Below are 56,859 nucleotides of genomic sequence, written 5' to 3'. Positions count from 1 at the left end.
AGAGCCTGACCCTTGCTGTGTCACACCATTACAGGATCCACAGAGGGTACTATGCAGTACCCTCTCTCAGTGTGCAAGTTGCCACTGTGGCCTCTTGTCTCCAGAATTCAAGTTACAGATGTGCCCTGCCCCCCAGAATGTGAGCCTCTGGAACATACCTTCATCCCTGGAACCATGCCAGCCCTACATTCTGATCCCCAGAATCAGAGTCACATCTATATCCCTGCCCCATGAAACCAAACTACTGGGAAGTGTCTCATAGTCACAGTCCTTGGCTTGATGGGAAAGCTGCAGCCACCAATGCCTCAGAGAATAAACCTGCACCCACGTCACAGGTTCCACAGTAGTTCAACAAGATACAATCCACAGCCCAATTCACAGCCACTGCAACCGCCTGTGTAGTGGAACACAGCCTTGTTGTGGCTTCCAGTGGCCAATGTCAGATAACACACCAAGAGAGATCTCCTAAGTTAAGTCTCCCCACTATGAAGAAAATGAAAACACGAAGATCTGTAAAGCCTTTGCCACCAAGAACCCTGACATTCTACCTTGCCACCACTGCTGCCAGTTTCCTGCAGCCTAGGCCACTGAGGTACCTACAGTCATCACTGTCATTGATTATAGCTGAAAAAACCTCATGGAGACTAAAGTACTGTGCCCACCCAGACCCACAGTCTACCCAAATGACAGTCAATACACTATCCAATTGACAGAGTAAGACCCATCTTCAAGGGAAAGTCTTCTCCTATGAAAGCTACGTATAAAATTAAAAGGCAACTGTTTCATCAGATACACAGAGATCAATACAGGGGGACAAGAAACAGGAAAAAAAAAAAAAAAAAAAGAAGGAAACATGACACCACCAAAGGAAAATAGTATTTCTCCAGTGGCTGACCTCAAAAGAAACGGAAATTTATAAGCTGCCTAAAAAGAAATTCAAAACAATTTTCTTAAGGAAACTCAGTGAGATCAAGAGAACACGGAAGACAAGTGAATCAGGAAAACAGTTTGTGATCTAAGTGAGAAATTCAACAAAGATATCGATTAAAAAAAAAGAACCAAACAGAAATCCAGAAGCCGAAGAAGTCAATGAATAAAATAAAAAATTTAATTTAGAGCTTCAACAGCAGACTAGATGAAGCTGAAGAAATAATTTCTGAACCTGAAGACAGGTCTTTTGAAATAATCCAGTTGGGGAAGGGGAGGAAGAATGAATAAACATGAAAAAATCCTATTTATGGGACTATGGAGTGCCATTAAGCAAACAAATATTTCATTGTGAGAAGAAATTGAGAAAGGCACAGAAAGGTTATTTAACAAAATAATTGCTGAAAACTGAGTTTTGGTAGAGATATACATATTCAGATCTGTAATATATGTATGCAATTCAATAAATGTGATACCTCATATGAACAGAATGAAGGACAAAACACTGTGATTATGTTAATTGATGCCAAAAAATCATTCGATAACATTTTACATTCCTTAATGATAAAATCTCTCAAAAGAATCATATACAACAGATCCACAGCTAGTATTATACCAAATGAGGACAAACTGAAAGCTTTCCCTGCAAGGTCTGAAACAAGATAAAGATGCCCACTTTCACCAATTTCATTTAACATGGTATAGAAGTCCTATCCAGAGCAATTAGACATGGGAAACAAATAAAGAGCAACAAAATAGGAAAGGAATAAGTCAAAGTTTCTTTCTTAGCAGATGATATAATCTTATATTTAGAAAAACCTAAAGACGTTATCAAGAAATTCTTACAACTGATAAACAAATTCAGTAAAGTTTCAGAATACAAAATTAACATGAAAAAAATCAGTAAAATTTCCAATGCCAGCAGTGAAAAATCTGAGAAATAAATTAAGAAAGCAATCCTATTTACAATAGCTGCAAAATATATAAAATATATAGGGATAAACTTAATCAAAGAAGTAAAATAGCTCTATAATGAAAACTATAAAACATTGATAGAAGAAATTGAAGAGGACACACACAAAAAAGAAAAATATTTCATGTTCATGGATTGGAAGAATCGATATTGTTAAAATCTTCATACTATACAAAATCATCTACAGATGCAATTCCTATCAAAATACCAATGTCATTCCTCAAAGAAATAGAAGAAACAATCCTAAGATTCACATGGAACTGCAAAAGAACTAGAATAATCAAAGCAACCCTGAGCAAAAGAACAAAGTCAGAGGCATCACTCTACCTGATTTCAAATTATCTTACAAAGTTATAGTAACCAAAACAGCATGGTACTGGCATAAAAACAGACATGTAAACCAAAGGAACAGAATAGAGAACCCATAAATCACACATTTACAGTCGACTCATTTTATCTGAATAGACATTTCTGAAAAGATACACACATGGCCAATAGGTGTATGAAAAAATGCTCAACTTCACTAATCATCAGGGAAATGCAAATTAAAGACACAATAAAAAATTATTCCAGTTAAAATGGCTATCATCAAAAGACAAAAACAATACATGCTGTCAAGGATGCAGAGAATGGGGATCTCTTGTGTACTGTTTGGGAATGTAAAGTAGTACAGCCACTATGGAAAACAGTCTGAAGGCTCCTCAAACAAATAAAAATAGAGCTAAAATAGAGGTTCTACATGATTCAGCAATTCCATACCTGGATATATATTCAGGTATATATCCAAAACAAAGGAAATCAACATACTGAAAAAAAATCTGCACTCTCACATTTATTGCAGTACCAATCACAATAGCCAAGATATTGACTCAACCTACGTGTTCATTGATAAATGAATGGATAAGAAACTGTGGTATACACTGGCCCCACAGAAATACAAACAACCATCACAGAATATTATGAACACTTTCTGCACACAAACTAGAAAATCTAGAAGAAATGGATACATCCCTAGACACATACACCCTCTGAAGACTGAACCAGGAAGAAATTGAATCCCTGAACAGACCAATAATAAGCTCTGAAATTGAGTCAGAAATAGCCTACCAACCATTAAAAAAATCCCAGGACCAAACAGACTTAGAGCCGAATTCTACAAGATGTACAAAGAATAGCTGGTACCATTCCTGCTGAAACCATTCCAAAAAATTGAGAAGGATGGACACCTCCATAACTCATTCTAAGAGGCCAGCATCATCCTGATAGCAAAACCCGGCAGATTCACAACAAAAAAAGAAAACTCCAGGTCAATAACCTTGATGAACATCAGTGTAAACATCATCAACAAAATACTTGCATATCAAATCCAGCAGCACATCAAAAAGCTTACCCACCACGATCAAGTAAGCTTTATCCCTAGGAAGCAAGGTTGATTCAACACATGCAAATAAATAAATGTGATTCATCACATAAATGAATTCAACACCCCTTCACATTAAAAACTCTCAATAAACTAGGTATTGAAGGAACATACCTCAAAATAATAAGAGCTGTCTATGACAAACCCACAGCCAACATTACACTGGATGAGCAAAAGCTGGAAGCATTCCCCTTGAAAACCAGCACAATACAAGTATGCCCTCTCTCACCACTCCTATTCAACACAGTACTGGAAATCCTGGCCAGGGCAATCAGGCAAGAGAAAGAAATAAAGGGCATCCAAATAGGAAAAGAGGAAGTCAAACTGAGAGGTGAAGCTGGCTGGGCTTCTGGGTTGGGTGGGGACTTGGAGAACTTTTGTGTCTAGCTAAAGGTTTGTAAATGCACCAATCAGCACTCTGTAAAAATGCACCAATCAGTGCTCTGTGTCTAGCTAAAGGTTTGTAAATGCACCAATCAGCACTCTGTAAAATGAACCAATCAGTGCTCTGTAAAATGGACCAATCAGCAGGACGTGGGCGGGGCTAAATAAGGGAATAAAAGCTAGCCTCCCAAGCCATCAGCAGCAACCTGCTCAGGTCTCCTTCCACGTGGGAGCTTTGTTCTTTCTCTCTTCATAGTAAATCTTGCTGTTGCTCTCTCTTTGGGTCTGCGCTACTTTTATGAGCTGTAACACTCATGCAAAGGTCTGTGGCTTCACTCCTGAAGTCAGCAAGACCATGAACCCACCAGAAGGAAGAAACTTCAGACATATCTGAACATCAGAAGGAACAAACTCCGGACACACCATCTTTAAGAACTGTAACATTCACAAGGGTCCAGAAGGAAGAAACTCCAGACACATCTGAACGTCAGAAGGAACAAACTCCAGACACACTATCTTTAAGAATTGTAACACTCACCACGAGGGTCCAGAAGGAAGAAACTCTGGACACATCTGAACATCAGAAGGAACAAACTCCGGACACACCGTCATTAAGAACTGTAACTTACCGCAAGGGTCCGCAACTTCATTCTTGAAGTCAGCGAGACGGAGAACCCACCGGAAGTAACCAATTCTGGACACAAAACTATCCCTGTTTGGAAACAACATGATTCTATATCTAGAAAACCCCATAGTCTCAATCCAAAAGATTCTTAAGCTGACAAACAACTTCAGCAAAGTCTCAAGATATAAAATCAATGTGCAAATATCACTAACATTCGTACACACCAATTCCAGTCAAACCAAAGCCAAATCAGGACTCAATCCCATTCAAAATTGCCACAAAAAGAATAAAATACCTAAGAATACATCTAACCAGGAAGGTTAAAGATCTCTACAAGAAGAATTACAAAACGCTGCTCAAAGAAATCAGAGAAGACACAAACAAATCGGAAAACATTCCATGTTCATGAATAGGAAGAATCAATATCATAAAATTTGGCCATATTTCCCAAAGTAATTTATAGATCAATGCTATTTCTGTTAAACTACCATTGAGATTCTTCACAGAACTAAAAAAAAAAAAAAAACTACTTTAAAATTCATATGGAATCATAAAAGAGCCCAAATAGCCAAGGCAATCCTAAGCAAAAAGAACAAAGCTGAAGGCATTGTGCTACCTGACTTCAGACTATACTACAGGACTACAGCAACCAAAACAGCATGGTAAGGGTACAAAAACAGACCTATAGACCAATGGAACAGAATAGAGAACCCGGAAATGAGGCTGCACACCTATAGCTATCTGATCTTCAACAAACCTGACAAATACAAGCAATGGGGAAAAGATTCACTATTCAATAAATGGTGTTGGGATAACTGTCAAGCCATGTGTGGAAGACTGAAACTGGACCCCTTTCTTATATCATATACAAAAATTAACTCAAGAAGGATTAGAGACTTAAATGTAAAGCACAAAATTGTAAAAACTCTGGAAGACAACCTAGGCCATACTATGCAGGACACAGGCACAGGTAAAGATTTCATTACAAAGATGCCAAAAGCAATTGTAACACAAGGAAAAATTGACAAATGGGATCTAATTAAACTAAAGAGCTACTGCACAGTAAAAAAAAAATTATATATATAAACATTATATAAGTTATATAGAAACGTATTATATAAAATTTATATAATAAAATCAGAAGGAACAAACAAAATAAAGGGCATCCAAATAGGAAAAGAGGAAGTCAAACTGACAGGTGAAGCTGGCTGGACTTCTGGGTTAGGTGGGGACTTGGAGAACTTTTGTGTCTAGCTAAAGGTTGTAAACACACCAATCAGCACTCTGTAAAAATGCACCAATAAAATTATATATAAATTTTAATATATATATTATTTGATACATTTTATATATTTAATATATATTTTTATATATAATAAAATTATATATAAATTTTATATATATTACATATATATAAGCAGAGTGAACAAACAGTCTGCAGAATGGGAGAAAATTTTTGCAAACTATGCAACTGACAAAGGTCTAATGTCTAGTATCTATAAGGAACTTAAACAAATTTGCAAGAAAAAAGAAACAACCCCATTAAAAAGTGGACAAAGGACATGAACAGACACTTTTCAAAAGAATATATATATATGTGACCAACAATCATATGAAAAAGATGCTCAACATCACTGATCATTGGAGAAATACAAATCAAAACCACAATGGGCCGGGCGCGGTGGCTCAAGCCTGTAATCCCAGCACTTTGGGAGGCCGAGGCGGGTGGATCACGAGGTCAGGAGATGGAGACCCTCCTGGCTAATACGGTGAAACCCCGTCTCTACTAAAAATACAAAAAAAAAAAAAAAAAAAAAAACTAGCTAGGCGCGGTGGCAGGTGCCTGTAGTCTCAGCTACCCGGGAGGCTGAGGCAGGAGAATGGCGGGAACCCGGGAGGCGGAGCTTGCAGTGAGCCGAGATCGCGCCACTGCACTCCAGCCTGGGCGACACAGCGAGACTCCATCTCAAAAAAAAAAAAAAAAAAAACCACAATGAAGTACCATCTCACACCAGTCAGAATGGCTACTAATAAAAAGTCAAAAAATAACAGATGCTGGTGAGGTTATAGAGAAAAAGGAATGCTTATATACTGCTGGTTGGAGTGTAAATTAGTTCAACCATTGTGGAAGATAGTGTGGTGATTCCTCCAGGACATAAAGGCAGAAATACCATTCGACCCAGTAACCCATTACTGGGTATATATTTGGAGGAATATAAATTGTTCTATTATAAAAACACTTGCACATGTATACTCATTGCAGCACTATTCACAATAGCAAAGACATAGAATCAACCTAAATGTGCATCACTTGTAGACTGGATAATGTAATTGTGTTATATATACACCATGGAATATTATGCCGCCATCAAAAAGAATGAGGTCATGTTCTTTGCAGGAACATGGACGGAGCTGGAGGCCATTATCCTTAGGAAACTAATGCTGGAATAGAAAACTGAATGCCACATGTTCTTCATAAGTGGGAGCTAAATGATAAGAACACATGGACATATAGAGAGAAACAACATACACTGGAGCCTATTGGAGGGTAGAGTGTAGGGGTACATGGAGAGGATCAGGAAACATAACTATGGGTACCAGGCTTAACGCCTGGGTGATCTAATAATCTGCACAACAAACTCCCATGACACAAGTTTACCTATATAACAAACTTGTACATGTACCCCTGAAATTAAAATAAAAGTTCAAAAAAAAGAAAATGTGGTATATATACACGATGAAATATTACTCTGCTATAAATGAAATTATGTCACTTGCAGCAAAATGGATAGAATTGGAGGACCTTATGTTAAGTAAAATATGACACAGAAAGAAATGTGTTGTATGAATAGAATGGTAGTTACCAGAGGCTGGGGAGGGGAAATAAAACAAATTTGCTTAATAACTGTATAAAAATACAGTATGGGTCTAGATGTGGTGGTTCACACCTGTAATCCCAGCACTTTGAGAGGCTGAGGCAGGCAGATCACGAGGTCAGGAGATCGAGACCATCCTGGACAACATGGTGAAACCCCGTCTCTACAAAAAATTAGCTGGGCATAGTGGTGCATACCTGTAATCTCAGCTATTTGGGAGGCTGAGGCAGGAGAATCGCTTGATCCAGGGAGTCGGAGGTTGCAGTGCGCCAAGATCATGCCACTGCACTCCAGCCTGGTGACAGAGGAAGACTCAGTCTCAAAAAAGAAAAAAAAAATACATTATGATAGAAGGAATAAAATCTAGTGCTTGGTAGCACAATATGGCAATGATAATTAACAATAATTTATTGTATACGTCACACAATAACTAGAAGAATAGATTTCCAATATTCCCAGTACAAAGATTTAATGAATATTTGAGGTTATGAATATCCCATTTACCTAGATTTGATCTATACTGTGCATTTGTATCAAAAGATTACATAAACCCCATAAGTATGTACAATTATCCTGTATCCATAAAAACAAAGAATTAAATAAAATTAATTTTTAAAAAATGAAAAATATTTCCCCAATATGCAAAAATTAAAGACATTTTTCACTACTATACCAGACTTACAAGAAATGCTTAAGAAAGTGCTACAACTGGAAGTGAAAGGACAATAATCACTATCATGAAAACATATGAAAGTATAAAACTCACTGGTAGAGGTAAATTCATAATCAAATTCAGAATACTGAATTATTGTAATGGTGATGTATAAATCTTTCAAACATCTAGTATGAAAGTTAAAAGTCAGGATGGTCTAAAATAACTATAGCAACAATAGGGTGTTAAAGAATAGAAAATGAGGCTGGGCACAGTGGCTCTCACCTGTGATCCCAGCACTTTGGGGGGCTGAGACAGGCGGATCACGAGATCAAGAGTTTGAGACCAGCCTGGCCAACATGGTGAAACCCCTCTCTACTAAAAATACAAAAATTAGCTGGGTGTGGTGAAAGACACCTGTAATCCCTGCTACTTGGGAGGCTGAGGCAAGAGAATTGCTTGAACCTGAGAGGCGGAGGTTGTAGTGAGCTGAGACCATGCCACTGCACTCCAGACTGGGCAACAGAGCAAGGCTCCATCTTGGAAAGAAAAAAAGAAGAAGAAGAAGAATAGAAAATGTAAAAAGATGTAAATTGCAGCAATGAAAATACAAATTATTGGGAGAGGGCAAAAGTCTAGAATATTTGTATGTGACCAAAGTTCAGTTGTTATCAGCTTACAATAGTCTATTAAAACAATAAGATTTTAAAATGTAAGCCTCATGGTAACCAAGAAGCAAAAAATAATACCAGATATACAATAAGAAAGAGAAAAAAATCAAAGCTTAGCATTCCTGAAAATTACCAAAGCACAAACATAAGCAACAAGAGAGGGAGAAAGAAACAAAAAATCTATAAAATGATCAGAAAATGATGAACAAAATGGCAGGAGTAAGTTCTTACCTATCAATAACAACCTTGAATATAAATGGATTAAATTCTCCAATCAAAAGACAGGTGGCTGAATGGGTTTTTAAAAAGATCCAACTATACGCTGCTTATAAGAGACCCATTTTAGCTTTAAGGGCATATGTAGACTGAAAAGTAAAGGGACGGAAGAAGATATTCTGTGGAAATAGTAACCAAAAGAGAGCAAGGGTGGCTCTACTTATGTAGTATACTTATAAAATAGACTTCAAGTCTAATAAACACCGCAAGACATAAAGATGACTATTATTTAATAATAAAGAGGTCAATTCTGTAAGAATGCATAACAATTATAAATAGACATGCACCCAACATTGAAGCACCTAGATTTATAAACAAATATTAATGAACAAGAAGAAAGAAATAGATAGCAAAACAATATAGCAAGAGACTTCAATACTCTTCTTTCAACAATAAACAGACCAACCAAACAGAAAGTTAAAAAGGAAATACTGGACTTCAGCTGCACTTTAGACCAAATGGACCTAACAAACATATATAGAACTTTTCATCCAACAGCACCAGAATATACCTTTTTTTCTAGTGTGTATGGAACATTCTCCAGAATATACCATGTGTTAGGCCACAAAACAATTCTTAACAAATTCAGAAAGATTAAAATCATATCTAGAATTTTTTCCTGCTCACAATAGTATAAAACTAGAAATAAATAATAGGATGAATCTTAAAATTTTTACTAATATGTGTAAATTAAACAACATGTTCTGGAACAGTTACTAGATCAAAGAAGAAATCAAAAAGAAAATTTAAAAAAATCTTACAGTCTAAACAACATAGGAAGACCCATCTCTACAAAAGATTAAAAAACATTAGCCAGATGTGGTGGCACATGCCTATAGCCCCAACTACTTGGGAGGCTTAAGTGAGAGGGTCACTCAAGCCTGGGAGGTCGAGGCTACAGTGAGCTGTGATCACAGCACTCCAGCCTGGGTGACAGAGCAAGATCCTCTTTCAAATATATGTATGTGTATGTATGTGTATGTGTATATATATATACACACACACACTCACATATATACACATACCTATACATACATACATGTGTAGATATACACATATATGTACATGTATGCATATGTATGTATACATATATACATATGTGTATGTACATATATCTGTATGTACATATGTATATGTGTGTATGTATAAACACATGCATATATACATATAAATAAAATTGGTATGTGGTATTTCCATTATCATTTGTCTCAGATAGGTATATAGATAGATAATAGAGATACATAAAATATATCCTAGACATATGACAGTAGAAACACAACATACCAAATCTATAGGATGCAGTAAAAGCAGTTCTAAAAGGAATGTTTATAGCCATGAATGCTTACATTAAAAATGAAGAAAGATCCCAAATAAATAGCCTAGCATTACATCTCAAGGAGCTAGAAAAAGAACAACAAAGTAAACCCAAAATTAACAGAAGGAAGGAAATAATAAAAGTTGGAACAGAAACAAATCAAATGGAAAAGAGAAAAACATAAAAAAGTCAATAAAACAAAAATTTGATTATTTGAAAAATTAAACAAAATTAACAAACCTCTAGCTAGACTAAGAAATAAAGAGGGAAGACTTAAATGAAATGAAACATGAGAACACGACTGAAAACATTGTAACAGATTCCTCTGAAATAAAAAGAATCATAAGAAACTATTATAAACAATTATATACCAACAAATTTAACAACCTAAAGGAAATTGATACGTTTCTAGAAAAATATAACATTCCAAGACTGAGTCAGGAAGAAATAGAAAACTTGAACAGACAAACAACAAATAAAGGAATTGAAAATAATTTAAATCCTCGGCCGGGCGCGGTGGCTCAAGCCTGTAATCCCAGCACTTTGGGAGGCCGAGATGGGTGGATCACGAGGTCAGGAGATCGGGACCATCCTGGCTAACATGGTGAAACCCCGTCTCTACTAAAAAATACAAAAAACTAGCCGGGCGATGAGTCAGGCGCCTGTAGTCCCAGCTACTCGGGAGGCTGAGGCAGGAGAATGGCGTAAACTCGGGAGGCGGAGCTTGCAGTGAGCTGAGATCCGGCCACTGCACTCCAGCCTGGGCGACAGAGCGAGACTCCGTCTCAAAAAAAAAAAAAAATAATAATAATAATAATAATAATAATAATAATTTAAATCCTCCCAATGAAGAAAAGCAGGAAGATTTCATGGTTGAATTCTACCACATATTGAAATAATTACTACCAATACTTCTTAAACCTTCATTAAATAGAGCTAGAGGGAATACTTCCAAAGATATTTTACAAGGCCAGCATCACTCTGATATATAAGCCACACAAAGACACTGCAAGAAAAGACAACTACAGGCCAATATCTCTGATGAACATCAATGCAAAAATCCTCCATAAAATATTAGCAAACGAAATTCAACAACACATACGAAAGATTATGCATCGTGACCAAGTAGGACTTTTCATTGGCATTCAAGTCTGGTTTAACATATGCAAATCAATCACAGTGATACATCACATTAACAGAATAAAAGATAAAACCATATGATCATCTCAACTGACATGGAAAAACATTTGACAATATTCATCATTGTTTCTTGATAAAAATCCTTGACAGTTTAGTACAGAAGAAAAGATCTTCAACATAATAAAAACCATTTATTAAAAAAAAACCCCACATCTAACATCATAATCAATGGGGGACAACTGAAAGCTTTACCATTAAGATCTGGTAAAAGGCAGAGTTACTCACTTTCACCATTTCTATTCATTATAGCACCATTAGTACTAGCAAGTACAGTCAGACATGAAAAAAATTAAAAGGTACCCAAATAAAAAGAAAGAAGTAAAATTATCTCTATTTGCAGATGATCTGATACTATATGTCAGAAATTAATCTAGCTAGAACAAACTAGAACCCCAAAGATTCTACCACAAAAACTATTAGAACTAATAAATGAATTCAACAAAGTTACAAAGTACAAAAATAACATAAAAAATCAGTAGCATTTCTATACACAAATAACAACCTAACTGAAAAAAAAATCAAGAAAATCATATTATTTATGACAGTATACAAAAATTGAGAAATAAATTTAACAAAGGAGGTGAAATAATTTTATACTAAAAACTATAAAACAATGATGAACGCAATTGAAGAAGACACAAGTAAATGGAAAGATACCCCATGTTCATAGATAGGACAGATTAATATTGTTAAAATGTCCATACTACCCAAAGCAATATACAGATTTAACACAATTTCAATCAAAATTCCAATGGCATTCTTCAGAAACAATTGTTTTAACTCCTGTAATAATATGGAACCACACACACAAGCACACACACATGCACACACACACACACACACACACACAGCCAAAGCAATACTGAGGGGAAAAAGCAAGTTAGATGTATCACACTTCCTGATTTTGAATTATATTACAAAGCTATAGTAATCAAAACCATATGGTACTTGCATACAAACAGAAATAAAGATCAATTGAATAAAACAGAGTGCCCAGAACTAAATCCAAACACTTATGTGAACTAACTTTTAACAAGGTTACCAAGAGGACACAACAAGGAATGGGTAGTTTTTCAACAAATCGTGCTGAGAAAACTGGATTTCTACAGGCAAAAGGATGAAATTGGACTCTTATCTTATACCATACACAAAATTCAACTCAAAATGAATAAAATACCTAAATGTAAGACCTGAAATCAAAAAATATATACCTAGAAGAGAGCATAGGGAAAACTCCTCAACATTGGTCTTGGCAATGAGTTTTTGTATATCATACCAAAAGTTCTGACTACAAAAATAAAAATAAGTGACATTAAATCTAACAAAAAAAACATATTTGTGTAGAAAAGGAAACAATCAGCAAAATGAAAGACAACCTACTGGCTGGCAAAAATAATTGCAATTGATAAGGGGTTAACATCCAAAATTTATAAGGAACTGTTGCAACTCAATGGCAGAAAAACGAATAACCTGATTTTAAAATGGGGAAGGAACTTAGACATTTCTTTAAAGAGGACATAAAAATGGCCAATGGGTATATGAAAATGTGTTCAACACTACTAATTATAAAGGATATGCAAATTAAAACACCATGAGATATCACCTCACATCTGTGTGATTGGCTATTATCAAAAGATAAGAGATAACAAATGTTGGCAAAGGTGTGGACAAAAGGGAACCCTAGTTCACTGTTGGTAGGAATGCAGACTGGTATAGCCATCATGGAAAACAGTGTGGAGGTTCTAAATAAATTAAAAATACAACTACCATATGACCCTGCAATCCCTCTTCTGGGTCCATACCGAAAGGAAATAAAATCACCGCCTGGTAGATAGCTGTACTACCGTGTTCATTGCAGCATTATTCACAATAGTCAAGATACAAAAACAACCTAAATACCCACTGATGGGTAAAGAAAATGTGGTGTCTATACACAATGAAATATTATTCAGCCCTTTAAAAAGAGTGAGAGAGAAAGAAAGAGAGGGAGATTCTGTCATTTGCCACAACATGGATGTACCTAAAGGACATTACAGTAAGCCAGACTTAGAAAAGTATTGCAGGATCTTACTCATTTGTCGAATTTTTTTTGAAAGAAAGGTCATAGACACAGAGATGGAGAATGGAACATTGGTAACGACAGGTGGGAGGAAATGGGATGGAAAAGAATTGGGAAGATGTAGATCAAAGGATAAAAAATAGCAGATATGTAAGATCAGCATGTCTAGAGATATACAATATGAGTACTAAAGTTAATAAAATTCATTGTACTGGGGTTTTTTGTTTAAATAAGTAGATTGTAGCTGTTCTTGTCACACAAAATAGTAACTGTGCAAGATGGTTTATTAATCAGCTTCACTATAGTAACCATTTACCATCTGTATATATCCCAAAACATCACGTTGTAAACCTCAAACCCAAAAAACATTATTTAAAAAAAGAGTCAGATTTATTTAGATTTTTTAGTTCCCAAACAAAAATGTCAAATGCTTTGGCAGAGAAGGTGAAAAGCAGCTAATCTTTAAGCCTAAAAAAGAGAAAAGGAAGTATAAGAACTTAATGAAATACACTAAAGAGGTCATTAGGTCTGAGTAAAACAAATGTTCACATCAATATTTATCTCTAATATTCAGTTAAAGAGAAAATATATTAGTTGACTAAAGTCTACTTGGAGAATATTGGCAATTGTCTCTGTTTTAAAAGCAATATATGATCTTATTCACAATGCTTTTCTTTCATAAAAATTTCTGCTTGGAATGACTTTTGAGTTGTAATATATTGTGATGTTTCTGAAGATATCATCGCCCCTCTAATTAATACTCTTATCCCAAGATTGTAAGAGTAAATTTTTAATTAATTTTATATATACGGTGGTAATTTCTAGAACACAGTCAACACACCTTGGAAAATAAAAATTGTTTTTTGTTTATTTTTGGTTTTGCCACAGAGGAAATTCAGTTTGTAGCACACATGAAAAGACTGATTCAAAAATCCAAATTCAGAATCACCCAGCACTTTGGGAGGCCAAGGCAGGAGGGTGGCTTGAGCTCAAGAGTTGGCTAACAGCCTGCAGAACATAGCAAGACCTCATCTTTACCAAAAAAAAAAAAAAATTGAAAAAAATTGAAAATTAGCCTGGGCATGGTGACATGTACCTGTGGTACTAGCTACTCAGAAGGCCAAATTGGGGGTTTGAGGGGGATGTTGCTTAAGCCCAGTAATTCCAGGGTGCAGTGAGCTATGGTCACACAACTGCATTCCAGCCTAAGAGACAGAGCAAGACCCTGTCTCTAAAATTCGGAATCAAAATTGCAATTCTCCTTCAGAGAAATATCAGCATCATTAATAGGCAAAATAACCTTTTTATAATAATTTTTTAAGAATGTCTCACAGTTCCTCTTGTCCTTCTGAAATACTTCCTTGTATTTAATTTATTCCTCAAACTGACTCTGAAATTAATATAGGAAATATAGACCAACAACAGACTTAAACACTGGCTGCCATTTATAACCTGTGTGACTTTTATATAAGCCTAAATTTTCTTATCTACCTTATGGAGCCATCTGGAGCTAATCCCAGAATGCAGAGAAAATATCATATCCAGCATTGAATCCCCAGCCCCTAACATGCACATACACAGTGCTGAATATAGCAGTAATCCACATAAAAATGAAGGCAACACATCTATTACATTATTTATAGGCATTAATTAATGAAAACAGTTTTTAAAAGACAATTTACATATGACAGCTAGTACAGCTCATGCTATATATAATGCATTAATTAAGTAATATTACCTAACACATCCATTGTTTCTCATTTGCTCTCTGATTCTTGAAATTAAGGACATTAAGCAAGGATTCTGGTGTCTATATCTGAATGAGGCAATGAGAGACAATCATGTGTTATACTTGCCACCAGCATTAATTAATGAACAAGAACTTAAAAGATAACAAGTAAATTACCTAGTTACCTAATATATTTTATGGTAATATTATACATTATTTAAATATGACTTCTCATCTCCCCCCTTATCTTTCTCATTTGTCCTCTGAGTTCTGGAAATAAAGTAGCTAATCATAAATTCCTGGGTAGTTTGAATAAGGTACAGAGAGGAGGGAGCATTAGCAGGAAGTGATCAAAGAGGACTGCTAAAGGAGATGAACTCTGAGGATCAGTTTTCACTTTACCTGCTCAAGGAAGGAATGGGCTACAGGTGAACTAAGAGACTAAAAAGCTAGCTTTGTATTTAAAGGATGAAAATAAAATATAATGAGACCCTCCCATGAGCCATCTGCTTTCACATAATGCCTCATTTAACCTTTAATGGGCTAATAAAACACTCAAATCTACTGAATTATTCCATGCTATTTAACACTTATGATATGCTCACCTCTGGCCTCAGGGGGATTTCAAATTTTTTATTCATTGTCGCATATTCTCCATTGGAAATATCAGTCTACTTTGATTTTGAGGTGTATTAGGAAATCATGTAGGTAGAAGCAGCCTGGAAGCCAACACAAAGAAAGAGAGAAGTACACTCTAGTCATAAAATGTAAAGGGGAGGAATTCTGATTTCTGTTACTGTCACTTTGGCTGAATAAGTTCCTGTCAGACTCAAGCACCTCAGAAATGACAACTATAAACTCTCTGCAAAAATTTTTTTAGGAATATCACTTAGAAGAAGTAACATTTTGGTGTGAGTTTCACATTTTTATGGCTATAGGCTGACTAGGCACAGCATAGGTTGGTGGAAATTCTGATAATAAAATGGCTCTTTATGGACAAACCAGCAGAATTCTGGAGAAACAGCCACCATAAAGAAAGGGAGGAATTCCAGAAAGCAGAGTCCCAGCAGAGGAAACATCAAATTCTCTGTAAAAACTTGCCCAGTTTTCTGATTGACCCCTGCACCACACAGGTACAATCCGGCTAAATACCAATAAGTATGTATACAGGGATCCCTAGGTATCTATGAGGGATGGCTTCCAGGACTCCCATGGATACCCAAATCCATGGATGTTCAAGTCCCTTATATAAAATGGCATAGTATTTGCACAGAATCTACACGCATTTTCTCATATACTTTGAATCATCTCTAGGTTACTTATAATACCTACGACTATGTAAATGCTACATAAATACCTGTTAAACTGTATTTTTAATTCATATTATATTGTTATTTCTATTGGCTTTTGCCTGAATATTTTTGATCCAAATTTGTTGAATCCAAGTTATTTGAAACCCATAAGCATGGAAGGCTGACTGTGAAAACATAAATACAGATATATAGATAGAAATCTTGAACTGAGATGTGTATTGCTAACAAAAAGATCAAGTTTGTAGTTTGAGTCCAACCTGATTACTCCTAAAGCAAAAACATCAAAACCATTCAGAGGAATGTAATGGTATTCAGAGCCTCCACAATATTGTTCTAGACAACCAGTTTGCCTGTCATATGATAACAGACCAACACACCGAAACAGTGGGAGTTGCAGCAGAGAAAGAGTATCATGATTATATGGTAGTCAAATGAGAAAGTGGAAAAAAACCTTAAATCCACCTCACCAAGGAGTTCTGGCCTGGAATTTTTAAGGGAATTTTGACAAATAGGGGGCTGAGGAGCTAATTGCTTAGGGTGTGTGGAATGCAATCTTTAATAAAGATGCAAAACCTGCATTTTGGGGCTGAGTTAGTTCCTCAGAGAGGGTCTTCAGACTGGCTGGCATCAGTGGACCCGTTGGAATGCAGGATCTAGACAATATCTCAAAATGGAAAACTTGACATTTCTTAACATTAAAGATGTTACCTGTAGAAGTTAGGACCTTATGGCAGGAGCTATGTGACTTTTAAGTAGTAATCAGTTGTACAGAAGTGGGCCATAGGGCAGTCTGGTTAATGTTTTACTATGTTTCTACTTAAAGCTTATGCTTTTGTTAAACCTAGCAATTTAGTTTTATCAATTTTATTAGGATGGTTTCAATACGACATTCACACGTCTAGGATACAATGTTTTTTCTCTAATAAGGGCAGGAATATATGTAGATCTTAAATCTGTGTAATGCTCTCATTCATGTTTGCTGTTTCTTCACTGTTTCCTCAATTAAAGTAAAAATTTTAAACCAAAGGGTCAGGAAAGTTATTTGAGAAATTCAAGTCTATTTACAAACAGTCAAGAATAGAATGGAAACTCCAGGAAATTGGATAGGTACTCAGTACCCTGAAGCCTATAAGAAATAAGACAAGGTAAGTGCTAGAGGCTGATGAAGGAATGTAAAACAGGCCTGACTGAGGATTTATCAGCAAGAGATTTATAACTTTATCATCTCCAGTGCCAAAGTGAGCTTTCTAAAACACCAACACCAAAACATCAGTTTCTTTCTTATAACTGTTAGTAGATTCTATTGTTCACTGCAGTGGTTTAAAACCTTTTCCTCACAACAGAATACTCATTTTCCAAATAAAATATTATGTGGAACCTCAGGACATAAAACAGACAAAAGTAGGGACAGGTAGGAGGTTGGGGGTATCATAGATCTGACTTCTCAGAATTTGTTCATGAATGTGGTAGCCCTGATTCAGCCTCCTGGACTCAAGAGAACAGAGGGTCATCACCTCAAACCTATAGAAGTATTGACTTAGATTAGCATCTGAAGCCCTGACAATTTGGCTCCAAACTACCTTTCCAGTCTTCTCTGTCACTGCCCCAACAGTAAAACCCAAGTTCCAACCATTCCAAACTCTTAGTAGTATTCCACATCTTGGCACTGTTTCATCTGTCTAGAAAATTCTTGCTTACAAGACCAGTAGGAGAACTGCCTTTCCTAGTTTTTCCAAGCAGAAGTGCCTTTCCCTTCCTGGGACTTCCCCTTCAAGGGATTTACGCATATCCTGCTATAAAAGCATTTAACATACTGCATTGTAATTGTGACCCATCTAAGTCTGTGACCCACTTAAGTTACCCTCATCCTATGGCCAGTATCAGCATGGTGATACTGCAAAAGGAACTGAATCCATAACCAAATGTCTTAAAAAACGTTGCACATCTTTATTGAGATTATCAAGACACACTGAGGTAGGGTCACATAAAACCAGCATCAAAACTTTCCCAATATTCCATGTAGCTAATTTTTCCTTTTCCTCTAATCCTATTTTTGCTGTATCAATGTAAATATATTCCCTTCTATTTTCAAAATCTCCAGTATGCACTGGGTTCTTTCTCACTATGTTATTTCTTTTCTAGAGATGGTTCAAGCCCTTTCATATGACAATCAGCTTATTTAAATTATTACAAACCCAACCATTATTCTGCTCAGCCCAACAAAGACCCAACAAAGAGTCCAGCTTAGAAGGGAGGAGAGAAGTAAAAACCATAAATAAGTATTCTTTAATATTTTTGTCCCCAATGTATGCATCAGTCTGTATTCAACAAGACTGTGCTCCCTAACCGTGTCTTCATTTTAATTTCCAGGTTGTCTTATATTTTTATATCACCAATACTTAGCACAATGCCTGAGACAAAAATAGGTATTCAGTAAATACTGGTTGACTGAATAAGTAAATGAGTAATAAATGACTGAGTGAATGAGTGGAATGCTCATATTCCACAGGAAATTCATGTAATTGCAAAAATACCTAACTTCTTACAACAGTAAACCCATTATCACTGTGTTCTCAGAGAACTATGCTATCAAGTTATTTAGAAATAAAGTAAATTTTTTGAATCATTTAACAGTGATGTTTTTCACTCAAAGACATCATTGCTCATCTATTGAAACACAAGGCAGGCCATATTTCCCCATCATCTGGGTTGTCTGCACATTGCCTTAGACACCTCTGCACAAAAGATGGCTTGCGAGTTTGCAGCCAAAAGGAAATCATCCCTGGGAAAAATAGCTTCATTTTTCCACTTCTTCTCCCTCTACTACATATATACATGCTAGGTACCTAATACCTTACAGTGTTCCCCCTTTACTTCTACATGATCAAATCTACTTCCTTCTGAATTACTAACTGTTGAAATCATATAGCATTCTTATTTTTAGCATGATACTTTCTGCTTGATCTTCCTAAGAATAGTGTAAATAGGGGATAAAAGATTAAGTTGGTAAAATGGTACTTTCTCTTAGATTATAGAATTTACCATTCAAGGAATAAACCAAACTCTGTTAGCCATGAGAAGGAAGGTGTTTGGATGAGAATCCTTTTACCCATAAGTTTCTGTCCTTTTCCTTAATTCTGTCATGAAGAGAAAAGAAAAATCCTTAACTCAGTCCTGGATTTCCCTCTTTCTTTTAAATATTACAAAGAGAAAAATGAAAATTTTGGGAATTAGTGGAATCATCAACCCTCATATTTATTTTGGAACCTCCGGGTGAGAGCTAGCCCTACATTCAGAGTAAAATAATTTTAAAAATAAATAAAGAAGCATTTACATTCCTTCCGAGAAGCATTTTTGACACAGTATACTCTTCACAGCTGCCTTTACATCTTTGTTCCTCAAACTATAGATGAGAGGATTAAGCATAGGTGTCACCACTCCGTAGAAGAGGGAGATGATTTTGTCTGTGACTTGTTCTTTGTCTGCTCCAGAAGAGTCTTTAGCCTTGGGCTTTGCATACATGAAAAGGATGGTTCCGTAGAATATAATCACCACTATTAGGTGGGCAGAGCAGGTGGAGAAGGCTTTGTGCCGTCCTTCTCCAGAAGGAATTCTCAGGATGGTGGAGAGAATAAAAACATATGTAACAAAAATAAAAAATACTGGTCCTACAAGAAAAATCATATTAGCAACAACCATGCTAATAATATTTATGGAGATATTAGCACAGGCCAATTTTAAGACAGCCAAGATTTCACAAGTAAAATGATTAATAACGTTATCTCCACAGAAAGGAAGCCGCATTGCAAGGGAGGTTTGCAACACAGAATTGGTGCCTCCTCCAATCCAGGACCCAGCAGCCATGGACACGTATGAAGCCTTGCTCATGATGATAGGGTATTGTAGAGGGTTACAGATGGCCACATAGCGGTCAAACGCCATCATACTTAGAAGGACACACTCTGTTGCTCCCATAGCAAAAGAGAGAAACATTTGCACTCCACATGCAGAGAAGGAAATGGTTTTCTTTGAAGTTAAGAAGCTGCTGAGAAATAGTGGAATAGATGAACTAGTGTAGCAGATGTCCAAGAATGGTAAGTTACTGAGGAAAAAGTACATGGGGGTGTGCAAGTGGGTGTCATAAACACTCACAATGATGATGACTCCGTTTCCCAACAGGATCACCAAATACATACATAGGACCAACACAAAGTAAATGGCCTCTAGCTCTGAGTAGCCAGAAAGCCCCAGCAGGACAAATTCCATCACAAAAGACTGATTGGACTTTCCCATGCTAATATTTTCTTTCACCAACAGGAATTCTATAGTGGCTGGAATGTGTGTGGATCTTTCACAGCAGTGTCTGTAAGAATCATTTGCATTCTTGAATGGCTTCCCTTATGGGTAATAAAGACCTGTAATTGGATATACAAATAGCACAAGAATATGTTACGGCCCTCTAAGTTAAGATCAGTTAGACTTTCAGACTTCATGAAGGAGGCTCCAGCTCTCAAAAAGAATATTCTTGTTAGAGAATAGATTAAAAACACATGCAACTGAGTTAGAATTATGTATCTCATTTGCATTATAAATTTAAATTATTTTAATACAATGTTACCATATTTTGACCAAATAATCCAGAACAAATAGAAAACGTTTGAAGTATTACTAACGCACAGATATCTGACCATTTTAACCAACATTATTATCTGTAACTGAATATTTTTCTTCATACTATGTTATACCTAACAAAATTGATGTTCTTCAGTTACTAAAACAAAGTTGTATGTGAAAGTTCTGTTTCGATGGTAATTTAATCTTAACTTCAGAAGAGTCCTGTGGGCTAAAAGAATAAATAGAAGAGGCTGACTCTCTTTTCAGACTCAGCCCCCCTGCACCCAGGTGAAATAAACAGCCATGTTGCTCACACAAAGCCTGTTTGGATGCGCATGACATTTTGGTGCCGTAACTCGGATCAGGGGACCTCCCTTGGGAGATCAGTCCCCTGTCCTCCTGCTCTTTGCTCCCTGAGAAGGATCCACCTATGACCTCTGGTCCTCAGACCCAACAGCCCAAGGAATATCTCACCAATTTTAAATCGGGTAAGCGGCCCCTTTTTGACTCTCTTCTTCAACCTCTCTCACTATCTCTCAACCTCTTTCTCCTTTCCCCGACCCCCTTCCTGCTTTTCTGGAGGGCAAGAACCCCCAAACTCCTTCTCTCTGTGTCTCCACTCTCTCTTTTCTCTGGCCTTCCCTCCTTCACCATGGGCAGCCTTCCACCCTCCATTCTTCCTTTTTCTCCGTAGCCTGTGTTCTCAAAAACTTAAAACCTCTTCAACTCACACCTGATCTAAAACCTAAATGCCTTATTTTCTTCTACAATGCCGCTTGACCCGAATACAAACTGGACAGTAGTTCCAAATAGCCAGAAAACGGCACTTTCGATTTTTCCATCCTACAAGATCTAAATAATTCTTGTCGTAAAATGGGCAAATGGTCTGAGGTGCCTGATGTCCAGGCATTCTTTTACACATCGGTCCCTCCCTAGTCTCTGTTCCCAATGCAACTCCTCCCAAATCTTCCTTTTTTCCCTCCCGCCTGTCCCCTCAGTCCCGATCCCAAGAGTCGCTGAGTCTTTCTAATCTTCCTTTCTACAGACCCATCTGACCTTTCCCCTCCTCGCCAGGCTGAGCTTGGTCACCATTTTTCCTCAGTCTCTGCTCCCCCACCCTATAGTATCTTGTGAAATTCCTTTTCCTGGCTCATCCTGGCTCAAAAAGCTCCCCCACTGAGCACCTTGTAACCCCCACTCCTGCCCGCCAGAGAACAACCCCCCTTTGACTGTAATTTTCCTTTACCTATCCAAATCCTATAAAACGGCCCCACCCTTACCTCCCTTCGCTGACTCTCTTTTCGGACTCAGCCCGCCTGCACCCAGGTGAAATAAACAGCCACGTTGCTCAAAAAAAAAAAAAAAAGAATAAATAGAAGAGACATTTTTAGAGAAAAGGACTTTTGGTTATTCCTAATTTAGGAGAAATATGAATACCTGAAATATCCTCCTAAGAATATTGACTAGAGAAGAAGTATTACTTATAAAAGAATAAAGGAAAAAATTGAGATAAAATTATTCTTGTTTGTCTTTTTCAATACAGATTAGGAAATCTTTCTAGGTCACCCTATTGTTCTGCCTGATATACACAATGAATAAAAAGCTGACCTCAGAAAAACTCTAGTGTACATTTCTCAATCTATAATCAAACCATAAATAAATGTATAAATTAAAGAATTTCAGGAACAAGGGATTTGCTCTTTTACCTCTAAGTATGAGAAAATACATACTGCCTTCTTCCTGCATAAAAGTCAGCTTCCTCTGCTCTAACAGCTGTTCTGCTGATCTCCCTCTCACTGCATATTTGGAAATACCCATGATAATGAGGGGTAGGTCACTCAAAAAACTCTCAAACATAGCAATTTACTATAATTATTTGTATCCTTATTTGATGTAATATGGAATATTTCTATATTTAAATGCCAAAAACAGAAGTCCTACTTTTTTAAATGAGATTGCTAGCCTGCTAGCCTCATACGTTCCATCTCAATAACTTCACAAGGATGACTAAAAGAACTATCTGCTTCTCAGTTCTCATTAAAATCAAGTAGCTGCCATTGCCTCTGTAAAAGCCAATTAATCATTGGCAAAGTAGAAACTAGTTCTAGTAATGATGAAAGCCGGGGCTCTTGGCAGTCTTTTCACTAGCAGAGGATCCTTTAAAAGACCAGCCAATGAAGCACCAAAGCAACTCAAAGTGTTTGCTGCTTTGAGGATGCTTCTAATCCCACAAGTAATTTAAACCTCACAATGTGGATTGGACAGAATTTTTAAACTTTCTAATTCTTTTGGGATGAAGTCCCTCAGAAGCAATTAAAACAAAGTTGTTAATACAATTTAATTTAAGTGTAACCCATAAAATAGTGACAATTATTCTAGCGTTACATTCTCTGGGAAGAGCAAGTTGAGGAATACTACCCAGGTAAAACACCCAAGACATGGAAATTAGAATTCACTATATCTGATGGAGAGATGTAGCAGTAATCTGTGATGCTTAATTCAAAATGATGCTTTGTTCTTAATAAATGAACTGTTAATCACATTTATTTTGACCATTAATCCTGGAGTCTCAGAATCCACAACCTTCATACTGGTCTCATTGGCCCCTCCAAACAGCCATAATCACATACATGGTCATTTTAATTTTGTTCACTCATACGCTCTGTTCAAATATATATGCAGTATCTCAACCTCATTCAACCTGTTATTTAGTTACATTCACACTAGCATGGCACAACATGAGTCCGACCACACAACAACTTCCATGACTGAGAAAGCCTTACTTTACTTTTTAACAGGAAAAGAAATTCTGACTTGAAGTAATTCTTGATCACACTTATCATGACTATCTTTTGAAATGAATATCCACCCTTAAAGAATTCAGTTATTTTACACAGATACGACAAAATAATCTTTCAGCATATAAACAAGTGGGATCACCATGTGTACTGTTAAAAAGAAGGGAATAAACTCAGACAACAGTGCCTTTTTTTGTCAGTGGACAATATTTTTAAAAAGTTATTGAGCAAGAGATGTAACATAATCCTGAAGAATGGGTAAACTACTTACGCCATGAAAAAATGGTATTATATGCTTCAACAAATCAAATTTGAAATAAAAATTCTGAGTTGTTAACTTTATACAAGGACATGTTCAGTAAACTGGTTCGTAAGGCAGATGTTGGGCATGTTTTCTCACTAATCAACACTCAAGGGACAAAAGAATTAAACAGGTCAAATGTGACACTGTAGAAGCTATACTATAATGTAAATGGAGGATAGACTGTAACTGCAAAACAACTTATAAGCAAACTCTGCAAGACAAAAAAATGTCAAGGAGAGCCAAATCATTCTAGAAATATAATTTGCAAGGTATGTAATATAGATGTTTACATTTATTTAATTTTTTTTTTTTTTTTTTTTTTTTGAGACAGGGTCTCATGCTGTCGCCCAAGCTGTAGTGCAATGGCACAATCACAGCTTACTGCAGCCTTGACCTCCCAGGCTCAAGTGCTCTTCCCACCTCTCTTCCTCCAGAGTAGCTGGGACTACAGACATGTGCCACCATCTAATTAATTTTTGTATTTTTTGTAGAGTTTGGGTTTCACCATGTTTCTCAGGTTCATCTCGAACTCCTGGGCTCTAGTCTATTCTCTCGCCTTAGTCTCCCAAAGTGCTAGGATTATAAGTGTGAGCCACTACACCTGACCAGACGCTTATAATTTATTACAAACAACAAATACATTTTAAATATAAGTATTATCCATGCAATATTTTTATTTTACCTCAGCATACATATGCAAGGAAATTAGAAATAATTCAAATTTAACTGTGTCATGTATTTTTATTTGTTAATCTGGTAACCCTAACTTTCTGTGACCAAGACTCATGTGGCATTCAGTCCAAGCCTGACTCCTCCATCCAGCATCACTGTCAGTTCCACCATTCACAAGCACTGGAGAGAGTATGAGACCCAGATCTCTGGGCATTACTACTCATAATAATACTGTAAGACAGTACTATTTTCAGAACTTTCAAATGAGAAACAGAGAATATTCAGTCTTTGTCTGTTTGGGCTGCTATAACAAAACACCAAAGACTGAGTGTTTTGTAAACAATAGAAATTTATTTTTCACATCTCACGGTTCTGGAGGCTGAGAAGCCCAAGATGAAGGTACCAGCCGATGCAGTATCTGAATAGGGCCCATTCCTCATAGACATCTGTTTCCAATGGAGACTCACATGAAGGAAGGGGTGAGGAATTTTCTGGGATGTCTGTTCTAAGGGCTGTATTCCCATTCATGAAGGCAATACCCTCATGACCTAATCCCCTTCCAAAGGCTTCACTTCCTAATACCATTACCTGGGGATTAGGACTTCAACATATGAATGGGAGGGGGGACATAAACATTCAGTAATTGCACAGTGTATTTTGCTAAGCCATTCTAGTGGATACAAGATTATAACATCATTTGTTGTCTCAAATGTATCTAGCCACCACATAATATCACCTACAGCTGCAACCCTACATCCCTCTCCATAATAGTAAGAAAAAACAATTAAGATGAACTTACAGGTTCTCATGATCAAGTACTCGTCAACATTTCCAAGCCCTAGTCTATCATCTCATCTTCTCTCCAATTTTATTCAATTCAGTAAACATTAACTGAAGCCTCCCTTTGTCCAGGAACTATATGCCTGCTTCGGCCTTAGATCTCATGAATTACAACTAATCCCCTGCCAGATACTATAGCCTATTATAAGAATGGCAAGCCAGTGTCTAGGGTCTCACTATCCTGGGTCAGCTCCCCAAATGCCACCTGTCTATACTCCAAGCAGAACTCTCCCTGAATTCTTTCTTCACATTGCTCTGCCTTACACTGTACTCACACATCAATCCATGCTTTTCCTTTAAGTGGCTGGCACAGGCTGCTTGAATTTCCTCTCAAACTCTTAGGTATATGGTATTCAAATGCCTTCTTCTTGTCCCTCAGGAAGCTGGTATACCTGTCCATTTCATTTTGTCTAAAGACAAACTAATGATATATGAATAATTAAGTACCTGGTACAAGTCTCTTCTTTTCCCTAAAATAGTTTACTTCACTAAACTATGGCTATATTTCATCTAAATTGTGAATAAAAATTTTATTTCACGTTATGCTTAGAAAATTTTGTCTCAAAACCTTGAAGTTAGATAAGGGTAATGTTGTTTTGGTTTGGTTTCTGGGCTTTTTGTTTGCTTGTTTTGTTGTGTTTGAGACAGGATCTCGCTCTGTCACAGAGGCTGGAGTGGAGTGGCTCAAACTCAGCTCCCTGCAACCCACACCTCCCAGACTCAAGTGATCCTCCCACCTCAGCCTCCCAACTAGCTGGGACTACAGATGTGTGCCACCATGCCCAGCTAATTTTTTGTATTTTTTGTAGAGATGTGGTTTTGCCATGTTGACTCAGCCTCCTGAAGTGCTGAGATTACAAGCATGAGCCACTGTGCCCAGTAGTAATGTTTTCTTACATTTTTAACGAATGAGCACAGAACCTCCTCTATCTCCTCAAGCTAAAGTTTATCAAAATAGTCAATATTAGCTATAATGCAGCTACATCATGATCAGTATATTTACTCTGTCAATCAAGAGAGTCTCTGTCGCAGCCTCCTTATCATTCTCTTTCTTGCTTGTATCCTGTTTCCTAATAGGTGGGTTTTTTCCAGATTGGAGGGACAGTAAAAGGCAGCAAGTAAATACCAATTAGTCCATGATATAAGAAACAGAACAAGGACATAAAATCGGAATCGGTTAATTAGAATTCAGGTGGGTTATTCCCAAACCACATAGTGGAAAGACCAGGATTGTGATTAGAAAAACACAGAACTATAGATTAATAAATATTGTTGAGCTAGCCAGAGACAGAGGAATGGGAAAGATAACAATGGACAATGTAACTTAACTCAGTTGAAAGACAAGTTTCAGTGTAAGTTCTGTTTCTTTCTTAATAACTTTTCAATCTAATTAATCATTTAATAAACCAATGTTTTGCTAGTTTGCTCTTTCTATAAACTAGAAATACATTATTTTAAAAATAAAGCATTAATTATTAGAAATAATAAAATAATATCAAGCATCTTCTTGGACCATTGTGGAATGAAATTAGAAATCAATGTCAAGAGGAACTCTCAAAACTGCACAAGTATGGCAGGGCATGGTGGCTAGTGCCTATAATCCCAGCACTTTGGGAGGCCGAGGTAGGCGGATCACCTGAGGTCAGGAGTTCAAGACCAGACTGGCCAACATGGTGAAACCCCATCTCTACTAAAAAAAGACAAAATTAGCCAGGCATGATGGCAGGCACCTGTAATCCCAGCCACTGTTGGGGCAGGAGAAGTGCCTGAACCTGGGAGACGGAGGCTACAGTGAGCTGAGATCACGTCATTGTGCTCTAGACTGGGCAAAAAGGCGAAACTCCACCTCGAAAAAGCAAAAAAACAAAAAAAAAGACATTGCACAAGTATATGGAAACTGAGCAACTTCCTTCTGAATTACTGTCAGGTAAACAACAAAATTAATTAAGGCAGAAATCAAAAAAATTTTTAGAACAAATGAAAATAGAGACACCACATACCAAAATATCTGGGATACAGCATAAACAGACTTGAAAGGAAAGTTTTCAAATTAACAGCCTAACTCTGCACCTAAAAGAACTAGAAAAACAAGGACAAACTAATCCTAAAGCTAGCCAAAGAAAAGAAATAACTAAAATCAGAGCAGAGCTAAATGAAATTGTGACCAAGAGTACCATATAGAAGATCAACAAAATTAAAATTTTGTTCTTTGAAAGGATAAACAAAGTTGATAGGCCACTAGCTAAGTTAACCGAAGAAAAAAGAGACAAAATTCAAATAAGCACAATCAAAAATGAGAAAGTTGACATTACAATGAATACCACAGAATTACAAAAGATCCTCGGAAACTACTATGAACATCTTTACGTGTGCAAACTAGAAAACTTAGAGGAAATGGATATATTCCTGGAAACATACAACCTCCAAAGATTGAAACAGGAAGAAACTGAAATCCTGAACAGACCAATAAGAAGTTATGAAACTGAATCAGTAATAAAAAATCTACCAAACCAAAATTAGCCCAGCACTAGATGGATTCTCAGCCAAATTCTACCAGATGTACAAAGATGAGCTGGTTCCAATTTTACTAAAACTTTTCAAAAAAAATGAGAAGTATACCTCCCTGATTCATTCCATGAATCCAGTATCATCCTGATATGAAAATGTGCAAAGGACAAAACAACAACAACAAACTACAGGCCAATATCTCTGATGAACATAGATGCAAAAATCCTCAACAAAATACTAGCAAGCTGAATCCAGAAGCACATCAATAAGATAATTCACCATTATCAAATGGGTTTCATTTCAGAGATGCAAGGATGGTGCAACCTACACAAATCAATAAATGTGATTCACCATTTAAACAGAATTAAACACAAAAGCCACATAATCATCTCAATAGATGCAGAAAAAGCATTCAATAAAATTCAACAGCCCTTCATGATAAACACCCTCAACAAAGTAGGCATCAAAGGAACATACCTCAAAATAATAAGAGCTGTATATGACAAACCCACAGCCAACATCATTTCTCTGGTGAGGACTGCCCCTAAGAACTAGAACAAAACAAGGATGCCCACTCTCACCATTCCTGTTCAATGTAGTACTGGAAGTCCTAGTCAGAGAAATCAGGCAAGAGAAAGAAATAAAAAGTATCCAGAGGAAAAAAAAAAAGAAAGAAAGAAAATATATCCAAATAGGAAGGAAGAAGTTCAAATGATGTCTGTTCACAGATGAAATGACACTGTACCTAGAAAACCCTAAAGATTCCTCCCAAAGACTCCTAGACATGAAAAACAATTTCAGCAATGTTTCGGGATAGAAAATCCATGCACAAAAAAATTGATTGCCTTTTTATACACTAACAACACTCAAGCTGAGAACAAAACCAAAAACTCAATTTTATTTATAATTGCCACAAAAAAATTAAATACCTAGTAATACATTTAATCAAGGAGTGAAAAATCTCTACAAGGAGAGCTACAAAACACTGGTGAAAGAAATTGTAGATGACACAAACAGATGGAAAAATATCCCATGCTCATGGATAGGAAGAATCAATATCATTAATTAACTATTGCCCAAAGCAATATACAGATTCAATGCAATTTCTATCAAATTACCAATGTCATTTTTCACAGAATTAGACAAAACAATACTAAAACTCATATAGAACCTAAAAAGAGCCCAAATAGCCAAAGCAATCCTAAAAAACCTGGAGCAAAAAGAAAACCTGGAGACATCACATTATCCAGCTTTAAACTATATTATAAGGCTATAATAATCAAAACAGTTTGGTACTGATACTAAAACAGACACACATACCAATGGAACAGAATAAAGAACTCATAAACAAAGTCATACACCTACAACCAATTGATCTTCAATAACATTGACAAAAATAAACAAGGGAGAAAGCACACTCTATTCGATAAATGGTGTTGGGAAAACTAGCTAGCCATATGCAAAAGAATGAAACTGGATCCCAACCTCTCACCATATACAAAAATTAACTCAAGATCAATTAAAAATTTAAATGTACTACTGAAAACTGTGTAAATTCCAGAAGAAAACCTAGGAAAAACTCTCTTGGACATTTACCTAGGCAAAGAATTTATAATTAGCACCTCAAAAGTAAATGCAACAAAAACATAAATAGACAAATAGGGTATAATTAAACTAAATAACTTCTTCACAGTCAAAGAAACAACCAACAGAGTAAACAGAAAACCTACAGAATGGAAGATATTTGCAAAGTACGCATTTGATAAAGGACTAATATCTACAATCTATAAGGAACTTAAGCAAATCAATAAGAAAAAAAATTTTTAATGAGCAAAGGACATGAACAGACATTTCTCAAAAGAAGATATACAAGCAGTCAACAAACACATGAAAAAGTAATCAATAGGGGTGGTGCCAAGATGGCTGAATAGGAACAGCTCCAGCCTCCAGCTCCCAGCATAAGTGACACAGAAGACGGGTGATTTCTGCATTTCCAACTGAGGTACTGGGTTCATCTCACTGGGGCATTTCGGTCAGTCAGTGTAGGAAAGTGGGTGTAGCCCAACAAGTGAGAGCCAAAGCAGGGTGAGGCATCACCTCACCTGTGAAGCACAAGGGGGAAGGGAATTCCTTTCCTGGCCAAGGGAAACCTTGACACATGACACCTGCAAAATCAGGTCACTCCTACCCTAATACTGTGCTTTACCAAGGATCTTAGCAAACAGCACACCAGGAGATTATATCCCATGCCTGGCTCGGAGGGTCCCATGCCCACAGAGCCTCCCTCATTGCTAGCACAGCAGTCTGATATCTAACTGCAAGGTGACAGTGAGGCTGAGGGAGGTGCGCCCACCATTGCTTTTGGTGTTTTAGACATGAAGTCCTTGCCCATGCCTATGTCCTGAATGGTATTGCCTAAGTTTTCTTCTAGGGTGTTTATGGTTTTAGGTCTAACATTTAAGTCTCTAATCCATCTTGAATTAATTTTTGTATAAGGAGTAAGGAAGAGATCCAGTTTCAGCTTTCTACTTATGGCTCGTCAATTTTCCCAGCACCATTTATTAAAGAGGGAATCCTTTCCCCATTTCTTGTTTTTCTCAGGTTTGTCAAAGATCGGATGGCTGTAGATGTGTGGTATTATTTCTGAGGGCTCTGTTCTGTTCCATTGGTCTATATCTCTGTTTTGGTACCAGTACCATGCTGTTTTGGTTACTGTAGCCTTGTAGTACAGTTTGAAGCCAGGTAGCGTGATGCCTCCAGCTTTGTTCTTTTGACTTAGGATTGTCTTGGCAATGCAGGGTCTTTTTTGATTCCATATGAACTTTAAAGCCGTTTTTTCCAATTCTGTGAAGAAACTCATTGGTAGCTTGATGGGGATGGCATTGAATCTATAGATTACCTTGGGCAGTATGACCGTTTTCACAATATTGATTCTTCCTATCCATGAGCATGGAATGTTCTTCCATTTATTTGTGTCTTCTTTTATTTCATTGAGCAGTGGTTTGTAGTTCTCCTTGAAGAGGTCCTTTACATTCCTTGTAAGTTGGATTCCTAGGTATTTTATTCTCTTTGAAGCAATTGTGAATGGGAGTTCATTCATGATTTGGCTCTCTGTTTGTCTGTTACTGGTGTATAAGAATGCTTGTGATTTTTGCATATTCATTTTGTATCCCGAGACTTTGCTGAAGTTGCTTATCAGCTTGAGGAGATTTTGGGCTGAGATGATGGGGTTTTCTAAATAGACAATCATGTCATCTGCAAACAGGGACAATTTGACTTCTTCTTTTCCTAACTGAATACCCTTGATTTCTTTCTCTTGCCTGATTGCCCTAGCCAGAACTTCCAACACTATGTTGAATAGGAGTGGTGAGAGGGCATCCCTGTCTTGTGCCAGTTTTCAAAGGGAATGCCTCCAGTTTTTGCCCATTTAGTATGATATTGGCTGTGGGTTTGTCATAAATAGCTCTTATTATTTTGAGATACGTTCCATCAATACCGAATTTACTGAGAGTTTTTAGCATGAAGGGCTGTTGAATTTTGTCAAAAGCCTTTTCTGCATCTATTGAGATAATCATGTGGTTTTTGTCTTTGGTTCTGTTTATATGCTGGATTACGTTTATTGATTTGCATATGTTGAACCAGCCTTGCATCCCAGGGATGAAGCCCACTTGTTCATGGTGGATAAGCTTTTTGATGTGCTGCTGAATCCGGTTTGGGCCAGTATTTTATTGAGGATTTTTGCATCGATGTTCATGAGGGATATTGGTCTAAAATTCTCTTTTTTTGTTGTGTCTCTTCCAGGCTTTGGTATCAGGATGATGCTGGCCTCATAAAATGAGTTAGGGAGGATTTCTTCTTTTTCTATTGATTGGAATAGTTTCAGAAGGAATGGTACCAGCTCCTCCTTGTACCTCTGGTAGAATTCAGCTGTGAATCCGTCTGGTCCAGAATTTTTTTTGGTTGGTAGGCTATTAATTTTTGCCTCAATTTCAGAGCCTGCTATTGGTCTATTTAGGGATTCAACTCTTTCCTGGTTTAGTCTTGGGAGAGTGTAAGTGTCCAGGAAATTATCCATTTCTTTTAGGTTTTCTAGTTTATTTGTGTAGACATGTTTATAGTATTCTCTGATGGTAGTTTGTATTTCTGTGGGGTCAGTGGTGATACCCCCTTTACCATTTTTTAATGCATCTATTTGATTCTTCTCTCTTTTCTTCTTTATTAGTCTTGCTAGTGGTCTATCAATTTTATTGATCTTTCAAAAAACTTGCTCATGGATTCATTGATTTTTTTGGAGAGATTTTTGTGTCTCTATCTCCTTCAGTTCTGCTCTGATCTTAGTTATTTCTTGCCTTCTGCTAGCTTTTGAATGTGTTTGCTCTTGCCTCTCTAGTTCTTTTAATCGTGATGTTAGGGTGTTAATTGTAGATCTTTCCAGCTTTCTCTTGTGGGCTTTTAGTGCTATAGATTTCCCTTTACACACTGCTTTAAATGTGTCCCAGAGATTCTGGTATGCTGTATCTTTGTTCTCATTGGTTTCAAAGAACATCTTTATTTCTGCCTTCATTTCATTATGTACCCAGTAGTCATTCAGGAGCAAGTTGTTCAGTTTCCATATAGCTGAATGGTTTTGATTGCTTTTCTTAGTCCTGAGTTCTAGTTTAATTGCACTGTGGTCTGAGAGACAGTTTGTTATAATTTCTGCTCTTTTACATTTGCTGAGGAGTGCTTTACTTCCAACTATGTGGTCAATTTTGGAATAAGTAAGAGGTGGTGCTGAGAAGAATGTATACTCTGCTGATTTGGGGTAGAGAGTTCTGTAGATGTCTATTAGGTCCGCTTGGTGCAGAGTTGAGTTCAATTCCTGGATATCCTTGTTAACTTTCTGTCTCGTTGCTCTGTCTAATGTTGACAGTGAGGTGTTGAAGTCTCCCATTATTATTGTAAGGGAGTCTAAGTCTCTTTCTATGTCTCTAAGGACTTGTTTTATGAATCTGGGTGCTCCTGTATTGGGTGCATATATATTTAGGACAGTTAGTTCTTCCTGTTGAATTGATCCCTTTACCATTATGTAATGGCCTTCTTTGTCTCTTTTGACCTTTGATGGTTTAAAGTCTGTTTTATCAGAGACTAGGATTGCAACCCCAGTTTTTTTTTTTGTTCTCCATTTGCTTGGTAGATCTTCCTCCATCCCTTTATTTTGAGCTTATGTGTGTCTCTGTATGTGAGATGGGTCTCCTGAGTACAGCAGACTGATGGGTCTTGACTCTTTATCCAGTTTGCCAGTCTGTGTCTTTTAATTGGAGCATTTAGTCCATTAACATTTAAAGTTAATATTGTTATGTGTGAACTCGATCCTGTCATTGTGATATTAGCTGGTTATTTTGCTCGTTAGTTGATGCAGTTTCTTCCTAGCCTCGATGGTCTTTACATTTTGGCATGTTTTTGCAATGGCTGGTACCAGTTGTTCCTTTCCATGTTTAGTGCTTCCTTCAGGATCTCTTGTAGGGCAGGCCTGGTGGTGACAAAATCTCTAAGCATTTGCTTATCTGTAAAGGATTTTATTTCTCCTTCACTGATGAAGCTTAGTTTGGCTGGATATGAAATTCTGGGTTTAAAATTCTTTTCTTTAAGAATGTTGAATATTGGCCCCCATTCTCTTCTGGCTTGTAGAGTTTCTGCCGAGAGATCTGCTGTTAGTCTGATGGGCTTCCCTTTGTGGGTAACCCGACCTTTCTCTCTGGCTGCCCTTCACATTTTTTCCTTCATTTCAACTTTGGTGAATCTGACAATTATGTGTCTTGGAGTCGCTCTTCTTGAGGAGTATCTTTGTGGTATTCTTTGTATTTCCTGAATTTGAATGTTGGCCTGCCTTATTAGGTTGGAGAAGTTCTCCTGGATGATATCTTAAAGAGTGTTTTCCAACTTGGTTCCATTTTCCCCCTCACTTTCAGGCACACCAATCAGACGTAGATTTGGTCTTTTCACATAATCCCATATTTCTTGGAGGCTTTGTTCATTTATTTTTCCTTTTTCTTCTCTAGACCTCTCTTCTCACTTCATTTCATTCATTTGATCTTCAATCATTGATACTCTTTCTTCCAGTTGATTGAGTTGGTTACTGAAGCTTGTGCATTTGTCACGTATTTCTCAAGTCATGATTTTTATCTCTGTCAGTTTGTTTATGGCCTTCTCTGCATTGATTATTCTAGTTATCCATTCTTTCATTCTTTTTTCAAGATTTTTAGTTTCTTTGCACTGGACACGTAGTTCCTCCTTTAGCTCTGAGAAGTTTGATCAACTGAAGCCTTCTTCTCTCAACTCATCAAAGTCATTCGCCACCCAGCTTTGATCTGTTGCTGGCAATGAGCTGCATTCCTTTGGAGGGGGAGATGCGCTCTGATTTTTTGAATTTTTTGAATTTCCAGCTTTTCTGCCCTGCTTTTTCCCATCTTTGTGGTTTTATCTGCCTTTGGTCTTTGATGCTGGTGATGTACTGATGGGGTTTTGGTGTGGGTGTCCTTTCTGTTTGTTAGTTTTACTTCTAACAGTCAGGACCCTCAGCTGTAGGTCTGTTGGAGATTGCTTGAGGTCCACTCCGGACCCTGTTTGCCTGTGTATCAGCAGTGGAGGCTGCAGAAGATAGAATATTGCTGAACAGCGAGTGCCACTGTCTGATTCTTGCTCTGGAAGCTTCGTCTCAGGGGTGTACCCCGCTGTGTGAGGTGTGAGGTGTCGGTCTGCACCTAGTGGGGGATGTCCCCCAGTTAGGCTACTCAGGGTTCAGGGACCCACTTGAGCAGGCAGACTGTCCGTTCTCAGAGCTCAACCTCCATGCTGGGAGATCCACTGCTCTCTTCAAAGCTGTCAGACAGGGTCATTACCATCTGCAGAGGTTTCTGCTGCTTTTATTTTTTTGCTATGCCCTGTCCCTAGAGGTGGAGTCTACAAAGACAGGCAGGCCTCCTTGAGCTGCGGTGGGCTCCACCCAGTTCGAGCTTCCTGGAGGCTTTGTTTACCTACTTAAGTCTCAGCAATGGCGGGTGCACTTCCCCCAGCCTCGCTGCCACCTTGCAGTTAGATCTCAGACTGCTGTGCTAGCAATGAGGGAGGCTTGGTGCGTGTGGGACCCTCTGGGCTAGGTGTGGGATATAATCTCCTGGTCTGCCCTTTGCTAAGACCCTTGGTAAAGCGCAGTATTAGAGTGGGAGTGACCCGATTTTCCAGGTGTTGTGTGTCTCAGTTTCTAAAGGGATTCCCTTCCCCCTTGCGCTTCCCAGGTGAGGTGATGCCTGGCCCTGCTTCAGCTCTCACTGGTGGGCTGCACTAGCTGACCAGCACCAATTATCCGGCACTCCCCAGTGAGATGAACCCAGTACCTCAGTTGAAAATACAGAAATCACCCATCTTCTGTGTCACTGGCGCTGGGAGCTGGAGGCTGGAGCTGTTCCTGTTCCACCATCTTGCTTGCACCCTGCATATTTTTAACCACTCAGAATGTAAATGTTATATTGTTGACTTCCCTTGCAATTCCTAACTAATTAATGGCACCACCAAATGTTTAAACTATCAAATATTATAAAGTTGGACTTCTAGACATCTTTCACATCTGTTAACTACCCCCCAGCTATTCTTAGTACTGTTTCCTCATTATGCCTCCATTTGATTACTGCAAGGTACTCCCAGTTGGCCTTTCTACCTTCATTTTCAACACCATCACTAGTACCTCAGTCTATCCTTCACAATTTTGTCTGTGTTATCTTTCCAGAGAATCAATCTGATCATGGTAAGCCTCTGTCAAATAAAAGCTGTATGATCTTGGACCCGTTACTTAAGCCTCAATTTTCTTAATCTGTTAAGAATATTTTATTAAGATAACAATGTGCAACTAAAGAACTCAATAGGGATCAACTGAATATCTAAAAAGAAAAAATTAATCTTGGCCCCTACTTTACTATGTACACAAAAATCAAATCAAGATTGATTGCAGATTTAGATATGAAAAATGGAACAATACATCTTTTAGAATAATATGTAGAAGTATTCTTTTAGAAGAATACATAGAAGAATAACCACAAAGAAAAGATTGTGAATTGATCTAACTATATTTAAATTAATAACTTCTATTCATCAAATGTCATCATTAAGAACATAACAGAATGGAAAAATATTTTTTAAATAAATATTTTTAACAAAGGATTCATATAAATAAGATATGAAAAATCATTTAAAATCCATTTTAAAAAGACAACCTAGTAGAAGAATGGACCAAAAAAATCTGAATGTACATTTCATCAAATAAGATATTTGAATATACAATAAATGTATGAAATTAATGTATGAAAAATGCTCAACTTCAGAGAAATAAAAAAATAAAATAATATGCTACCACTCCCATCACAACAGCTAAAATGAAAAACAGTGATAATACCAAGTGTTTCCAAAGATGTAAAGCAACTTAAATTCTTACATACTGCTGGTGGGAGTTTAAATTGGTACCAATACTTTATAGAACTGGAGATATGTATGAATCTAAGTATTTGCACACCCTATAACTCAGAATTCTTTCTAAACTATATATTCAATAGAGTGATTATATACAAATTTACACCAAAAGATGCATATAAGTATGTTAATAAAAGCACTATTCACACCTCATACAAACACTAGAAAGATATAAATGTTTATCACAAGTAGAATAATGGAATATTTAACATGGAGAATGAAGAAGGTGCAATTTCAAGCAATATAATATTGGTTAAAGGTATACATAAGACATGATATTTGAAACAAATAAAATCAATATGTAGTATTAAAATACTATATATCTATTAACTCTGAGGAGCTTTGGGGGTGCTTTCTCTGTTTTCCATGATCTGAGATGTGTTCCATTAAAGCATTCAACATGCTATAGCACTTATAATTTGAGCATTTTCAACAGATAACTACATAGAGAACCCACTAAATACGGAACCCAATGTATTGCCTAAGACTTCAGTAAATGTCTTTCATGATTAACAATATTATTAGTGTTATTATTACATGTTTACAAAGCTGAAATTTACATGGCTCATTCTCAAAAAGGAAACAGTCCAGCAATCAAAATAATTTTCAACCTCTACTTAACTTTCTTAAAAAAAATGGAAGGAATCCAAATATTTATTACCACAGTAACACTGGTAAGAATTACTTTTTCTTTTATCCACTGGCATCATATCCCCCAGCTGTTTTGGAGCATCTCTCCATTTTCCAACTTTGCTTTTCTCTTCCTCTCTTTTGCTTTCATTGAGTATTAAAGTATTCTTTTGATGTCAATATCTTTTATCCAGTAAAATAAAATCTATCTTCCTTGGACCAGGAGTTCAGGGGATGGTAAGTTTTAAAAGAAGGGAAAAACAGACTTTAAGTATTGAGGTTCATGTTAGTGAGCTAGGATGTATATTGATTGTAGCTCACATTTTTAATTCTTTTTAAGATTATAAAGATCAATAAATGGAAGTTTCTGCTCTTTTGATAGATGGATTTTGAGAAGAGTTGAACATTAATATTCCCAAATCAAGGATTATTATTTCTGTCACACTGTTACTAAACTCAAATGTCACCTCTTCTGTGAAGCCTTTACTAAATACTCCAGGAAAAATCACTTCTCCCACTTCAGTGTTTCTATATGCTTTTTTTGTGCCTCTCTTATCATTTGTATTACATATTGTATACTATATATTCAGAGGGATTTAGTTGAAAGCACACATTTTAGAAATCAGGAAGAGATGGATAAAAATTCCAACTCTGTAGTTCACAAGGAACATAACATTTAAAGACTTAAAGTGGAGTCCTCAGGAAATAGATGTTCATTATAGTTCTTTGTTGAATGAATGAAGGCATGATTGGCTTTCACACAAGCAAGCTTAGTTACCATTACTGGAACAAGCCAATCATTGTTGCCTCTGCATTTTTGTTCATGCCATTCTACTAAAGTCAAAATCTCTCTCATCTGTCAAAATCCAAGACCCTCCTCAAAAGCCTCCTCTGCCTTGAAGCTCCTACTTATCATTTTAATTCAATTGCATTTATTTAGCAATCGTTCATAATATTTACTATGTGAAGATTTATTTTCTATTTGTGTGTTGTTTGTATATCCTCCTTTATTGAAAGGTCATTAGAAGAACAGCTACTGGTCTTTTTAATCTCCACAATCAACACATTGATAATTTGGATCAGTGCAATTTGCCTTTTTTCATTATGTGTATTCAAATTTTTTAAACAGGCATTTTCTTTCTTTTTTTTTTTTTTTTATTCTCCAGGGCCCATTCATAATTTTTCCCTTTGGACCTCATGTTTTGTTTTGTTTTCATCTATTTATTTTTTATTATACTTTAAGTTCTAGGGTACATGTGCATAACGTGCAGGTTTGCTACATATGTATACTTGGGCCATGTTGGTGTGCTGCACTCATCAAGTCATCAGCACCCATCAATTCATCATTTATATCATGTATAACTCCCAATGCAATCCCTCCCCCTTCCTCCCTCCCCATGATAGGCCCCGGTGTGTGATGTTCCCCTTCCCGAGTCCAAGTGATCTCATTGTTCAGTTCCCACCTGTGAGTGAGAACATGTGGTGTTTGGTTTTTTGTTCTTGTGATAGTTTGCTAAGAATGATGGTTTCCAGCTGCATCCATGTCCCTACAAAGGATGCAAACTCATCCTTTTTTATGGCTGCATAGTATTCCATGGTGTATATGTGCCACATTTTCTTAATCCAGTCTGTCACAGATGGACATTTGAGTTGATTCCAAGTCTTTGCTATTGTTAATAGTGCCACAATAAACATACGTGTGCATGTGTCTTTATAGCAGCATGATTTATAATCCTTTGGGTATATACCCAGTAGTGGGATGGCTGGGTCATATGGTACATCTAGTTCTAGATCCTTGAGGAATTGCCATACTGTTTTCCATAATGGTTGAACTAGTTTACAATCCCACCAACAGTGTAAAAGTGTTCCTATTCCTCCACATCCTCTCCAGCACCTGTTGTTTCCTGACTTTTTAATGATTGCCATTCTAACTGGTGTGAGATGGTATCTCATTGTGGTTTTGATTTGCATTTCTCTGATGGCGAGTGATGATGAGCATTTTTTCATGTGTCTGTTGGCTGTATGAATGTCTTCTTTTGAGAAATGTCTAAACAGGCATTTTCTTTTGAAGGTTGTGTCTTGTATGATGTTACAGGGAATACACACAACCAGCAATAAGCCCAGTTGAGAGAGCATTCTCTTCAATAGTGTTTCAGGCCAGGTGTGGTAGCTCATGGCTGTAATCCCAGCACTTTGGGAGGCAGGCTGATCACTTGATGTCAGGAGTTTGAGACCAGCCTGGCCAACATGGTAAAACCCCATCTCTACTAAAAACACAAAAAAGGCCAGGTGTGGTGGCTCACGCCTGTGGTCCTAACACTTTGGGAGGCCGAGGCGGGTGGATCAGAAGGTCAGGAGATTGAGACCATCCTGGCCAACATGGTAAAACCCTGTCTCTACTGAAAATAAAAAAATTGACTGGGCATGGTGGTGGGTGTCTGCAGTCCCAGCTACTTGGGAGGCTGAGGCAGGAGAATCACTTGAACCTGGGAGTCGGAGGTTGCAGTGAGCCGAGATCGCGCCACTGCACTCCAGCCTGGTGACAGAGCAAAACTCGGTCTCAAAAAAACAAACAAACAAAACACACACACAAAAAAAATTAGCTGGGCGTGGTGGCATGTGCCTGTAGTCCCAGCTACTAGGCAGGTTGAAGCATAAGAATTGCTTGAACCCAGGAGGCGGAGGTTGCAGTGAGCCAATATTGCCTACTGCATTCCAGCCTGGGTGACAGAACGAGACTCTTGTCAATTTAAAAAAAAAAAAAATGAGTTTCAGTATTGTTTACCTTGTTTTGTCTCACCTGGGTGTAACAACCATGACTATAATAGGTCAGGCAGAGTCTATCTAATTGAATTAAACACAGATAATAATCCCAGAGCTAGTTTCTTAAGGTCATTATTTAACAAGAAGAAATATTAATCTATAAACCAGGAATTCCTACATATGTATCTCACTTCCTGACTTCCCTAACATCTAGATTCATATATCCAATTTCCTACTACACATTTCCACTTAGATTATTAATAAGTGTATCAACATAATGAATTCAATACAGAACGGTTGATTCTCTCTATCTTCATTTGGTTTCATTTCCCTACCTCAGGAAATTTAAAACCACTTATACAAATCCAATGCACCAGAAAATTCTGTCGGTTTGACTCAAATTTTATACTGAACCTGAACACTTCAGTTGCTACCACTCTAGTCCGAGCTATTGTTACCACATCTACACTACTGAAATGGCTTTCAAAGTCATCTCTCCACTTTCATTCTTGTTCTGCTACAAGTCATTCTCCAGTAGCTAGGGTGGTTTTTGTTTGTTTTGTTTTGTTTTGAGACAGAGTCTCGTGCTGTTGCCCGGGCTGGAGTGCAGTGGTACAAACTCGGCTCACTGCAACCTCCGCCTCCCAGGTTCAAGCAATTCTTCTTGCCTCAGCCTCCCAGGTAGCTAGGATTACAGGTACCTGCCACCACGCCTGGCTAATTGTTTTTGTATTGTTAGTAGAGACCGGGTTTCACTATGTTGACCAGGCTGGTCTTGAACTCCTGACCTCATGATCCACCAGCCTCGGCCTCACAAAGTGCTGGAATGACAGGTGTGAGCCACCATGCCCGGCTGTGTTATTTTAAAAATGTAAACCATATGATGTCAGGCATTTACTAAAAACCATCTTACTATTACCATTATATTTCTAATAAAATCCACTCTTTACTGTGGCCTACAAGGGTCTGCATAATCTGAGCCAACCTACTTCCCCACTGTCATCTCCTACCTCCTTCCCGTGCTTACTAGAGTCCACATCTGTTGTCTTCTTGCTGTTTCTCAGACATACCCAAGCCTTTGCCTTTGCTGTTGCCTCTACCTGGCGTAGTCTTTCCTGGTCCCCAAGTTTCTCTCTCATTTAACTCAAGTCTTGGTCAAGAACTGATCATACTTTGTTTTCCTTCATAGCACTCACATTTCCCAAAATTGCATTATATATTCATTGTTTTACAAGTTTATTGCCTGACCGCTCCACAGGAATGTAAGCTCCACAAGGGTGAGGACTATTTCTTTTCTTTCTTTCTTTTTTTTTTTTTTTTTGAGATGGAGTCTTGCTGTGTCACCCAGGCTGGAGTGCAGAGGCACGATCTCAGCTCACTGCAAGCTCCACCTCCCAGGATCAAGTGATTCTCCTGCCTCAGCCTCCTTAGTAGCTGGGACTACAGGTGTGTGCCACCGCGCCCAGCTAAATTTTGTATTTTTAGTAGAGACAGGGTTTCACCATGTTGGCCAGGATGGTCTCGATTTTTTGACCTCGGCCTCCCAAAGTGCTAAGATTTCAGGTGTGAGTCACCATGCCCAGCGAACTTTTTCTTATTAGTTATTGTTAAGCAATGTTAAACAAATATTATGTACTCTATAAATATTTGTTGGTGAATGACTGGACACACACATTGCAGGACAGCCCTATAACCTGTACACTTTGGAATACAGCATTGCAAAATATATTTGTGTGTGTATATATACACATACACACATTTTGGCATTCACTATAAGTTTTTGGTTTGTTTTTTTTTTTCTGATTTGATTACTGATAGGAACCCTAAGCTAGTAATTAAAGGACTACTCTTTATGCATTTTTAGTCTACTTACCTTTCCTCCAGGTTCCACTGATCTTTCTCCTTTTATATGAGCTGCTTGTTACATTTTGTATGTGCTGGACTTGGCTACTCCTGGTTTTACAGCTCTGATTTATTTCACATTAAAGGTAAGTTTAGAATGTCTTGCAAAATGCTGGCTACTTATTACTCAGTGCTCTCTCACTCTTGCTCTCTCTCTCTCCCCACTGCAATAAAGCTCTTTTTATCCCTCAAATCTAAATGCCTGGACTCCTGTCAGTGTACTCGCAGTAATTCATAGGTTTTTTTGTTTGTCTGTTTTTGGTGATAGGGAGGGTAATAATATTTACTGCTGGAAAGAGTTACATCTCAATTGGAGTACAAGGTGAAAATCAGTTTCTAACTTCACACTGACATACTATGTTCTGTGTTACATCATTTGACATTCTTTCTAAAATTCAGGTGCACATTTATTTACTAATGTAATAACTGATGAAATGACACACCATACTTGCAAAACACAAAGTTAAAACCATCTTACCATACTGTCTAGTGGCAAGATTTTCCCAGGGGATTCAAGCAAGTCACTTTAAATATGACATACTAGTAAAAATTCTTGACTTGTAACTACAGCTATTTCTGACAAAATTGTTATAAAGGTTAAACTCTATATAAGAAACATTTTAGGCCAGGCACAGTGGCTCACACCTGTAATCCCAGCACTTTGAGAGGCAGAGGAGGGGGAATTGCTTGAGGTCAGGAGTTCGAGATCAGCCTGGTCAATGTGGCAAAACCCCATCTCTACTAAAAATACAAAAAATTAGCCAGGCATGGTGGTGTGCACCTATAGTTCCAGCTACTCGGGAGGCTGAGACAGGAGAATCGCGTGAACCTGGGAGGTGGAGGATGCAGTGAGCCGAGGTTGTACCACTGCATTCCAGCCTGGGTGACAGGGCAAGACTCCATCTCAAAACAAACAAACAGACAGACAAAAAACAGTTTAAATATCTTATAATTATAAGAATAAATAAAAAAGTGAACAATACTCAGACTTTGAAATACCAACACAATTAGGTGATTGGGTAACTCTCACAGGCATGTAAATGAGAACAGATAAATATGTCACTGAGGAAGAAGCTAGTTTGTGTTTTCTTCTTTTGAGAAAATGAGCATATATCCAGGTATATGAATAAAAACTTTTAAAATAATTTCAGAAAAATTTGAGAGAGAAAACACATCTGAATTGAGACTTGGAATAAACTTATGGATTAAGAGACATGTCAATGAGATAAAACAGAATAAATGCCATACATTTAAGGTTTTTTTCTAATATGCTATCTCCATACTATCTGCAAATTCTTTCAACTAGACTTCTTACGTAAAGCATATGCAGTCACCCTCAGAATCTTTAGTACCTGTTTAAGAACATACCCTGCCAACTTTAACAGCTAAGAGGAAGGGATACTCTTGGCAGTAACCTGATTCATGAGAGAAATTTTTTGATGCTATCAGTAATATACCCCATCCACTTTAACTCCAGAGGCCATTAAGGGGAAATTTTCTTTCGGATGTTATCGTTTTTCAATTCATTAACGGTTTTTTTATTTTTATTTTTTGATAGGAGTGCAAGCAGAGAACAATTAATTAATTTTTTTCAGCACACAAAGCAAAATATTTATTTTTAATTAAAAAAGAAGGAAATCTAATGTCCTGTAGAGCTCACCAAAAGAAGTCAGCAATACTATTTTGTGAACGTGAATATTATTATTTGAAACTGGTGCTTTAATAATTTCAGGCACTTATAAGACAATCAGAAATTGATGTTTGTCAAGTACATTTGTTCTAAATAATCAGAATATTCCTTCTTGGTAACATTTTGTTTAATTTAAAGTACATGTGCTCTTTTATTTATTTATTTTATTATTATTATTATAATACTTTAAGTTCTAGGGTACATGTGTACAATGTGCAGGTTTGTTATATATGTATACCTGTGCCATGTTGCTGTGCTGCACCCAATTGTAGCATTTTATGTGACATTGATTAGAAAGTTCAAATATCTAAATTTATAAAATAAACAAAATGACAAAAGGAGACTAATTTCTTTTCACGTCATCACCAAGAGGTTATTCTTTATTAAAGCAGTCTTTGCAGGGTTTCCTGAAAGAGATCTTCCCAATATTAAAATACGTACATACATATTTACATTGACAGAAAACTTGTCAAGTTGAATGTATGATGCAAGACAGACTCTAATGCAGGCAAGACTAGTAAGTGGATAAAAACAAATGTGTCATTATAAATTTAAACCTTCTTTAGGAAAAAAGTTTTATTTAAAAACAAAAACATTTTAATAAGTTGCTTACAACTCCAACAAGGGAGCAATGCAAAATAAAATGTAATGGTCCCTTGGAAACTTAGTTTTCTATACTGAATGCTTGTCTGGATTTCAGTTGCTACTCCTGGGGGATGGGAAGGAAATAAAAGTATCAGAAGATTTACTAAATTTAAACTCTAAGTAATAAGGAGAAAGTCATTAACAAACTTCTTTCACATGATATGTTTCAGGTAAAGTTTGTCTGTTTTTAGTTACTTCTGAGGGAACTAGATTCCCTAGGGCATGTCAGATTGTATAAACCTTAGCAAAAGAACCTTAGTTATTCCTACAGCATTTATTCTGCAGGAATTAATTTCACATTCAATATTCATTACATCACAAAGATATCTTTGATAATGCTATTTCTCTGCATCTACATGATAACAGCCTATATATCATATAGCATCACTGTATCTTAAAACTACTAAGTTACATTAATATTCACATTTCTCATGATCTATTTTAATATGTAACTTTAATAAAAACTAAACGACTGAAGTTCAACCAAAAGAAACTAAATTATAACCTGGATGAAAGAAATAATTATTTCTTTCTCTATGTTATTCATGTTCTTACACAGATGTGAGATTAAAAGAACAATGATTAAATTATGCAACACTATTAATTAGAGGCTATCTAAACTAATAGTAGCTAAATTATAATAATGATTCAGTTGATCAAGGCTACAGTAAGCCATGATCACGCCACTGCACTCCAACCAGGGCGAGAGGGCGAGACTCTGTCTCAAAAAAACAAATAAAATAAAAGTGAGAGGAGGCAGGCAATATGGCCAACTAGAAGCCTCCACCAATTGTCTTCCCTGCAGGAACACCAAACTGCACCACTATCCACACAATGAAAAGCACATTCATAAGAACCAAAACAGCTGAGCAATCATAACACCTGGTTGTAACTTCATATCACTGAAAGAGGCAAGGAAGAAGGATCTAGAACTAGAAGTACCATATGACCCAGCCATCCCATTACTGGGTATATACCCAAAGGATTATAAATCATGCTGCTATAAAGACACATGCACACGTATGTTCATTGTGACACTATTCACAATAGCAAAGACTTGGAATCAACCCAAATGTCCATCAGTGACAGACTGGATTAAGAAAATGTGGCACATATACACCATGGAATATTATGCAGCCATAAAAAAGGATGAGTTTGTGTCCTGTGTAGGGACATGGATGCAGCTGGAAACCATCATTCTCGGCAAACTATCGCAAGAACAGAAAACCAAACACCGCATGTTCTCACTCATAGGTGGGAACTGAACAATGAGATCACTTGGACTCGGGAAGGGGAACATCACACTCCCCGGCCTATCATGGGGAGGGGGGAGGGGGGAGGGATTGCATTGGGAGTTATACCTGATATAAATGATGAGTTGATGGGTGCTGACGACTTGATGAGTGCAGCACACCAACATGGCACAAGTATAATATGTAACAAACCTGCACATTATGCACATGTACCCTAGAACTTAAAGTATAATAATAATAATAATAATAAAAGAAAATATAGCCCTGAATCTTTGATAACATGGCTCCTTCATGAACCCATAATGATCATTAGATCACTAGAAGCTACTATGAACAACGATATGCCAATAAATTGAAAAACCTAGAAGAAATTGATAAATTCCTAGACATATACAACCTACCAAGATTAAACCATAAAGAAATCCAAAACTTCAACAGATCTATAACAAGTAATGAGACTGAAGCCAAAATAATAATTTTTTCTTTCCCAGCAACAAAAATCCCAGGATCCAATGTCTTCACTGCTGACTTTTACCAAACATTTAGAGAAGAACTAATGCCAATCTTACTCAAACTATTAAAAAGAAAAGCTTCCAAACTGATTCTATAAACCCAGTGTTACCATGATACCAGAACCAGATAAAGACACATAAAAAAAAAAAGAAAAAGAAAACTACAGGACAATATCCCTGATAAACATTGATGCAAAAATCCTCCACAAAATCCTAGCAAACCAAAGTCAACAACACATTAAAAAGTTTATTATGACCAAGTGAGATTTATCCTAGAGATGCAAAGATGGTTCAACATATGCAAATCAATCAATGTGATACATCATATCAACAAAATGAAGGGCAAAAACCATAGGATAATTTCAACTGATGCTAAAAAAGCATTTTATAAAATTCAACGTCTCTTCATGATACAAACCCTCAAAAACTGGGTATGGAAGGAACATACCTCAACATAACAAAAACCATATACAACAGACCCACAGATGGTATCTTACTGAATGGAAAAAAACTGAAAGCCTTTCCTATTATATCTGGAACATGACAACAATGCCCACTTTCACCACTGTTATTTAACATAGTACTGGAAATCCTAGCTAGAGCAATCAGACAACAGGAAGAAATAAAGGGCATTCAAATTGGAAATGAAAAGTCAAATTATCCTTGGAGATGATATGATTTTATATTTGGAAAACCTAAAGGCTCCAGAAAAAAACTATTAAAACTGAGAAGTAAATTCGGTAAGTTGCAGGATACAAAATCAACACACAAATATTAGTAGCATTTCTATATGCCAGCAGCAAACAATCTGAAAAAGAAATCGAGAAAGTAATCCCATTTACAACAGCTACATATAAAATAAAATACTTAGGAATAAACTTAACCAAAGAAGTGAAGGATATCTACAATGCAAACAATAAAATATTGATAAAAGAAATTAAAGAGGACACACACACACAAAAAAAATGGAAAGATATTCCATGTTCATAGATTGGAAGAATCAATACTGCTAAAATGTTCATACTACCCAAAGCAATCTACAGATTCAATGCAATCCTTATCAAAATACTAATGACATTCTTCAAAAAAAATAGAAAAAGTAATCCTAAAATTTATATGGAACCACAAAATACCCAGAATAGCCAAAGCTATCCCGAGAAAAAGGAACAAAACTGGAGGAATCACATTACCTGACTTCAAATTATAATACAGAGCTGTAGTAACCAAAACAGCATAGTGCTGGCATAAAAACAGACACATAGACCAATGGAACATTCTAGAGAACCCAGAAACAAAATTATACATCTAAAGGGAACTCATTTCCAACAAAGGTGCCAAGAACAAGTGGAGAAAGGACAGTCTCTTCAATAAATGGTGCTAGGAAAACTGGATAGCCACATGCAGAAGAATGCACCTAGAACCCTATCTCTCATCATACACAAAAATCATATCAAAATGAATTAAAGACTTAAATCTAAGACATCATGCTACGAAACTACTACAAGAAAACATTGGGGAAACTCTCTAGAGCGTAGGATTTGGCAAAGATTTATTGAGTAATACCCCACAACCACAGACAACCAAAGCAAAAATGAACAAATGAGATCACATCAAGTTTAAAAGCTTCTGCACAGCAGAGGAAACAATCAACAATGCAAAGAGACAACCCACAGAATGGAAGAAAATATTTGCAAACAACCCATCTGACAAGGGATTAATAACCAGATATACAAGGAGCTCAAACAACTCTATAGAAAAAAGTCTAGTAATCCAATTAAAAATTGAGCAAAAAATCTGAGTAGACATTTCTCAAAAGAAGACATACAAATGGCAAAGGGGTATAGGAAAAGGTACTTAATATCACTGATCATCAGAGAAATGCAAATCAAAACTACAATATCCCCTTACCCCAATTAAAATGACATATCTAAAACAGGCAATAACAAATGCTAGTGAGGATATGGAGAAAGAGGAACCCTCATACAATACTGGTGGGAACGTAAATTAGTACAACCACTACAGAGAACAGTTTGGAAGTTCCTCAAAAAACTAAAAATAGAGCTACCACGTGATCTAGCAGTCCCATTGCTAGGTATATACCCAAAAGAAAGGAAAGCAGTATATTGAAGAGATATCTGCACTCCCATGTTTATTGCAACTCTATTCACAATAGCCAAAATTTTGAAGCAACCTAAATGGCCACTAAAGATAAACGGATAAAGAAAATGTGGCACATATGCACAAAGGAGTACTATTCAGCCATAAAAAAGAATGAGATCCTGTCACTTGCACAACATGGATGGAATTGGAGGTTATTATGTTACGTGAAATAAGTTAGACACAGAAAGACAAACCACATGTTCTCACTTATTTGTGGGAGCTAAAAATTAAAGCAATTGAACTCATGGAGGTAGCGAGTAGAATGATGGTTACCAGAGGGTAAGAAGCATAAAGTGAGGGAGAACTAAGGATGGTTGATCTGCACAAAAATATAGTTAGATAGAATAAATAAAATCTAGCATCTGATAGCACAACAGGGTGACTACAATCAAGAGTAACTTATTGTATATTTTAAAATAACTAAAAGGGTATAATTGGATTGTTTGCAACACAAAGAAAAGATAAATACTTGAGGTGATGGATACCTCATTTGTCCTAATGTGATTACTACACGTTGTATGCTTGCATCGAAATATCTCATGTGCCCTCTAAATATATACACTTACTCATAAAAATTCATAATTAAAAAAGAAATTTAATCATATTTTTAAAATAAAATAAAAGTGAGTGATTTTAATATATACTCTCTAATGGGTTAAAAATGTGAAAATAAAATATTTAAATTCTACAGTGAATAAAAGTCATCTGAAGAAGATAATAAAATATATAATATGTAGTATCTATCAAGTTTTATATTCAAACAACTAGGGAATATATACTTACAAAACTGACTCCTTGAGTCAGAAAGCAAGATTTAATACATATTGAACAATTAATAGCACTCAACCACATTTTCTTATCACAATGAAATACAATTAGAAATCAATTTTAAAAACTCAAAATATATTTTATAATTGGATATTTTGAAACACATTTCTAAGTAAATCATTGATTAGTAAAAAATAATAATGGAAATTACAAAACATTTACAACTTTAGGACAATAAAATTACCATCAAAATCAGTTGATTCAGTTTAACTGTTTAGAAGAAAGTTTATAGGCTTAAATATAACAAAAGTTGAAAGTTCATGCGCTTAGCATCCAATTCAAGCTCTAGGAAAAAAAAATAAAGAAAGAATGGAAAAAGCCCAGAGACAAGGAATTTTGAACAAGTTGTTTAAAAAATTGCCAGGCCCAAAGAGTTTCCCTAGAAAATTATAATAAATTTTCAAGGGCATAAAATATCTCTATCTACTTTGTTGCAGAAAATAGAAAAAGAGGAAGATCTTCTGGAACCATTCTTTCGAAGCAGGCATTATGTGAAACAAAAACTGAACAATTAAAAAAGGGAAAAAATAAGCCACTCTACTACATAGATACAAAAATCTTAAATAAAATACTAGCAAACATAATCCAGCAATGCACAAAATAATAATACCTAATGTCCAAGTAAAATATATATCAGGGATGCAAGAAAATGTTAACATTAGAAAATATGTTAATTTAATTTATAAGAATATCAATTAAAGGAGAAAAAAGCATGTCTATTTTACTAAATGCTGAAAATTTAATAAAATTCAACATGCATTTATAATGACAATATGAGACATTATATACTTTCAAAATAGTCAGATACTAAATTATAGCATCATAAATATTGACAAAAATATGGAGAAATCAAATTCAATTCATTGCCAGTGAACATAAGAATTAACATTTTGAAGAGCAAGTAAGATCACATCAAGTTGATCCCACAATTCCAACTACAAGTATGGGACAAAAGAAATGAGGCAGAAAAAGCTAGTCTATGCCACCATCTAGTGGCCTTAGGATATAACAGAAGTTGTGATTCCTTCAGCAGCGTTTACAAAGGAGTCCTGAAAGTACCTACTTAAGGATGAACCAAAAACTCACAAACATATACAGTATATATGCAGTTACTGCCCTTACTAACTGCTGGGCCCACATTGGCTCCACCCATCCTGCTTCTTTCTGAAGATTTGCATGAACCTAACCTCTAGAAATATCTCAGGCAGAGCGCTTCCTGTGTCCACCTCATATAATTTTTTTCACCACTCTTCAAATAATACCTATTGTTTCATGAGTCTTAAAAAGATGCTGTTCCAAATTGACCAGACTATATTGGTAATAACTTAAAAGTTGGTCAGTACTGAGTATTGGCAAGAATATCATGCAAAGCAAAGCCTCATACACTTCTATTTAGGGTACAAATTTAGAAACTTAGCAAAGATGAATATATAACCCAAAATCAAAGAAAGGAAACAAATGAATAAAAAAAGCTTTTAAAATAAACAGAAATTACAAGAAAGATGAATGTATATACATACTGACCCAGAAAATCATCTCCTTGGTATATTCTCTAGAGCAGTGGCTCTTGATCCCAAAGGACGCCTATGAATACAATTCAAGGGGCCTAGTAACTTGGATGGGAAAAAAAAGGATATCTTTATTTTCATTAACCTCAATTGAACCTTAATAGTTCCTGCTGCCAGACAGTTTTAATTATGAGTTCACTAAATTGTCAAGCAAAAAACAGTCATCATCTTATTCAAGTTATTTACCAAAAAAAAAAAAAAAAAATTGAGAAAGCTGCCTGATCCATTTTTTTTTCAAGTTTTAAAGAATGTTAAGGTTTTATTTCTTTTTTTTTTTTCCTTTTTTTTATTATTATACTTTAAGTTCTAGGGTACATGTGCATAACGTGCAGGTTTGTTACATATGTATACTTGGGCCATGTGGGTGTGCTGCACCCATCAACTCGTCAGCACCCATCAACTCATCATTTACATCAGGTATAACTCCCAGTGCAATCCCTCCCGCCTCCCCTCTCCCCACAATATGCCCCGGTGTGTGATGTTCCCCTTCCCAAGTCCAAGTGATCTCATTGTTCAGTTCCCACCTATGAGTGAGAACATGCGGTGTTTAGTTTTCTGTTCTTGCGATAGTTTGCCGAGAATGATGGTTTCCAGCTGCATCCATGTCCCTACAAAGGACACAAACTCATCCTTTTTTATGGCTGCATAGTATTCCATGGTGTATATGTGCCACGTTTTCTTAATCCAGTCTGTCACAGATGGACATCTGGGTTGATTCCAAGTCTTTGCTATTGTGAATAGTGTCACAATGAACATACGTGTGCATGTGTCTTTATAGCAGCATGATTTATAATCTTTTGGGTATATACCCAGTAGTGGGATGGCTGGGTCATATGGTACATCTAGTTCTAGATCCTTGAGGAATCGCCATACTGTTTCCATAATTGTTGAACTAGTTTACAATCCCACCAACAGTGTAAAAGTGTTCCTATTTCTCCACATCTTCTCCAACACCTGTTGTTGCCTGACTTTTTAATGATTGCCATTCTAACTGGTGTGAGATGGCATCTCATTGCGGTTTTGATTTGCATTTCTCTGATGGCCAGTGATGATGAGCATTTTTTCGTGTGTCTGTAGGCTGTATGCATGTCTTCTTTTGAGAAATGTCTGTTAATATACTTTGCCCACTTTTTGACAGGGTTGTTTGTTTTTTCTCATAAATTTGTTTCAGTTATTTGTAGGTTCTGGATATTAGCCCTTTGTCAGATGAGTAGATTGCAAAAATTTTTTCCCATTCTGTAGGTTGCCTGTTCACTCTGATGGTAGTTGCTTTTGCTGTGCAGAAGCTCTTTAGTTTAATCATATCCCATTTGTCAATTTTGGCTTTTGTTGCCATTGCCTTTGGTGTTTTAGACATGAAGTCCTTGCCCATGCCTATGTCCTGAATGGTATTACCTAGGTTTTCTTCTAGGGTTTTTTATGGTATTAGGTCTAACATTTAAGTCTCTAATCCATCTTGAATTAATTTTCATATAAGGAGTAAGGAAAGGATCCAGTTTCAGCTTTCTACTTATGGCTAGCCAATTGTCCCAGCACCATTTATTAAGTAGGGAATCCTTTCCCCATTTCTTGTTTTTCTCAGGTTTGTCAAAGATCAGATGGCTGTAGATGTGTGGTATCACGAGGTCAGGAGATCGAGACCATCCTGGCTAACACGGTGAAACCCCATCTCTACTAAAAATACAAAAAACTAGCCGGGCGAAGTGGCGGGCGCCTGTAGTCCCAGCTACTCGGGAGGCTGAGGCAGGAGAATGGCGTGAACCCGGGAGGCGGAGCTTGCAGTGAGCTGAGATCCGGCCACTGCACTCCAGTCCGGGCGACAGAGCAAGACTCCGCCTCAAAAAAAAAAAAAAAAAAAAAAAAAAAAAAAAAAAAGATGTGTGGTATTATTTCTGAGGACTCTGTTCTGTTCCATTGGTCTATATCTCTGTTTTGGTACCAGTACCATGCTGTTTTGGTTACTGTAGCCTTGTAGTATAGTTTGAAGTCAGGTAGCGTGATGCCTCCAGCTTTGTTCTTTTGACTTAGGATTGTCTTGGCAATGCAGGGTCTTTTTTGATTCCATATGAACTTTAAAGCAGTTTTTTCCAATTCTGTGAAGAAACTCATTGGTAGCTTGATGGGGATGGCATTGAATCTATAGATTACCTTGGGCAGTATGACCGTTTTCACAATATTGATTCTTCCTATCCATGAGCATGGAATGTTCTTCCATTTATTTGTGTCTTCTTTTATTTCATTGAGCAGTGATTTGTAGTTCTCCTTGAAGAGGTCCTTTACATCCCTTGTAAGTTGGATTCCTAGGTATTTTATTCTCTTTGAAGCAATTGTGAATGGGAGTTCATTCATGATTTGGCTTTCTGTTTGTCTGTTATTGGTGTATAAGAATGCTTGTGATTTTTGCACATTCATTTGTATCCTGAGACTTTGCTGAAGTTGCTTCTCAGCTTGAGGAGATTTTGGGCTGAGAAGATGGAGTTTTCTAAATAGACAATCGTGTCATCTGCAAACAGGGACAATTTGACTTCTTCTTTTCCTAACTGAATACCCTTGATTTCTTTCTCTTGCCTGATTGCCCTAGCCAGAACTTCCAACACTATGTTGAATAGGAGTGGTGAGAGAGGGCATCCCTGTCTTGTGCCAGTTTTCAAAGGGAATGCCTCCAGTTTTTGCCCATTCAGTATGATATAGGCTGTGGGTTTGTCATAAAAAGCTCTTATTATTTTGAGATACATTCCATCAATGCCAAATTTATTGAGAGTTTTTAGCATGAAGGGCTGTTGAATTTTGTCAAAGGCCTTTTCTGCATCTATTGAGATAATCATGTGGTTTTTGTCTTTGGTTCTGTTTATATGCTGGAGTATGTTTATTGATTTGCGAATGTTGAACCAGCCTTGCATCCCAGGGATGAAGCCCCCTTGATCATGGTGGATAAGCTTTTTGATGTGCTGCTGAATCCGGTTTGCTAGTATTTTATTGAAGATTTTTGCATTGATGTTCATCATGGATATTGGTCTAAAATTCTCTTTTTTTGTTGTGTCTCTGCCAGACTTTAGTATCAGGATGATGCTGGCCTCATAAAAAGAGTTAGGGAGGATTCCCTCTTTTTCTATTGATTGGAATAGTTTCAGAAGGAATGGTACCAGCTCCTCCTTGTACCTCTGGTAGAATTCAGCTGTGAATCCATCTGGTCCTGGACTTTTGTTGGTTGGTAGGCTATTAATTATTGCCTCAATTTCAGAGCCTGCTATTGTCTATTCAGGGATTCAACTTCTTCCTGATTTAGTCTTGGGAGAGTGTAAACGTCCAGGAAATTATCCATTTCTTCTAGATTTTCTAGTTTATTTGCATAGAGGTGTTTATAGTATTCTCTGATGGGTGTTTGTATTTCTGTGGGGTCGGTGATGATATCCCCTTTATAATTTTTTATTGCATCTATTTGATTCTTCCGTCTTTTCTTCTTTATTAGTCTTGCTAGCGGTCTATCAATTTTGTTGATTATGTGAAAAGACCAAATCTACATCTGATTGGGGTGCCTGAAAGTGAGGGGGGAAATGGAACCAAGTTGGAAAACACTCTTCAGGATATCATCCAGGAGAACTTCCCCAACCTAGTAAGGCAGGCCAAGATTCAAATTCAGGAAATACAGAGAACTCCACAAAGATACTCCTCAAGAAGAGGAACTCCAAGACACATAATTGTCAGATTCACCAAAGTTGAAATGAAGGAAAAACTGCTAAGGGCAGCCAGAGAGAAAGGTCGGGTTACCCACAAAAGGAAGCCCATCAGACTAACAGCAGATCTCTCGGCAGAAACTCTACAAGCCAGAAGAGAGTGGGGGCCAATATTCAACGTTCTTAAAGAATTTTCAACCCAGAATTTCATATCCAGCCAAACCAAGTTTCATAAGTGAAGGAGAAATAAAATCCTTTACAGATAAGCAAATGCTTAGAGATTTTGTCACCACCAGGCCTGCCTTACAAGAGACTCTGAAGGAAGCACTAAACATGGAAAGGAACAACCGGTACCAGCCATTGCAAAAACATACCAAAATATAAAGACCATCAAGGCTAGGAAGAAACTACACCAACTAACGAGCAAAATAACCAGTTATAACAAAATTAACCTTAAATGTAAATGGACTAAATGGTCCCATTAAAAGACACAGACTGGCAAATTCGATAAAGAGTCAAGATCCATCAGTTTGCTGTATTCAGGAGACCCATCTCACATGCAGAGACACACATAAGCTCAAAATAAAGGGATGGAGGAAGATCTACCAAGCAAATGGAGAACAAAAAAAAGCAGGGGTTGCAATCCTAGTCTCTGACAAAACACATTTTAAACCATCAAAGGTCAAAAGACACAAAGAAGGCCATTACATAATGGCAAAGGGATCAATTCAACAGGAAGAGCTAACTATCCTAAATATATATGCACCCAATACAGGAGCACCCAGATTCATAAAGCAAGTCCTTAGAGACTTACAAAGAGACTTAGACTCCCATACAATAATAATGGGAGACTTCAACATCCCATTGTCAACATTAGACAGATCAACGAGACAGAAAGTTAACAAGGATATCCAGGAATTGAACTCAAATCTGCACCAAGCGGACCTAATAGACATCTACAGAACTCTCCACCCCTAATCAACAGAATATACATTCTTCTCAGCACCACATTGCACTTATTCCAAAATTGATAACATAATTGGAAGTAAAGCACTCCTCAGCAAATGTACAAGAACAGAAATTATAACAAACTGTCTCTCAGACCACAGTGCAATCAAACTAGAACTCAGGACTAAGAAACTCAATCAAAACTGCTCAACTACATGGAAACTGAACAATCTGCTCCTGAATGACTACTGGGTACATAATGAAATGAAGGCAGAAATAAAGATGTTCTTTGAAACCAATAAGAACAAAGATACAACATACCAGAATCTCTGGGACACATTTAAAGCAATGTGTAGAGGGAAATTTATAGCACTAAATGCCCACAGGAGAAAGCTGGAAAGATCTAAAATTGACACTCTAACATCACAATTAAAAGAACTAGAGAAGCAAGAGCAAACATATTCAAAAGCTAGCAGAAGGCAAGAAATAACTAAGATCAGAGTAGAACTGAAGGAGATAGAGACACAAAAACTCTCCAAAAAATCAATGAATCCAGGAATTGGTTTTTTGAAAAGATCAACAAAACTGATAGATCGCTAGCAAGCCTGATCCATTTATTTTTATTTCATATTCAGATAAGAACAGTACAAGCAGATAAAGCTTTTTGGCTTATTTCACTTATAACACAGTTGTGGAAAAATACATAAAATATATAATGGAATCTTCCAATAATAGCATGTGGACCAACTCCCCTGCAGATAACAACTGTACACTCTAGGAAAAATACACTTTAAATTTCTTGTTGGAGGTGATTATTTCAGTTGCTGCTCACCTCGGGGAACTGTACTTTTCACAAAGAGCAATAATAATAATAGTAGATAAAGAGTGCAACAGAAAACTTTTGGAGGTAATGGATTGTTTATGGCATAGATCGTGGTAATGGTTTCCTGGGTGTATGCTTATCTTCAAACTCATTAAATTGCATACATTAAATATGTGTAACTTTTTGTTATGTCAATTGTACCTCAATAGAATTTTTTTAAGTCCTTGCACTCATAAAGCTTTCATTGATATAACTGAATATATACTCTTTTTTTTTTTTTTGAGGCAGAGTCTCGTTCTGTCCCCCAGTCTGGAGGGCAGTGGCACGATCTCCGCTCACTGCAACCTCTGCCTCCTGGGTTCAGGCAATTCTGCCTCAGCCTCCCAAGTAGCTGGAATTACAGGCATGTGGACCACGCCCAGCTAATTCTTTGTATGTTTAGTAGAGATGGGGCTTCACCATGTTGGTCTCAAACTCCTGACCTCATGATCTGCCTGCCTCTGACTTCCAAAGTGCTGGGATTACAGGTATGAGCCACCACACCCAGCCTATATACTCTTGAAGGGTGACATTTATATAAAGATACATTCATTTCTTCACTAGACTGATGATATCCCTAAAACAAGAATAGTATCTTGTTAATTTTGTATCCCCAATAAACACCTAGACTATTATAGGTAATAATATAGGTCCAAATTTTTTTTTTTTTTTTTTTTTTTTTTTACTTTACAGGGAAAAAGAAACTTCCTGAAATCAGGATCTTCAAAAGATATTTGCATGCCAATGTCATTCAGCATTGTTCACA

The 56,859-nt window shown here is 36.8% G+C and overlaps 1 protein-coding gene across 1 annotated transcript; it reads right to left on the bottom strand.

Moving 5' to 3' along the window:
* Positions 1-19,750: 19,750 nt before the first annotated feature.
* On the bottom strand, positions 19,751-20,713 carry LOC117099398 (olfactory receptor 13C7-like). Its single transcript, XM_033238762.1, has one exon. The coding sequence runs from the start codon at positions 20,711-20,713 to the stop codon at positions 19,751-19,753; it is 963 nt and encodes a 320-aa protein (XP_033094653.1).
* Positions 20,714-56,859: the final 36,146 nt, after the last annotated feature.

The sequence above is a fragment of the Trachypithecus francoisi genome, unplaced genomic scaffold (genome assembly GCF_009764315.1).
Source record: "Trachypithecus francoisi isolate TF-2019V2 unplaced genomic scaffold, Tfra_2.0 Lachesis_group16, whole genome shotgun sequence".
NCBI classification, from domain to species: domain Eukaryota; kingdom Metazoa; phylum Chordata; class Mammalia; order Primates; family Cercopithecidae; genus Trachypithecus; species Trachypithecus francoisi.
This window is presented reverse-complemented; position numbering and strand designations above follow the sequence as displayed.

Excerpts from the sequence above, each read along its gene's own strand:
- LOC117099398 (XM_033238762.1), bottom strand. The coding sequence starts at position 20,713 with ATGGGAAAGTCCAATCAGTCTTTTGTGATGGAATTTGTCCTGCTGGGG.